The 60948-nt window shown below is 40.1% G+C and overlaps 3 protein-coding genes and 1 long non-coding RNA gene across 15 annotated transcripts in view; 1 reads left to right on the top strand and 3 right to left on the bottom strand.

The window, feature by feature from the left end:
• Positions 1-3336: 3336 nt before the first annotated feature.
• On the top strand, positions 3337-24981 carry CCDC66 (coiled-coil domain containing 66). Of its 9 annotated transcripts, none has more exons than XM_048315634.1 (19): positions 3337-3431; positions 4426-4490; positions 6086-6108; positions 6953-7370; positions 8174-8304; positions 8485-8584; positions 9545-9663; positions 10432-10608; positions 11399-11530; positions 12434-12675; positions 13067-13151; positions 14605-14766; positions 16240-16387; positions 16830-16955; positions 17458-17936; positions 18886-18923; positions 19192-19478; positions 19933-20060; positions 24604-24981. In XM_048315634.1, the coding sequence occupies exons 1-19, from the start codon at positions 3421-3423 to the stop codon at positions 24682-24684; spliced, it is 2952 nt and encodes a 983-aa protein (XP_048171591.1). In that variant the 5' UTR covers positions 3337-3420; the 3' UTR covers positions 24685-24981. The 9 variants fall into 9 exon arrangements, with proteins under 9 accessions (XP_048171591.1, XP_048171593.1, XP_048171590.1 ...); XM_048315636.1 differs by having other exon boundaries at positions 8174-8309; positions 8481-8584; positions 16240-16381; positions 16869-16955; XM_048315633.1 differs by having other exon boundaries at positions 8174-8309; positions 8481-8584; positions 16240-16381.
• Positions 15435-17540, bottom strand: LOC125331527. The gene is made up of 2 exons (XR_007206098.1): positions 17159-17540; positions 15435-15812 (listed from the first exon to the last, which is right to left on the bottom strand). It is a non-coding gene; the product is annotated as an uncharacterized LOC125331527 (long non-coding RNA).
• A 1012-nt stretch (positions 24982-25993) lies between the features above and the next one.
• TASOR (transcription activation suppressor) lies at positions 25994-50239 on the bottom strand. Of its 4 annotated transcripts, XR_007206097.1 has the most exons (24): positions 49759-50239; positions 43517-43662; positions 42306-42398; positions 41374-41446; positions 40314-40405; positions 39811-39969; positions 38626-38753; positions 37930-37961; positions 37170-37275; positions 36647-36750; positions 36434-36537; positions 36137-36209; positions 35920-35994; positions 34828-35538; positions 33348-33787; positions 32323-32461; positions 30557-31485; positions 29743-29865; positions 29027-29186; positions 28338-28446; positions 28006-28184; positions 27761-27919; positions 27204-27406; positions 26837-26955 (listed from the first exon to the last, which is right to left on the bottom strand). XR_007206097.1 is itself a non-coding variant. In XM_048315629.1 (23 exons), exons 1-23 carry the CDS (start codon positions 50138-50140, stop codon positions 26567-26569), a joined length of 5079 nt encoding a protein of 1692 aa, XP_048171586.1. In that variant the 5' UTR covers positions 50141-50238; the 3' UTR covers positions 25994-26566. The 4 variants fall into 4 exon arrangements, 3 of the variants coding, with proteins under 3 accessions (XP_048171586.1, XP_048171587.1, XP_048171588.1); XM_048315629.1 differs by lacking the exon at positions 27204-27406 and having other exon boundaries at positions 25994-27129; positions 49759-50238; XM_048315630.1 differs by lacking the exon at positions 27204-27406 and having other exon boundaries at positions 25994-26955; positions 49759-50238.
• A 5133-nt stretch (positions 50240-55372) lies between these two features.
• ARHGEF3 (Rho guanine nucleotide exchange factor 3) overlaps positions 55373-60948 on the bottom strand; it is a 110960-nt gene continuing 105384 nt past the window's right edge. Inside the window, 3 exon segments of the mRNA XM_048315641.1 lie at positions 55373-58093; positions 59678-59864; positions 60861-60948. The exon segment at positions 60861-60948 is cut by the window's right edge and continues 83 nt beyond it. Coding sequence (XP_048171598.1) covers positions 57753-58093; positions 59678-59864; positions 60861-60948 — 616 coding nt within the window. The 3' untranslated portion in view covers positions 55373-57752.

Raw genomic sequence — 60948 nt, 5'->3', positions numbered from 1 at the left:
GTCCTTGCATTTTAGAAGCAAGTATTACCTCCTCTATTCTCCTTTCTAAAGGCATAAGCACTGTAAATAACATTTTTGGACAAGCAGTAAAGGAAACAATCTTTACATTTCTTTAGATATTTCATTTCAACTCCTATGCTGTCCATTATGTTGGATTCTGATATATCCACATGAAATTCTGCAAAGAATCAGTAAATGAAACTATTAAAGGTAATTATAATATGGAAGCATGACAAGTTAGAATATAGTCCATGCAATCAGACTTACTGTTATGAATAGATACATTATCCACAGTTTGGAATGTGTAACTAAAGCATCCAGTCCAAAATAACAAAATGCCTAATGATAATATGTAGATTCTGCAGCCACATACTACAAAAATATATGTCAGTTGGAGGCAATTAATTTCATGTCTTGCGAAAAGATACAGGCAAGATAAAAACCACAGCTTAAGGCTGGAGTTTTACTACCTGATGCAACCTATGATAAAAGCCTTTAAATAAAATAGTTGTCTTAAAGCTGAAAGGTTCCAGTGATTTAAAATAGTAACAAATACTGAAGGGTGAAAAAAATGAAGTATTTTTTTAAATGTGTATCAGAACAGGATTTATCTTCAAGGACTCCTTTGTTGGTTTTCAAAAAAACATTTTAAATTACAGCATGTAGGTAAGATTTCCATGCCCATTTAAGCAAATGTGTCAGTTGGCTGCCTTAAAATTTGTACTATCTGCATTAGTGCACAATGTCCCCCCAGTGCCAGACAGGTAACTGACCTGCTGAGGGACAGAGTAATTCTCCTTTCCATCTTTGATAAATAAATATTTTGATACAGTCCTGCTCCAATATGTAAACATTCCATAGGGACTCCTTGTGAAACTGCAGCTCTGTTAAGAGACTTCGGATATTTTTAGAATTCTGCCTCTTAACACAGGAATGACATTTCCAAGGCAGTTTGAAAGCAAAAAAGAAGCTATCTGTCCTTCATGATAATATAAAGCCAAGTGTAGATTAATGGAATCAATAATTTTTTTACCATGTAGGAAGTCCTTTTACACAAGTTACAATCTGCTTATTTGGCCAAATAATTCTACTTTGTGTAGTATTTTATCAAATGCTTGAAAGACTTGCCAGTTTTGAAAGATCCAGTTCCATATATGTAGGACAAGTTTTGTAGACAGTCTTGATAGTTCTTTGTCCACAAAGAACACAACAATACTGATTTTTCCCCAAGTTCTGAAACCACCAATCAATTCCTATCAGCTTTTTGAAAGAACATATCACTTGCCTAGCAAAGCACTGATAACTTAAAAAATATTAAAATAAAAAGAAATCTAAATTGACTATGAAACGTGTTTTATAGTTGTTATGATTTTCTCTATGACAAAGTTTTGAAAAGATGCTTGAAATTATATTGCCACCTGCTGTTTCTAACAAAAAGCAGGAGCCAGGTCTGGTTGGCTATATTACTTAAAATTCTGCAAGTATAATGGAAATCCATTCATTTAAGTAATGCTTTGTGAAGCAGGGGATTGGAATCTCACTGCTCTTATCACCCATCTTGTATGTTCTGTGCTTCACTGGACTTCATATACAGTGCACTACTGAGAAAAACTCCAGGCTTTCTCTTATTTTCCTCCCTTGTTCTAGTCCCTAAATGAAAGTTTCAAAGACTTTTTAGCTGTTGTATAGATAAGTACCAAACAATAAGCTGCAAAGCAGTATTTCGGGAAAAAAAGTCATAATTTTGTCTGATGTGTGATAATTTCATAGAAATACAAGCAAAGCAGTTTAGAGATTTTTGTGCACACTATAAACTCCACCTCACCGTCTATTTCTCTATTATTGCTCAGTTTCCTGTGCAAACTCACAAGGGCAACACTTCTCTTGCTGTCAGCTGGAGAACACACCAGAGGATCTGCCCCTTCATCTACGGTACCTTTGGCCAGACAAAATTAACCACATCCAGAAGCAACACTATTCCAGACAGATCTTGAGGTCTTAACCTCCTTTGAAATAATGCAATTTAGTAGCCATTTGGTCTTAAACATACGCCTAAATGCCATCCTGAACAGTAAAATAACGGGCTCTGAAGCATTTTATTGAATCTGACTGTATTCCTTAACACAACCAAATCCTCCTTCGCAAAACGTAGATTCATTTAACTTGCAGGTTTACGGGTCCCATTATTCCAGAAGCTGTACCTACACAACAGCAGTGCTCAATCTACAGCTCCTAAAACGCTTCTGGAGCATCACAAGCAGCCCAGGAACACGCACCAGCACCTGGAGCGCGGTCTGGCAAACCAAGCCAGGGGCGATGGCCAAGGGCCGGATCGCCCAATTCAGCAGCAGCGTGCTGCAGAAACCACTCCGGCAGCGCAGCACGGCGGGGCCCGCAGAGCCCCGGCCGGGACACGGCAGCCAGGAGGGACGGGACGAGTCCTCCCGGGGCACGGCTCCCGCTGGGAGCTCCCCGCCCTCCGCCCCCGGCCAGCCCCGGCCCCGGGCAGTGGCCCGGCTCTTCCCGCAGTGCCGGGACACCCGAGACCGCCGGTCAGTCCCCCACCTCCAGCCTCTCGCCTCCTACCTTGTCCGCTTTGCCCACACCAGAAAATAAATAAATAAATAAATAAATAAAACAAGCAAGCGACCGAGCAGCCGCCGCCCTCCCGCGCCGAAGGCAGCGGCCGGCTCAGACCCTCCCCACACCCATCTTCTCTCTTCCCCCACGCCCGCCCCTCGTTTTCCTCCGTCCTTCCCAGCCGCTTGAGGCTGGGGATAATCGCCCGGCAATTGCTTCGCACCCTCGGTAGGCCTGCAAGACCCCATGCCCCGGGACGAGGGGCTGCGGGACCCCCATGCCCAGCGCTCCCGGCCCAGGGGGATGTGCGGGTCTCCATCGGGACCCCGTGCCCAGAGCTCCCGGCCCAGCGGGATGTGCGGGTCTCCATCGGGACCCCGTGCCCAGCGCTCCCGGCCCAGCGGGATGTGCGGGTCTCCATCGAGACCCCGTGCCCAGCGCTCCCGGCCCAGCGGGATGTGCGGGTCTCCATCGGGACCCCGTGCCCAGCGCTCCCGGCCCAGGGGGATGTGCGGGTCTCCATCGGGACCCCGTGCCCAGCGCTCCCGGCCCAGGGGGATGTGCGGGTCTCCATCGGGACCCCGTGCCCAGCGCTCCCGGCCCAGGGGGATGTGCGGGTCTCCATCGGGACCCCGTGCCCAGCGCTCCCGGCCCAGCGGGATGTGCAGGACTCCATTCCCCGGCGCTCCCGGCCACGCCGCCCCGCAGTGCTGCGGGCGCCCATTGGCGGAGGCCCCCCCGCGGGCAGCCAATCGGCGTGCGGCTCCTTCAGCGGGGAGCGGAGCTGAGGGCGGGCGATGCGCGGGGCTCCGCGCGGCTCCGCGGCCGCCGGGCAGCGCCATGAACCTGGGGTAAGGAGCGAGCGGGGCCGGGCCGGGCGGGCAGCGAGACGCGGTCTCCACGGGGTGAGGCTGTTCGGGGAGGGACGGCCCCGGCCCCGCGGAACGCGGCAGTCCCGCGCCAGGGCGCGCAGTGCCGCGCGGCCGAGGCACCGGGAGCGATCTACGGGACAGAGCCGGGGGCTAGCGACCCTTCTTCGGTGGGAGTGCCTGGGAAGCGGTGGAGGGAGGGGGATGCCCGGGACAGCGCGTTCCGGCGGAGCGGGGGCAGCGCGCACCCTCCGCGTCCCGCGGTGCCCGCGGCTGCGGCACAGAGCGGCCGGGCCCGGGGTACGGGGGTGCCGCTTACTGGGGTGCCCCGGAGAAAGTTGCGTGCGAGCTCGAGCTGCGCTGGATTTTTTAACTCTGAACTTTTTTTTTAAATGAAATTTGAAGATGAAGTGTTATTTTGAGGACTTATCGTCATATTGGATTGTCCGAGCGCACGGAAGAAAGAAAGGCAGTTGGGTACTTTGCCACGTTTTTCTCTTCTCGTAAACGCTTATAATAGCGCTTGTTCCACTTGCAAAGGTGGATTGTTGTGCATGGAAGCACAACCAAAGGCTGTTTCCGAAGTACAGCCCCTCTTTGTGATCAGCGCTGGCATTCCGGGAGACTTGGTTAGCGATTTTTGCAGCTCGCAGTTGATATTGTTGGATTAATAAATTCTTGAGGCACATTGCTCTGTATAACAATATTGAGTGGCACCTTTAGTGTCAAAGATCTACTTTGCAACATGCAAATCCAGTTTTTTCAGTATCAATAATAAAACTATACCCTCTTCAAGACGTGTTGATTTCTTTAAGTAACTTCTCAAAACATAGCTTGGGATGTAAAAGACTATCTGGAACAACAGTAAATACTGTGTTGTAATTAAATGCTATTGTTCTTGTTATTAATGTAAGAATCTTACCATTATCAGATTACTTAATATTTCAGATTCCACTCTCTCTCTCTCATTTTGCAGCGATGGACTGAAGCTCGAAACTGAAGTGCTGGATGGAAAGCCTAGGCTAATTTTAGCTTCTTCTGGTATTTTTTTAATCATTTATCTCAAGTAATCTTTAAAGCTTCTTGAAGTTAAACCTAATATCCAAGCGACATGAAGCCCAGCTTTCCTGAAATATTTTTCAGAGTAGGAAGAATGTTTGTGCATTGTTATTTACAAGTCCTCTCTCTCACCAGCTCGATTCTGAACACTGGGTTGATAATGAAGCTCTGAATAGTCTGCCCACCAGGGAACAGGTGGCGAATAGTCTCCGCTCCTTAGGTTGTCATAAAAAAAAAAAAAAAAAAAAGGTTAAGTGCTATTGTGTATCAACTGGCATAACTTGATAATTTCTGTAACTTTATAGCACATTACTTGCCAGGATAAAAGAGGCCTAAAAACTGCTTAATTTACACAGCATTACAGTCACATTTTTCAAGTAGCTTCAGTGTTTGCAATTAACATTTTCAATTTTCAATAAGCTGTTTATTTAGGCCAAATCTCACTACTGCCATCTGAGATATATATTGGAAAAATCTATGTTGGTAATTAAGTGTTAATAAATTCTGTTTCTGTGATTTGTCAGCATATATCTCTATAATAAATTCCATTTTTGTGATTTATCAGACATACATTTCTGTACAAGCCGACTTTTCCTAACTGTTCTACATAGTCAGGATACAGAAATTCTCCATTAAATGCCCTTTAAATTATAATTGATTTTCTGCATTTACCAGACAGCTGCCTAATGAGACATTATGTGGTGTTTTGAGCCACAAGGAATTCCAGTGCTCTTTACAATCATCCTTAGCATCTTTGGCTGGGGAGGGGCAGTCTGTGTTCCAGAGTGCTCCAAGATAAAGCCTTGCCTTGGACTGTGAACTAGCCTTGAATAAGCTGTCTTTTCCAGAATTGACTTGTTTATACACTGATATGAACAGCACTTCCTTGAATTGAATGGTGTCAAAAATTGCATCAAATTGTATTTGTTCTGAATTTTGGTTTCTGTGCTGAAAAACACTGCTCACATTCTTAGGAGCTAAAGTAGGATTACTGTCTCTCTATTACACAGAAAAAAATTCCAAAACAATAGCTCTGTGTACAGGATTTCTTGAGTACCATCTTCCCTCTATTAATATTAGAACATTCTTTATTCATAAGTATTATATGGAACATGGTACTTAGTATTTTTGAGACTACCACACCTCTATGCATCCTCTAGGATGTGGGTTAAGAGACTGAAGAGGAGACAGGCGTGGGGAGCAATGCACTGTGGCATCTCAGTGATGGAGACAAAAAACCATCATGGAACCAAAGAAGGCATCGCCACAGGGCTCTCTGAGAAACAATGAATAGCAGGGGAAGGTCAGACTGGCACAATAATTTGATTAGATGTGTATAAAACTGGAAATAGTTTCTGAAATATATCTAAATTTTTTTCCAACATGCTTTTGAAGTGTGTATACTGAAATAAGTAAAAAAAGTAAAATAATCAGGGCTGATGGTACGGGGGAAGTACTTCCCCCCGACTTACAAAAATCAGATGAATATAACATTTTACTAATTTCTCGAGATTGTTTTTCAGGAGCAAGTTGTTATTAAATACTTCTTTCATATGTTTGTGTTTGTTTCCCAAAAGATAAATCAAAGCCTGCCATGAAGGTAAGTGGAAAAGTTTTTAGAACACGCAAGTTTACTATTTATTAACAGAAAATTTGAGAACTAACTGAACTGTTTAAATACTTGTAATCAATTATATTTATGAGAGAGAAATATGTGCTTATGGGTTCCTTCTAACTTGAGATATTCTTTCTCAGGTTTATAGTAGCTGTTCAAAATGATGAACTCAAAGTTCTGTGACTATTTTTACCTTTTCAAAATGCTTTAGTTTCCTTGGCCAAGAAGTTAGAGCACCAAAGAAAATCATCTAGATCAGAACGTTCAGAGACCTTAAAGGAATTCTGGTAAAATAGAGATCAGAACTGTGTTTAATTTCAAGTTTGGTCATACAGGTTGTCTCTGAGTAAACTGGAATGCAGTGGGCTTGGGAAGGAGAAAAAGCAGAAAAAGGTCCCAATACATAGGAAATAATTACAAGTGTACACAAAGGACCTTGGAAAGGATAAATCTTTAGTACAGAATGGAAAATCAAGATTGAAATACTGCTGGCTGCTGGGTGAAAACATGTACCTGTTTGGAGCCAGGCTTCAGAAACACCAAAGTAAAGCAGAATTAATGTTTATTAAATTCTTTTAAATGTCATGCTACATAAAGTTATTGTTCATACTGTCACTTTGAAATGCTCAAATTCAGGTGCTGTGTTCTCCTCCAAAGTATTCCTGGTACTCATGAAGATATTTCATTAGCTTATACAGAGTTTCTACTGATGGAACAGAAAAGAAAAATGACACCTGTTTTACTTGTTGCTTCAATCTTGTTTTCATTTGTTATGAATACAGTTTTATTTCCTTTCTTAATAGATGGTGAAATCTTTTTGCTTTAACAGATGGGTAATAAAGCCAGAGCACCTAAACAGACCTTGAGAATAAAGCACACTGGGCTCGTCTTGAGGCCAACACAAAATGCTTGTATCAAGCAGGAAAATTTAACAAAACCAAGGAGTGAATCAAGCTTATCAATGACAAAAGGTGAAAAGCTGCAAGTTAATAAACGCTCCTCACATGAAGCCACAACTAAAGATCACTCTTTGATTTTCCAAAGAGATAAGACAAACAGATACCCTGATTCAGAGGATCCTAATATTGTGAAAGAAACTAAACAGAAACCTCAAACCCCATGTGTATCAGCTGAAGACTTTAAAAGTTTGGTGTGTTTAACACAAGAACAGCTTCAACAGATACTGATGATTGTTAAAGAAGGGAGAAGCATCTCTGAGACTCATAATGAAAAGCAAGAGGAAATGGGTAAGATACAAACCATAGCATACATTTGTTTTGTGGAAACAGAGCAAAATGTGAAAGCTGAACTCTTTTGCATGTTGGAGAGATGTTACTCTTATGTTGGATGGTCTCAGACAAAGTACCATTTGCCATTATGGATGTGAAATTGTTACTGTGAAGAACCAAACATTTCATAACTGTAACAGTACAAAGGACTGTTTGATCGATTTCCAGTATTTCAAAGAGCAAACCAGCAAGAAATGCTTCACGCAAAATAAGAACCATTTTACACTGGCAGGGAAAACACAGAACTGCCCCAAGGAGCAGGGGCCCTTCTGGTTTGTGAAGAGTTCAGGCCTTCCTGTGTGTCTCAAGAGCAGTTCTGCCATTTTCCTATGGCCCAGAGATGGACATGTGTCTTTTTGCCTAACTGGACTATTACTGCTGAATAGTATTTTTCTTTTCCCCTCCCCAGTTCTTCTATTCAGAAGTGTAAGAGTTGTTGCTTATCTTCCTTCATTGCATCCTTCCTCCTGTTGGTGGATCTGTGGAGGGGTCAGCTCTTTGCACCAAGAATAAGACATCCTGCAATTAATAAGAGTCTCAAATTCTGAGCCCTTAGCCAAGAATAAGTGATTGCTAAGTCTAGCATTTTAAGAATACCCTGTGAAGGTCTAACTTATGTGCCTTAACTATATAAGTAGGGCTGAAAACACTTCTGTTAAATTGTGGGGAATCTGCAAGTTTCTTCTGCTCTCAAAATATTTACTCAAAGCTGAAGGAAGTTTAGTGGTTATTTACATTTATATATTTACGTTCTACCACAGCTTCTTATGAGGCATCAGAGGAGAATGTTACACCATCACTCCAGAAAGACTGTGAAGTGTCCCTGGTTCCAGATGAAGCAAACTCTGATTCAAGCAGGAAACAAGAAGCACATCCACAGCCCGGACAAAAAGTTACGTACGTACATTTGAGTTATTGTCTACAAAAATTGTGTCTCCAATAAAGGTTCATATCATATGTTCTTAATAACATTAATATTGTTTATAAATGCTAATTTCAAAGTTACCTTTAAAATTTAATGGATCAGCTTTCTAGATAAAAATCTTCCCCCTCATTCCTTTTCTCTAGAAAGGATTCATGGAAACCTGCTGACATGTTTAGTACCTTGGGTGAAAGAGAAGGGGAGAAAGCCTTATTGGAATTTAAAAAGGCCCAATGGAAGAAGGAATTAGGTATTTATGATGTATAAAATACATTTTTGATCAATTTTCATTACACTCAAAATGCCAAGAAACTTGATATTCCTTATGCCCCTTTAAATTTACTTATATCAGTACAGTTGCTACAAATTGAAAAGTAAATAATAAGCCTCCAAGACAGATTAAGATTCTTGAATTTCAAAAGTTTATGCAAAGATTATAAATTCTTGCAAGAAACACTTCTTTGCCAATTAAATATTATCTCAGATGTATTGTTATGCTTTGTATTTTAGGTGCTACTTGCCAGCAGTTTTGTCACATTCTGACAGTAGTTGGCAGCCATTATCACTAACAAATGCATTTGGTCTTTAATGGGAACAGCATCACCCCAATCTACAAGCATGACTGCATGAAATTGCAGTTTGAACTTGAGAGAGTTTGCAGTCCAGCTCCATCACCAACCAAAGGGAATCTCTGGAGAAAAGTAAAAATGTTTAAGACAGGAATAAATTCTCCCTGACAAATTAAGCTTTTTGTGATTCACATGGAGGAGTGCTGTGTTTTGTTCTGAACTTGGATTTAGGCCATTTGGTTTCATGTTTAATTCTGCATTGTCACTAGCTTCCAGTATTGCTCTGTTGGTTTTAATAATGTTACAGTTGTTCAAGACTGGTATAACAAAATGGAGAGAGTTTATATACTTGGTTATTTGTTAGTTTTCCCTCTTTCCCTGGGAAATTAAGCCTTTGGTGCTTTTTAGTCTTCTCAGAGAGACTCCCCAGTCACCTGTACAGACACTCACTTTGCTCTTAAGAGCAAGGTCATGACTGAGAGGTCAGACAATGGTGACAACTCTTGTTTGAGTCCATTTTACAGTCCAAATGACAGGGGAGACATGTATTGTTGTGTTTTTCAGTTTTTTAAACTGCTAAATACTGTTTGTAATAGGAACTCTAGTAATTGCTAGAGTTTGGTTTTGTTTGTTTTTTTAAGATGAACAAGTAGCACTGAAGAAGAAACTGAAAGAAACTTTGGAGGGAAACATGGGCGATTTCTGGGCAAAACCTGGCAATAATAAAACCCATAAAGTGGAAACACCTGACCCAGACCAGGTAAGGCTGTCAAGAAATACAAGAGCACACAGTTTCCCCAGTACTGCTGCAGAACAGTTTAACTTCTAATTAATAGAAGATTTTATTTTCTGTACAAATCTGTACAGATCTGTAGAATCCAATACCACTGGTGGTTTAAGCCCTCTCAGGGCATGAATTGCTGCATCTCCCTGGTCCACACTTACTTGTTGCTCCAGTTTGTAACCTCTCAGCTTAAGATCTTTGTAACCTGAACAACCCATTCCTGTCCTTTCATTTGGATTCCTGACTAAAAAGTATAAATCTTTTCTTGTTCTGTTTGGGGAGTAGTCTCAAGTGTAATTCTTGGCTATATAATTATATACATTGTTCATGAGCTCTCACACATATTTGATTGCTTACATAATGAGCATAGCAGTATGACTTCTAGCCTTTTAAAAAGTCAGCTGTCATTCTGAAAACACTGTGTTAGATAAATATATTCACAAGAGACTTCTCCATTGAAATTTATTGCTGTTAAACAGAAGTTAGAGTTGTATCTGCTATCAGTTCTTCCAGCAAAAGCAAATTGCACTTTTTTTTGGTGGCATATTCAGCATTCCTAGCAAAGTTTTGACTGCCCCGTAAGAATTTGTTTCAATCCACAAAATTGATAAATAGTGGATAAAAGATGCTTAGTTACAAGTTTGGGCTGAAGTTTTAATGAACAGCAGCTTCTAGAAGTATAATTTTGTTAACAAACAAAACAGGTGAACTAAATAAGTCTTAAAATGGTCCCTTTATTTGCAGACAATGTTTCCAGCTGATTCAGTTCATGGCACTGAGGAAAACTCTGCCTGTACAGCTGCTTTAGCCACAGAGCCTGATGGAGTTGCACTGAATGTTCCAGGAGCTCCAGCTGGGCAGTCTTCTGATTTCAGTTCTTCTGACTTTCCAGCTGGCAGTTGCACAGCATTGGCTTTCAGGGTGAGATCTTAAATTGCATGCAGGGTTTTTTTACTTATTTATTAACAACAAATGTTTGTCTCCAATAGTTATTTTAAATTAGAAGAATTCCTCAGACCTCTTTGCTGTATCTAAATAATTGTGTCTGAATGAATGTTTACCAAAATATCAATGCTTTGAAGACAGCACTTCCCAGGCTGATGTGAAGAACAGTACTAGAGGTGTGCCAAGCAGTATTAATTAGTTTTTAAATACGTGTTGAAGAAATAGAGAAGTGGGAACCTATATAAAATAAAAGATACTGATGGCAGAAGGTTCAAGAAGTAGGTTTTGAGTTAGGCTGGTAGGCAGTGACTGAAGGGAGTTTTTGGTCAGATGGCACTGAAAGTTCTCAGTGCTGCTGGAGCTTATTAAATAATAGACATCCATTAAGAAGCAGAAACAGAAGAATGAAGATGGTAGCTCCTTAATTTGAGACAGATTACTGCTAATTTGGTGCTGAATCTACCTGGAACACAGACTGAACAGTGAACCACAGGAAGAAAAAGGGATTTCTGTTCATGATACAAATAAGTAAGGTTTTCTGGAGTGAGAGGCTGATGGTTCAAGTTAAAGTAATATTCAAAGAATTCATCTTTCTGTCAGCAGTCAGACACTTGCTGCAGTTACAAATGTACATCCTTTGTTTGTGCAAGAGAAGGGCCCAGTTTTGCTCACCAACTGAAGGCCGAGCTTTCTGCCAAGTCTTTATTATGTGGTAGACAAGATACTTAATTTTTTTGTACAAGAACTAGCTGTTACCTTATTTCAGGAAGCTGTGCCACAGGAACGACCTTTTAGTGCTTTGAAACATGAGCAACAGAAGAAGTGGCTTGAAGAGTTGGACAAGCAGAAGGAAGAAGCTAAATTACGAAAAATAGAAGAAAAACTTAATTTATCAAAGGTATCTGTGGTTTAGAGGGACTTTTTGAAATAAGAGAAGTCTTTCTCTACAGTTTTGTTCTAAGAAATAAAAGATGTAATTAGTGAAGTGGCAACAAAGATGGGATTTCCTGCAGCATGTCCAGGTTTTCACCATAAGGATGGACTTACTGGACATTGAGCCAGTGGCTGTTCAGTATTTCAGTGTCTGGTAAGAGAGCTTGCTGCAGGCATGGAGGCAGTAGTAGTGCTACACTTTCTTTCTCTGTTCCACCATTTGTAAAAGCACTTGGGTTTGCAAGGTGGTGTAGAGACCACGGCTAGACACTTAGGAAAAAGAAATTTTGTGTAGACTACAGGAGATGAGAAAAGACAAGTAAAGTGTGTCACAGTGATGCTTAAATCCTGTTTCTAGAAATATTATTTTAATACACATGCACACTCCTGAAAGTTTAAAAAAGTTTAAAAGCAAGCACTTCTCCAGAAAGTATTGAAGAAAATAGCCTTACCTTTTTTCATCCCCCAAAGACAGCCTTGCTGCCAGGAGTAGTTACAGACCTACACACAACACAAGTCGTATCTTTTCCCAAGTTGTTGAAGGGATCAGGCTTCCTTTGTAAATTGGGTTTTTTAGGTGTGGGAGGAGGGCTGCAGGAACCCGGGAGTCACCTTTTTCTTTTTTTCCATGAAAATGTAGTAGCAGTATGTTTGTGCTGACCAGGTATGGATCAGCATTATAATTTGTGATCTGACTTGCATTTTAAGCAACTGAGACACTTGTTTTCTCACTTAAGGAATTAACTGCTGTCTGCATTGTAGCTTTTCAAATGTTCCTGTTATACAAAACGTGTATTTTCTGTTTTGTTAACCACACCTTACAGAAACAGTGTAATTGAATACTTTTTTTTTGTTGCTTGATACTTAGGCAGAAGAGCATGACAGATGGGCAATGCATTTTGATTCTTTTAAGAACCACCTTAATGCTAATGCACAACAGGGAATGTACAGAAAGCCTGAAAGTCTTTGCCTGTCACCTGACCACAAGGACCCGACTGCTTTCATTCACCCTTTGTCACCTGCAGCTTTAGGCAACCTCATGCCTTTACAGGTGGGAACTGCAGAAAAAGCTGCTAAAAGTGGTGCTTTGGAACAAAGTCAGAGAGTCAGGTGAGTAAGCTTTGTAAGGGTAATTATTTTCCCAACCAGTACATTTCTGGTACCTCCTCAGAAATTAAAAAAAAAAAAGAAATTAAATAAGATTCTTTTAATCTGATCTTTGGATCTTATTGATTTGGCTTTTGCTTTTTTTTAAGTACCTGTTGTTTCACTGTTGAAAGGCACAAGTGGTTATATTGTTCATTAATAAAATTTACTGCAAATAACCTTACTTTTCTCCTTAATAAAAGGAATTTCATAATTTTTGAATTATGTGTGGATTTATAATTAATATAATGAGAGAACCTCAATATGAAAATGAAATCTAACTGATTCCAATTAAGAAAGGCTTTAGGATTATTTTCTAATGATTAAAAACATTTACATGTCCCTTTTTTCACAGTTTTCTCCGTTCCATGACAGCTCTGCTGGACCCTGCACAGATTGAGGAGAGGGACAGGAGACGGCAGAAGCAGTTGGAACATCAGGTAGACTTTGGTTTTACACTTTTTTTCACACTTTTTTAATAAGAAGAAAGGATGGAAGGTATTGTCTCATGAGTAAAGCATGAGATTTAATACCAGAATTCAGGGAGGCACTTGACTTTTATGCTTTAGATGACATGTACATTGCTTGGCAGTATTTCCTTCAGTCAGACTCTACAGTTCTCTTTCAATATTTGCAGAAGATTATTGCATTTCTGTAACTGAATTCCTGCCTCAAAAAATGTACAGTTGAGTCTTTAGAGCTCTAACAGGTTTGTGTGCATTTTCCTTCAGTCTCCACTGTTACGGAGGACTGATATTTACAGATTGCCACTCCATGAATCTTTAGTCTTTCATCTGCTTTACTGACATTTACATAACCTCTGTGGCACTCTGACAATGTGTATCTGCATGCTGGTGTCTCTAGCATGGTGTGAAGAAGTCTCAGGATAAATGTAAAAAGACTGTTCTGGTCATACTGTTGCTCTGCTGGATCAAACTCTTGGATTACTGACACTTTACCGTGCCATAAATCAAGTCCCTCCGGATGGGAGAGAATTTGCTGAAAGTCCTTGCAAGGAGTTTCAAAGATTAACCAAGACTTTTCCTTGAGTTTCAATGCTTCCAGATAGTTGTTTATTAAGTCTTATCAGAGGAACAGAGGCACTAGCGTGACCCAGGTACAGCATAGAGCACAGAAAAGCAGGAGTGAGGCCTCTCTATCAAGATTATTAAGGTGTTACAGCCTTTTAAAGATATTTTAACCAATAGTTACTAAAAACATACATTATTTTCACTTTCCTACCAATTATTCAGTAACACGGGCAGGAACTGCGGAATTCTCTATCCAATCATCCCAGACTACTTTTACTGCAGAACATGGAGTAGTAGAAGAAGAAGGTTTAGAGAACAGCAACAATCCTCCATTTTGATATTTTTACTCTTATCTATTTACTACAAAGAGAAGCCCAAAACCTCAAAATTTTTCACCCTGTGACAATCTTACATAGTAGTCTATCACCTAATTCACACCACTGTATTTTCTAGTTCTTGTCTGACTGTTGGTAATTTTTTCCAAGGTTTGAAGCTAAAACAGTGTTGTCCAGGGGGGTAAAAACCCTTAAAAACAGGCAGAGAAATATTCTCGGCACTCTGGGCTCCTACAGATTACCGTATGTGCATAAGGTGAAAATCAGACCTTCATCTCTTTACAAGAAAAAAAAAAAGTATTTTCTAAAACATAAAAAGCTCTTTTTTCTGAGTATTTCAGAGTGCTCAACTGGGCTGGTGGTTTTCCAGAAACAGAACCAGGAATGCTTGAAATAAATTGTCTTGAATTTTTTTTTTCACTTGTTCAAATCCAATTCTACACATATACAAAAATACACAAATAAATACCTTACATTACTTTAATGTTGTATCTTTTACTTTGCCTTTTTTTTTCTGATCCTGCCAGAAAGCAATAATGGCTCAGGTGGAAGAAAAACGGAAGAAGAAACAACTGGAGGAAGAGCAGAGAAAATGGGAAGAACAACAGGAAGAACTGCGCCTGGCACGAGAAAAAGCACAACTGCAGAAACAGTTTGAAGAAGAAATGCTGAAACAAAAACAAAAGGAGGTGGGGTTTGCATTATCTTTAGTGTAGATAGTCAGTGATAATACTGAATTTTGAGGAAAATGTTTCGTGTTCCTCACCTGCAAAATTGTGTCACCACATCATTTTGAAAATGAAAACTATCCAAAACGTCGACATTTGAAACCAAAATCTGCTTTTTTAATTAATAAACTTACCACACCATACAAGAGTAAGGCCAGATTGTTTTTTTTAACAATGGCCTTTTCAAGAAGAGAAATTAAAGAACTGGCACAAATAGAAATGTAGTTTTAAATAGTGCAGAAACACCCATTTTAAAATGGAAATTTAAAATTTAAAAATACCTCAAAGTATGTGATCCAATTATTGTAATTGGTAACTTGATGCTTTTAAGGTGCTTCAGTACCATAAGTTCATCTGAGTGAATGTGCTTTCAGTCTGAATTAAAGACTTCTTAGGATATAGTGTGGAAAAGTAAATTTAAAAGTCATTCAAGTTCTACAGGTTTCCCCTGTGTAGCTGTTGCTAAGCTTTACACAGTGCTTTCATATAAAAGGTAAACCAAAAGTACATTTTGACCTTTGGTTGGTACAGATTTTGCATTTCTATCTGTTCTTACCTCTGTGGAAGGTTAAAGACTTGGTCTGACGTTTCATTCTTCCTTTTGGCACAGTAGCAGCTACTACTGTTTGCTTCCTCTTTGGAACAGTAGCAGATTCCATGGTGTCATAAGACAAGGTGATTCCAAAAACAGTCTTCTTCAAAGCCTGCAGAAATGTGGATTCCTGATTTCTCTGCATTTCCTGGATAGAAATGTGTAGCATCTGCCTGTAGATTCTTGAACAGACTGGTACAACATGGGGAAAGTCATCCTTCTCTGTAATTGCTCAGCTACATGTTACAGCACCAGTTGTTCTTTCCAACTGCAAATGCAGGGGGAAGTGGGATCAGCTGCTCATAACAGTTTGGAAATGAGATTTTCCTTTTCCTGGTCTCCTGCATCTTGAACCCACTGAGTCAGGGAACAGTAACCCCCTGACATTTGCTGGGGAGCTTTTACTGACTCCTTCCTGTGAAAGTAGGAGGAAAATGGGGTTTATTAGTTTTGTTTAGGCTCCTTTCAGTTCATTAAACCACGTGTTACAGGAAGTCACAGATGGCTGACATCAGATGGCATCTAGAAAAAGAGGAATTTTTTAGAAAGGAATAAATATCCTTTCAAGATAACTTGGAGGATATAAATGCTCACTTTTTAGTGCTAGGATTGAAGATCTTTCATTAGTACACCAGAGGTTCTGAATTTATGATCATAGAAATTATAGGTTACGTACTGCACTTACTCAACTAGTTTTAGTTTTGAAAAAAAATATTTTCTCTAAATAAGAATATATGTAAACCTTGAGGATTATATGGTGATTAAATAATCCAATAGATTTTATTCTCAAAATAAATGAAAATAAATGATCACATATTTAACTTTTTCTTTTTTTTTTTAAGGAACTTGCAACTCTTAAAGCCAAAGAGCTTTATCAGACAATGGAAAAAGCTCAGGAATTAGCCCATGGATCAAAACAACAACAGCACATTCCAGACTTGGCTCAGAAGGCACATGACATTTCAAAACTTCAGAACAATCTTGGTAGTGGCAAGTACAAGTCTTCTCATACTCAGTTTGCCTGCTCCTTTGGTGTTAGAAAGCAAGTTGTTTCTGGGGTTGGAGTTTTTTGGTTTTGTTTTCCTGTCTGCATTTGAGTTAGAAATAGCTCCTTTGCTTCACAAACCAAATTTCATTACAATTTATTTACCTTTCAAAAAAATAGAAACGTTAACAACTGCGGAGAATATTGTGTTTTAGTAAGTTTCAAATAGTGTGTTACATAAAGGAAGAAATGTATAAAGATATTAGCAGGAATGCACAGGAATATTCTATGTGCTGTCAGATTTCCAGTGGAAAAGGGCGAGTATTGGGATCTGGACCAGAGTTCTCAGTAGTGCTTTGAGCTCTAAACCACAACAGCCTGATAACTCTGTAGCATGGTTTAAATTGAACTGGGGTTACTAAATGGAACAATTTTGCCACTTTTCAGGTGATACACAGTTTGAAAATTGTAATTCTGGCATTTCAGCACAAAGTACTGATTTCCCTGATGGTGTGGAGAGCAGTCCCCCTGAGCAGCAGGCTTCTCCTCGGAGGGACACCGCGGTGCAGACAGGTACAGATCCCGCACCTGAGTCACTCCAGACAGGCAGGGGGACCCCATTTGTGCAACTGAGCCAAATCACTGTTACTCACAATGAATAAAGCTAGAAAGAAATACTTGCACGGACACAGACATGCTGGTGTATCACTTTGTTCCTCTATTTATCACTCTTTATTCTTCTAAATAAATTGTATTTCTGTATAGTTGTTACTTACCAGTTACAAATCCCACAGTCTGGAATATAGTGTTGACTTAGGGTCACAAGCCACATAGATCCAAATTTATTAAGTAACTTGATTTGGTTCTCCAGTCTTCTGTGTTTTATCTCTTCCTTACTGAGTTTGCTTCTACTGGTCCTCTGTTCCACAGAAAAAAAGAATAGAAAAGCATTATAAAACTGTAGCAGCCATTTTTTAAATAAAATCAGTAATGGTAGATTGATACACATACAAAAGTCAACCAAGTAATTTGAATAGCTCAGACTTGGAGTTAAAATATAATAATTTTTTTTTAGATTGCTATAATACTTCAGCATACACTGAGTCAGCTGAGGAAAGAACTGCATGTTGTGAATCACCTGATATTTCCATAGAATATAAAGAAACCTCTAACAGTAAAAAATACCAGAAGGAAATGCAGTATACGGATAAAAATAAACTTTCAGGAAAAGAGACTGGTGGCATTTACAGTGATCTATACGAGCAATATGCAAGAAGAGAAAGACAAATTAAGTCTTCAGAAAAATACAGCAAAAGACCTGACTGGAACATAAACAAGCCTGGGAAAAGATACATTCCAGCCTCAGAAAGGTACCCTAAACCACTGCAGAAACAAAGGGAAGAGAACAAAGTGCGCCGCCAAATGGAGCTGCTGCAGTTGGTAGAAAGGAACAGCCCTGGGCAGCTCAGTACAAGAAGAGGGGGGCACTCAGCCAGGTCTCTCTCACCTCGGGAAGAAACAGCTGGGAAGAACAAGGGCCACAGAGGCAGGAAGGTGGGTCACCCTCTGCTCTCTGAGAACAATGATGTGTTTTTAAGATTCTTGTTCCTCAGTTTTACCTGGGTGGGAATTCAGTTATGTAACCAAAGCATTGAAGCTCTCCTGTTGCTCAGCCTTGTGTCAGCACTCTGTTGTTCATCAGGAGCAGCAGAACATTTTCAGATTTTGTGACTGAGTTTTTACTGTTATTTCAGTCTTCCAAAGTGTTGATTCCTTTTCATTTCTAGACTAACACTGATTCATTATGTAAACAGGGAGCTTGATTGCAAGCAGTGTGCAGGACACAGTGACATCACTGACTTGCTTTTTTTTGCCCAGTCATTGTGTTGTGCTGACAGGTGAGGTACAGCAGTATCTGCTCAAGAAAACAATGTTTATTTTTGCAAAGAGACTGGATTATTGAGAATGTGTACTCTATTGCCACAGAAATGCATCCTCCTTGGTGGAGTCATTGTCCATTTGCAGTAAGCATTATATCAATAGAGCTTGTGGCTGGAAAAAAGTCTTTTAAAGAAAATACTACTGAATGTATTCTTGGCTTTCCTCTCTCCCTCTACTCACTCTGTATGCACAAACACCTCACTTTCTCACACCTTCAAATAGCAAAACTCTGGACCTTTCCTTTAATATCTTGGATTGAACCTTTCAGGTTTATAAATTTTTATATGCCAAGAACATAAGAAAATATACATAATATTTTTGATAGTGCTTAGAGCTGCCAAAGACAGAAAATTGGGGCAAATCCTCTTGTAATCTGTTCATTTATTTCATAGGCACTACAAGTCTCTTAAATGCAAATCTTTGATAAATACCTTTCTCCTGAACCCAGGTTAAACAGTCCTTTTGGAATTTCAGAACAAACTTGCTCTGAAAAATGAAAGCTTTTAATATAAAAAAATGGAGATTTTTGGTTTTACTTTTGACTTTTTTGATTTTCTCCTAGGAAGAACAATTTCATAAGAATCACTTGAATGAAGAAAGGTACGTCAATACTCTGCATTAATGAAATGTAGAAGCACATTATTACTGAAATATACATGCTTTTCTTTCCTGATTTTTAAAAAGAATTTAGATGCATCTAATTTAGTACTAAAAACACACAAGACCAGACAGATTTCAGGTATAAAAGCAGAGTAAATGAACAAAAATCCTGTCCTCCAGGGTTTCTTTGTGTCTGCTATTTGAGCAAATGAATCACATTACTGAAGTATTGTCTGAGCTTTTTTATAACCGCGATTGTTCCGTACAGGTCTGAATCCCCACCTGTTCCAGCAGTTAGGAACAGATTACTCCAAGTACAACAAAGACAGATCCAGGCTTCTCATTTCCTGGTGCAGAACCACCATGGTAGGAGAGAGAGGAGCAGCAGGGCAGACGCTCAGCAGAGGAGCTCCCCCGCTGCCGTCCCTGAGGCCGCGAGACCTCCCTCGGCACAGTTCGTGCCCTACGTGCGCACGCGGGAGGTTTATTACCTCGACCCTGAGGCACCGCTGAGCCGGCCCTCAACACAGGACCCCCAGCATCGACACCTGCACGGTACTGAAAGGATTCATGGAGAGGAGAACAGATGTTACAGTGATTTACAGCTTCAGCCAATTCCGTATTTGCTTTTTACTGAATTTTGCAGTGATCTCTCTGTGTCGCAGCAGTGCTGTGCAAAAAAAAAGGCTGTGCAGACAAATTATACTCTGTATTAACAAAAAATAACAAACCATGAGATAAGTTTTAAAAAATCAGAAAAGCAACAAAAAAATTCTTTTATCCGTTTTTTGTCTGTTTACCTTTCATGAAGTATGATTGCACTTCTTGCATAACTGTATAGAGATTGGGGTTTAGGAATCTCAGTGTTGTTTTCATTTAAAAGTAGAGATTATAATCTTGATAGCAACCAACCCCTGATTTTCACAAACTTTCAAAATCTACTGCTTCAAAATTAAAAGAAAATTAACAAAGAATATTATTAACTGATTTGATATATGTTTACTTTTAGATTCTTACCAAATGCCACGACAGATTTTTAGCTCAGATCACATTAGAGATCCTCTTCTCAATCCTGATGTAGTTACAATCAGAGAGAGACAACAAGCAATTCTCAAAGGATTGTCAAAATTACGACAGGTAAGCAAAAATATATTGGATGAATGTGCATGTGTATATATATACTGAAGTAAAAATTATCACATCATAATCTTAATTCAATTTCCATCATATTATTTATGTTTTGAGCCCTGGCCTCCACTTTTATTCCATTTCACTAATTTTGCTTTTCACGTGTTGCTTCCACCTTTGGACAGGACTTAGAGAGAGAATATTAGTCCTTAAATCAGCTATGAAACAGTGGAGTGCCTGAGCAAACCTGAAACGAAGAGAAATGGCTTTGTTTGGCATCCAGGTTTCCATAGTTAGGGTTGTTTGTAGGGAATGGATCAGTTCCAAAAGAATAGAATTTTAACACAACACTAGAACCTTGCTAATGAGATTTCCCCTCTGCAGTTCCCAGGTCAGGACAGAGCAGTGGGGTTGGTGCAGAAAGGTTGGTGGGGTGGTCTCCTGTCAGGCCTGGAAAAATACTGTAATTTGCAAACTGGAAGTGTGAACACTTAAAAAAATCCTTCCGAGACAGCTGCTACTTATTAGCATTTAAAAAGAAAACTCAGGATTTGTCAATCAGCCAGGTTTTCTGTAAAGAAAATGAAAATGAGTTTAATGCCACAGACACATGAGCTCCTGAGATAAAAGCCTGTGTGTGTTTGTGTACATTGTTCTATTTGTAGTCAGTTACTGTAATGGCATCTACTTATTAAAGCCTGAGTGAATTTGATACTCCACCTGTTGGCAATAAGGTGTGGGCCACAGCCACTGAAGCCACAGGTCTGGACATGCACATGAGCACTTCTCTTTTGTGCTTCTAAATTGCCTGACAGGGCTGCAAGACAAAAAAATATTTACTTCAGGCTTGCCTTTTCTTTGTGAAGAACACTGAAAATAAACATGTACCAGTATCTTCCCTTGCTTTTGAATGAGTCCAATCTAAAAGTGCCTTAGTGCTAGCAGCAGGATTTTTATCTGCCTTGAGAGAGGAAAATTTCATAAATAATCAATATAAAGGGAAGAAAACCTGATGGAATGAAGCACAGCAAAATTAACAGCAGTTAATGCTATTGATTACTTGTGCTTTAGAAAGAGCATCACTGCCACGTACACACAGTGCTTCAGCAGTAGCTAAATTCCTTGTGCAAACAAAGGCTTGTAACTCTCCCCAGGTCAGTAAGAAAAGCTCTGACCCAGGAACACTGAAAGGCTGCCAGTTTCTAACAGCTTCCAGATTGGTTTCATCGGATCTGGTCCTCCTCCCTGCTTGTTAACATTTTTGTTAAATATCTGCAGCTGTTAAGTATTTTGTATTCAGGCTTCTGATCCAAAGGAATCTACTCCACAGCACCTTTACTGGTGCCAGGAGCACGCAGGGGTCAGCACCCCCATCTGCACATCCCACTGTTGTTCATTTTATACTTTTACAAATCTGCCCCCCACCCCTGCCAGTTACTTATCTTGGAGTCCCACATCTGGGGGTTGGGGTTTTACATAACCTGTGGTTTTCTTATCTCCAGCTTACAAACACAACACACCATTCCAATCTAGCTAACACAAATAACTACATCTTCCTTTATGACACAAGAGATGTTCACATTACACTTATGGGCCACCTACATCTATTTCACTGATTACATTCTAGTTCCCTATCTGTTCTAGCAGAACCTGTGACTTTGCATCTTCACTCTTTCCTGCTGGTACTTTGGGAGTTTCCCACTCGTTATCACTTTCAGCTGGCCGGGGCTAGGTCTCTGCTTGGGAAGCAGTTACAGTTATCACTCCTAGCCTAGGGCTAGGTCCCTGCTTGGGGACCTTGTAGAACAGTTACAGTTTGCAGTAGAAGCTGGGTCCTTGTACTGTTCACAGCCTGCAATGATTCACCTTCTTTGGGCAAGTCCATGTTTTATACAAGTCCATGTTCTGTATTTCACTTCACTTGCCAGTGGCATTTTGCTTAAGATGGAAGCCAGATTCAAGGTACAATTTGATCTTTGTGCTTGCTGCAGATACAAAAGCCATGGATACTTAAAAAGGTTAAAGCTGGCACGCCTAGAGAAGACAGGAACCTAAAGTCATTTTTGCAGTGGCTAAAAAGTGACAGTAAGGTTAGTCTTTCAGTGGATCTTGGTTCTGCAAGAGAGTTAACTTAAACCATGTGGAGTTCCTTTTTAAATACCCTGCCAGCTGCAGAAGGCATTTAGGACATGAACTGTTCAACTTCAGTATATCTTGTATACCTATACCTAGTATTGTGTACTCCTCCTGATGTACAGGTTACACTTGTTTTGCATCAGTTACTTCATTGAGAAAGTACGAATAGTGCAGAATTTTGTCTGAAATACAAAAAGCCAAGTTTTCTGTTTCAGAAGATAATCTAGTCTTGCTTTTTTACATTGATATATACAGATATAGAGTGGACTGGTAGTTTCAGACTACAGACATACATATCTATATTTACAACATATTTAGCCATTGTTTTGTCCGGGGAAATTCACATAATATTCACATAATTTTGAACATTCTTTAGTCTTTGAACTCCAATACAGCTGAACTGAATACAGCTGGGCTGGTGCAGGAAGAGCCCAGGGAAAACACCAGGGAAAAGAGAGGGCAAAGGGAGGGTCTGTCACTGCATTTGCTACAGGACAGCAAGTCTCTTCCTGTGTCTCAGGTCACAGCAGGAATAAGAACTAGCAACAGACTCACTTTCCTCAATGAAATCAGTCAGTGGATAAGCCCAGCAAAGTGAACTATTTGTGACAGAGAAGGGCCAAAGTTTAAGAAAGAGGAGCACACCCTCCTCACCCCAGGTCAGTACTGCCAAGGCATCCCATTGTTCCTGAGGCAGCAGCCCAAGGGCTGCAGGTGACAATGGCTGGGTGGGGACACACCCCCATGGCTCCCTGGGGAGCTATTTGCCATTGCTGTGCACCTTCGTAGTAGCTGTGCAACCCATGGGATAAACACTGAACTCCCAGCTTGCAGGGTTACTTGTTCCTCAGCTCTTGGTCTATTTAGGGCAGTTTATTTTATAACTTGTTTTTGTGATGTGCTCCTAAACACAAGAAATGCTCTGTAAAAATAGTAATTATTGACACAGAGACTGAAAACACTGAGCCATTAATAGAAATAAGCAGATCCTGTTGATTATTAAAAAGCAATTCATCAAGTGATTGAAAGTAGGCAGCTGCTGCCTTTGAAGGAGCCAGAGTGGAGGCTTACAGGCTGCTGTGCTGACTTTCCTTTGGTGCCACCAGGAATCTGTGTCTAAATTGCTGTAGGAGCTGCTGTCATGCATTAAGTCTGTACTGAGCTGTGCCAGCAGCCTTGTAACTCTTACCTTTGAGAAAGGCCTTGGAACTCTGAGAAAAATAATTTACTTTTCTTTGCTTTTTAGAAAACCTCCATGGTACCAAATTATTTTTGACAAGTCTAAAATAGATGGAAAGCAAGGGGCCAGTTGTATCACTATATATGATCCTATTAATTACAGTAAAAAGACTTATTTTTAATTTATGCACATACTTGGCATAGTTCTATCATGTGTGATAAATATGTGACAAATCCAGGAACTCCATTTTGCCAATCACAAAATTTTATTAATTAATAAGCAAGCAAGGCAAAGGCAAATACAGCGCTGGGCGGCAGGGGAGTCTCCGCTCCACCAACTGCCACGCCTTCCACCAGTTCCAGTTCCTTCTTATACAGTTTCTTTTCCGGTTAACGCGTCTCTTTCATGGTATTCTGCGCATGTGTGACTTGTTGCTAGGAGGTCTTTTTTCCTCTTGGTGGTCGCAGAATGAAGGTTAGTAGTCATCCTCCGGTGTCTTTTGGTTGACCCCTCCTTATATGGTCATTATGCTCAAGGTCCTGGAACTAAAAGCTGGCTAAGCAAGTACAGATAGGGATTAGGCAAGCACATATTTGTCTCTGGCTCTTATCTAGATCTAGGCAGCTGGTTTCCTGCTACTTGATATTTAGTGAACAAAACATCCTGTATCCTTAACATCATGTATTACTTGATAGACAAGGATACATTTCCTGAGGGTTTTTTGTGACAGGTTTTCTCTATCATCAGTACTTACAAGAACCATTAACAAAGCAGGAACCTTGAACCTTTTGACAGCAAATCCGTATCTTAAAGTGTCTGACACTGCTCTGGTTCCAATGGCAATGCTGCTCTTAGAGTACTGTTTGTGTTAAGGCTAAAAGCCAATGCCCATCAAAGTTCGGGGTTCAGCGTCCTACAAGAATTCACTACAACACTGCAAAGGCAGAGACAGTGCACAAAGGAATAAGAAAGTTCAATTTCATACAGTGGAAAAGTCTGTTTTCCCTCTGCATGGTCATCCCTGCAAACTGGCCTGGCTTCTATGCCAGTCACGAAGGCTTCTGTAGAAGTTCCCTCTCCCTTGAGTGTGTGAGGTTCTACTGTTTTTTCTGAAGTTGTGTATTTCAAAACCATTGGGCCTTAACAAGGAAATTGTTTTTAACTATGAAACAATGACACTTCGTTAGTTCAGGCTGCATGAGGAAGACAGAACATTCACATTTCTATTTATTTCAGGGCCTCCTGCAGAAGCAGAAGGAGTTGGAGAACACTCTGATTCCCATTGTAGCTCAAGAGAACTTCATGCCACCGTTTTGAGAGGTACTATCAATGTTCTGAATTCTTAAAATGGAAATGCACAGCACTTTGCTACTGTAATTAATTATGAACCACCTCTAGTTTTTTTTATGAAAATTAAATTATGAGAATTTTGATAGACTACAGGGTCATGTTACCTTTTATATTGAAGATACATTAAACTAATGATGGTTTGTCTGTTTAGAATAAAGATGTGTCAATTTAATATAAACCACCAAAAACATGGAAGAAACCTGTTACATAGGTTTTTGTAGAACTCAGTGTGTGAATTTTGGTAAATAAAAAGATTAAGATGTATTCTGAATGGCTTGTTTTTAACTATACAAAACTGCTTGTATTTCAATATTTAGCCACCTTTTAGGCTTATACAGTGACTATTCAGTACTCCCAGATTTTAAGACCACAGTTCATCACAATGTGGAACAATTCATTGATACAAGGGAGTTCTTTTTTTCAGAAAAGATTATTTGCCATGTTTGGGGGAGGGTAATAAGTGCTACACTAGTCTGGTACTGGTTCTTAACTTGAACAAATAGATCAATCCACTGTTTATAGAGGGAAAGAATCAACTTTAGGCAAAAGTCCATGGGTTTGGGGGTTTTTTTAAAGCTGCCCTTTTTAACCAGTAATTTTGTCCCTACTAATTTTGTGAGTTTAGTTACATAGTTTCAAACACTCACCTGGTACCAAACAACACATCCCAGAGAAAAGCAGTAAAATCAAATTACAAACAGGAAGACCCCCAAGCTCAGGACTTGGACAACCCGAAGACAAGCAGCAAAAGTTAAGAGTCTCAGCAAAACCAGCACTGCAGCAGCAAGGGTTGTGTAGAGACTCCACAGCTGCTCACTGTGGCTGCTGCCTGCCAGAAGCCCAAGGCAGAGGACGATGAACAAAACGAGCCAAGTAAGAGAGAATCGCTGAGGGGGAAAAAGTTGGTAACTCAGCAGATGTGAAATTAAAAAGACAGGATTAAGAAACAGGTAAAACTGTACTTACCCCAGTGCTAGTTCACAAAACAAACAAAACCAAACCAAAAAAAAGCCTGAAAGCCCAGGAATCATTAAACTGAAGTGGGAGAGGATTGAGGTTTTTCTGATGCAAATTGAACTCCCACAGTCATTAAACCCATATTTGTCCTCTCATTACAGTAATTACAGTGGCCAGATAAAAGCTAGGAGGACACTGATGGTGCTGCAGTAGCACAGAGCACCAAGTGAGATGAACAAATAACTGCTGTGCATGAAACCAAGCCTGGGTGTTCCCCAAGTACTTTGCAAACTATAAAAACCACAGACAAAGCAAGGTGTTAGCAAGTCCCTTGTGCATTAAGAGTTTATTTGATTTTTTGTAACGGAACTGCACCATTGGTTACTCTAATTGAGGTATTTAGCCAAAAATCCAGTATAGAGTCGTGAAAATAAGTACACTGCCTTAGAGCTATGTAAAAACATTGTACAAAATTTGTGTCAATGTCAAATAAATACATTAATTTTAATATTTATGTAAAGAAACGTGACTTGGATACTCTTACAGTTAAAAAAAGAAAACAACTGGCTCTTTCACATATTTTAGGCAAACATTCAGCTTTACATTAAACAGACCTCAAACTGAAGCCTAGGTAACAGGTCAGATACAAATGTAGAAACTTAAAAGTGCCAACGAACAAGATAATTCAAGTACAGTAAACGTTAAAAAATATATGCATTTATTTAAATTTTCAGATGGTTCCAACAGGGACAGGCCATCAGGAATTTAAATAGAACATGAAAACATCTGAGATAACAAGAAACATTTTGTTCCAGAATAAAATAGAAATCATTAATCCAACATTTTAGAAACAGGAAAGTCCACAGCAACTTAGAAAAAGAGACTTAAGAGTTCATTTCTTTTCTGAATATGGCCTGGAAGAATCACAGCAGCTATCCCAGCCACCAGGTGATAATGACTTTTCTGTATCCATGCTCTGAGTGTAGGCAGATAGAAAATAATTGCTCCCTTCTTGGTTTTGATTTGCAGGAGAAATTGGGTATGTTGTCCCCAGAAAAGTCTGATGAGTGAGTACATTAAAGTGGCTGAATTGATGGGACATGTTTAATTGTCTGCTATAAACCTGGAAGTTACTGAAAGGAGTTTGTTCAACTGCATTGTGTTTTTCTCCTTCAGCAGAGCATGTTGTAGAAACTGGAGTAATTGGCTGCTTCTCTTCCAAGTCAGTTTTGTAAGTCTTTTCCACAAGGCCAGTTTGTGCTTCAGGAGATAACTCTGTAACTGATAAGCAGCTTTCTTTAGCATCTACTCCATGTGGGCCCTTGGCCTCTGTCTGCAAAGCTTCCACATGAGTATCAAACTTAGAGGCATCACTGCAGATTTCTATTTTTGACAACTCATCCCCTGAATCCAGAGACATGTCCTCCTCATCCTTTTCATCCTTTTCTACAAGAACTACATTAAAAGAGAGAGAAAGACCTATTCTATTGAAATACAAACTTTGGTTAAAAAGGCCATACACTACTCACAGTGTTACACTTCAGGTCTGCCAGTCCAACAGCATTTAAGTCTTGGTCTTCTGCCACTCGTGTTCACTTACTCAACACACACACTTAACCCTCTGTGGGAGTGTCCAGTTACTCGGTGCTAAAAGCTTCTGCACACCATGTTCATATTTAGTGCTGGGAAATCCCAACTCCCAGCTCCAAAGGGGGCAATGTCAAAACAGCATCTAAAGTTACACAGCAGGTGAGTATTTGATCAGACAATTAAAGGAGTACAATTACTGACATCTCAGTACAGTTTATCTACTCTAAGTAGATAGAGATAAGTTTATCCTTTTCCTGAAAACATGCCCTGTCTAGTGCCTCAAATACCATCTTAGCCTGTACTTCTGTATTTAAGGTCTCTGGTGCTCCACCCCAGTTGCCTTTCCCCCATCATTTCAAATAGACAAAGAGTAGCTTGAGAGTTGGGTTTTCGTTGCCAGCTGTGTGTTCACTGACCAGAGTCAAGGCACACTGTCCCAGGACCTCCCCCCACACATGCAGTTTGGAAAGGAAAGCTTAAGTGTGTTTGACATTACCTGATTGTCTTTGGCCAGCACTGCAGGGAGGAAGGTGGTTCTGCTCAGTAACAGAGTTGTGATACCCAACGAGACTTCTGAAGTTACACATGAAGTCATCAACAGCAGCAACCACTATGCCATTATCAACATAAAACGCTCTCGAGTTGAGATTCTTTTCTAAGTACATAAAAGAAGGGTTTGTATTAATATTTAGCACCCATTATCAACAAAGGGGGAGAGGTGTTCCCAAATGTGGTGTTTACCTGTTAGGAAGACAACATGTCTCTGTTGTATGTTTTGAGCCTGAAGCCTGATGAGACAGTCCAGTTCTGGAGCATTTCGAGTTTGAGAATCACAGTTATGGTAAGACAGAATCTCAACCAAGTGCTTCTTTTGATAGGTGTTCAGAAGGGTGAGCAGGTTCAGGGCATTGGCATTCATCCTGCAGGGGGGGAAAGGTCACCATTAGAAACTATTTAAGGTCAGTCCAAATATCAAAAGACAAACATAAGAGTAACTTCTATTTAAGTGTATTTTGGAGGGCATAATGAATGCTGAAGCGTTTTAGCAGCTGGTATTGTAGAACCCTACTTACCTCCCCAGTTCCTTAAGTTTTTTTTGTATTTTGCAGTGGACTTTCCACTGCCATTTCCCATCTGGCGTATTGAGATCCTCCAGAAACTTCAGGAACTGTTTTAGTTTATCTGTTATAGAGATATTGAATAAAAGTTAAATTTTGTGGTATGCAGACTGAAAATACTGCTTCAGTATATACAAAAAGCTGTTTTCTTTTTCCATCACAGTACAGTCACACAATTACAAACAGCAGCCACTCACTTCAAGTTTTCTTCCAAGCAGACTGGCCAACAACAGTATCATAAAACTGAGCTGCTGTTCTGTACCTCAGGTGCCCAGCAATGGTATTTAAAAGATGACCCCAGTCATACATGCTCTGCCTTGCTAAAATATTTTTTTAAATTGTAACTTCATCAACTATTCAATTTCAAATAAAGCAAATAGCATATTTGTGGATGGAGTAGTAAGGAATAAAAGGTTCCAGAGACATAACTACACAATGTGATACAAACTGAAGACAAAATCTCCCTGTTCATATATTGTTCAAGAAAGTCACTGAGCTGAGACAGAGACTGAATTAGCTGAAGTTCTCAAAGAACATCACAAAAATTGGAAGACCTGATCCTTTACTGTGGTGAGTTTGGGACCTCCCCAGGTACTGAAATATCAGGATTTGAGTTCTAAAGCTCCCAGAAGCATCACACCTACCTGTAGTGATGGACTCTGGGTTAAGGACAGATTCATCTGACACAAGAAAACCCCCAGAAACAAACAGTTCATTGTAAGTGCGATTTTTCACATCATCCAAACTATCAACCCCTGCAAAGCTGACACAGGAGAGCCTCTTCAGAGTCACCAGGCCAGGGATCTGTTTAAAAACATTTGAAATCAGAGATGTAACCAGAGGTCACACAGAAAAAGGAACTACAGAACTCTCCTACCTACCAATGCCAGGCACCAAACTTCAAAACACATTTTCAAAAAATTAGTTTCTTGTCTTGCCTGGCAGGTGCTCTCTGGAGCATTACAGGAATAAGGTAAAGGCACACTGAGTACTTGGAGTAGTTTTACTCTCTGTTCAGCACAGGGTCTTAAGCCCCAGCTATCAGGAGTAGCTCAGGTCATCTGAGAGCTGCCTTCACCTGCTGTTAGAGCATCCCAGAAGCAGAACTACTTAGGCCTCTACAGCTCTGCAGCTACTAACAATAAATACGCACTAGCACATGCATGGAGGTGGAAGAAGTTACGGGTGAATGGTGGGACAAGACCATTTTTACCACAACCCTTTTGTTTCTTCAAACAGCAGCTGAACACAGGGCACTGTTCAATGCTGTGCTGGGAAGGAAGCAGAACTGCTCCAAATGAGCTCATCTCACTATTGGCAACAGCTCTCTGTAGCACACAGTTACTTACATGGGACATACCTTATGGATGAGGTTGGCAATGTCTTCATTTTGGATAATGATCAACAGTTTATCTGAATCAGCTCTTCTTTTAAGGAACTGCTCTGGATGGCACTCTATATTCCCTAACTTTCTAAGATACTCCTGCCACCACAGAAAGAGGAGACAAGGAAAAAGTTAGTAAGTAGTTTGGTAAAAACAGTGCCCAGATGACACCCACAACAGGAAGGTTTTCCACATCAGTGAATCCCAGAGGGACTGGGCTTCTTTATCTCTCCCATACATTCATCAGAAGGATGCAGCAACACAGAGCAGCTGTTTCAGCAAGTCAGTCATTCCTATCAAATCACATACCCATGGCCAACTGACAGTATCAAACTGCCTGAGTTTTCAAGAAAAGCCAGAAGTTTTCAACTTTCATCTTACACATTTAACTACAGAAGAACAGTGATTTCTCTAAGTTCTCTCTACTATTAATTACAGGGGAAGGGAAAAAAACCCAAAGGCACATAGAGTGACTTTTCATACATTCTTTCTAAAATGGTAAGCTATCACATTTCTTCCCTTATTATCTTTTTTCTGTAAGGCCACCCCCTGGCAGGATCTTCAGAAAGAACCAACCTCCAGCCTGTTCTGTTTTCCAGCTCTAAGAAAAAGACTTACGTAAAAGCTAAATATAAGCAAGACTACCTCAAAAGCTCAAGGAAGAAATAGGACAGGACAGCCTACTTTTACAATTCACTTTCACAGTGAAAGTGAGTCCAGTTTCATACAAGTGGATTTGAAAGACACACTGTTCTGACACGAGAGAGAGGTTGAACTCAAACAGACTTACCTTGATTTCTCTGCAGAGAACACTTTCTTCCTCTTCATGAACATAAAATTGGACAATGTTTTTCTGTACATGTTTCATAATTTTGACCAAACTGTTAAAGTCTTCAGGTTTTAACTGACTTATAAAATCAGAAAAAGCTGGTTGAGTTGAAACATTTAAGTTTTCTGGGGATTTCTGAGTCTTTTCTGGTGGTTCCACGAGATCACCAGCAGAAGAAGTCTGATCCTCTGGTTTAGCATTCCCATGATCCGTTTTCTCCTTTCCTAGGGGGAGGCTTGCTGAAGGCTGCTCATGAGAGTGCAGCTCTTCCCCCAGGTTATTGCACAGTGGCTCTGGGAGCGGCGCCGTGTCGCTGTCCCTGCACATGGCCACCGTGTCGGGCACAGGCCTGGGAGCAGTGCTGCTCACCACCTCCAGTGCCTCAGGACTAGAATAGACTGGGGGAGTCTGCTTCATGCATGAAGAAGCCAAAATGACACTACTCAACTTTTCACTCAGGGTCTCTATATATTCTTGGACAGAAACCTCTGATGCCTGCAAACTGATGTGTTCAGAAAGTCTCATTATCCTCTCTTGGGCAGACAGGACTGGTGTGGACATGCCACTGACATAAGCAATGTTCTTTTGCTCCAAAATTTCTTGAATCTTTCTTGCAAAGAGCTTATATTCTTCTAACAGTGTTGTCTCTATTACTGCACTAATGGAATGCTTAGCTGTAAAAGGGTGATCTGTCAGCTCATACTGATCTTCAGGTTTCTCCACTTGTCCTGTGTAATGTCCATCTTCTGCTGTCCCCTTCTGTGTGTCTGAAAATGGAGAGCATGGAAACTGATAATCAGAATTCCTCTGTCGATTTACTACCCGGGGGTCATTGGGAAGTGCATCTGTTGGTGGCAAGTACTCCAGTGGCTCTTCTGGTGATTTCAGACCTGCAGAGGAAGAGTTCATCATCATCATCATCATCTCAAAAGTCACACACAACTGATACACTAAAACCTCCAAATCACAGCCCAAAACCAGCATTACTGTTATGTCTCTTCCACCAACCAACTTAAATCCAAAGACTCAAGTGTTACAGTCTGCTGAGGTACAGAAGCACAGTACATTTAACAGCTCCTGAAACAGTAAAACAACACAGTCCAAGCCTACTGAAAAAGCAGAATACAAGTCATTTTCCCAGAGATAACACAGGGTAAGCACAACATGATATGCCTCCATTACAAATTAAAAATTAAATTAGAAATCAAGCAGGGCAACATATTATTCAAGTATTTTCATTTGCTACTAGGTTAAAATCCTCACTTTGAAAAAGCTTATTTTGGACACAAATGACTTGGTGGAGTTGGACTGCAAGCTGCATCTGATCTTGCATCTGTGAACACAAGTTTTTTTGCTTAAAAGGGGAGGATATCAGTCTGATTGATTACTGGCACAGCTTCAGTGGTGCTGCAAGGACTGCTGAAAGCCCCTCATAACCCCAACTCAGTTTCTTCACCATCCATATTCAAAACTATAGTTTTGTTTGTTTTTAAAGTGTTCACATTTCTAATTTGTGTCAATATGAAGCCAAACCAACATTCTCCCCCAATATCTGTTTTCATCCAGCAGATTTCTGTATTAATCAAATACAAGAAACAACTGCATAGGCTACAGACGAGCTTGTGTACCAACATGTGATCCAAGAACAAATCTATGAAAGCTACACACCTTTAGAATATGTTTTCATTCACTATTTGTAGGAATAGAGGAGTGAAAACCCATGTTACCTGTAATTGGAATAAGTTTCCAGTGCATTCCAACTTCCCCTACATTATTTGAGATGGGATGTTGCGTGTGATAGCCGTGTTCTATAGGTGCACTGGGACAGGCACCATAGTCTTCAAAGGTATTCCCAGTGCTTGCTTCCTAAAAAACAAAAAAAAAACCCATCTCAAAACAATACCTTGCTACTATTAAGCCTTTACATTCTGAGCAGTTGACAGAAAGAACACATCTGAGTTCACCAGCACACTGGCAATTCTGCCATCAATCAAGTCCAGTCAAACTTGGAAACGTTTCCATGAGGTACTTCCCTGGTCTGTCATGAAATAACCGAGGCAGTTATTTCCTGAGCACTGGCCTTACAGTATGGAAGCTGGGGGGGGGGGGGAGGAAAGGAGAGGAGAACTGGCTGCTCCCTTGCTCTTTGCAGGCTGTTATATTGATACCCGACTAAAGCCATGAGATGTTGGCTTTGCTGAGGCACTGCCTGCAACTAGTATTGGCCTTAAGCCAATTTCATCTCACATTCCGTAGAAGCAGCACGGTGTGGATATTACAGGTAGGACAAACTCATTCCTGCTCTGTGACTTAGAAACTGGGCTTTGTGTGTCAGTACCAGTAACAGAGATCATGGAACAATCACTCTTGTAGGGTAATAAGCTGGAGCAAGCAGCTGGGGCACTGTGATCCCCAAGCACAAGGGTGATCTGCTAGTTGTGAGCTGACAGAACTCGTGTACACCACTGCACCAAGAAGGCACACAGAGAGCTGGGCATGCAGTGAAGTGCTCAGAATTCTTCAACTCTGCTCCTTTTTTATTACAGAAAGAACAGATATAAAGAACCAGGAGCACACGCTTAAGAGTGAAGAGAATTTCCATGTATGCTCCTACCAAACAGAAAAGCTTCACAGAAAAGTTAGTACTTATCTGTGTTTACCTCTGTAAAAAAGTAGAATTTTTTTTCATACTGTCTCACAATATTTATGAAAATAGTACTTTCACTGTCAGCATCTTAGCAGTTTCACTTACTTGCAAATGTAGTGTGTGCTCAAGGCCTCCTTCATTAGGTGGGAGCTGCAGACTGACATCGACAGGGTAGGGCAAGCACAACACGCCAGCTTCCAGCATGGCCGGGCTCTGCGGGTCCGTGAAGGTAACACTGTCAGCCTGAGCAATGTTAGGAAGCTCGTGATCATCTCTGTCCTGAGCTGGAATGGATTCATATTCATATTTTTGTCTCATATCCTCTTCAATTTCCTCAGTGCCTATTGCTGAGGCTTGACTGACAAACTGTGCCAGGGCCGGGTCGCAGCGGTCAGCAGTGGCCAGCCTCTCCAGCAGCACTTTGAGGAACCCATGTGTGTTGGCAGCAGGGTCAGACACATCCACCTGCCTGAAGTCACTCTCGTGGCCACCATGCTCAGAATTCATTGAGAACACAGAGTGTGGTGAATCCAAGGTTCTGCCCCCTTAGAACAGGGCAAGGAGGGGAAAGGGAATCCATTACTAAGTCTTAAAATAAAAACAAAACCAGATCCCCCTGCAAACATGTGCCACATACCCACAGTCTCACTCTTTAGCATTGGTTCATATGTATACATACACTTATTTTAACAAAAATGTAGACATGCATTCATCACATATTCTACATTAATAATCACTATTAAAAGACCTTTGAAGGTTCACAGAATTCCAAGCAGAAATCCCAACCATAAAGCCCACCCTTTGCCTCCTTCACCCCAACATGCCACTCAGTAGCTTTTGACCCTCTCAAGAGGACAACTAAGATCAGTCACTTCCTTCCAGTGATTCACACACACGAGAGTGACTGGTGCTTGATAGAAATCCCCTCTTCTTTGTGTCACCCTGCTCCCCAGTTTCCCCCTTCTGCAGGAGGCCTCTATCATTGCCTTGAGGAAAGGGTCAGGGAAACAGAAATCAAAGGGGTTTCTTCTGGCAGATCTTAAATCAGAAGGTATCTGCGATTATTCTCTAGATAATTTCATGTGTAGAATAATTTAATCTTATTACTATTAGGTTGTTTCCTTTGTCCCACTACACACATTACTGGCTATTTCCAAACTTAACTATGCTTTTTCCCTTCAATCTAAACTTCTTAGGTATTATAGAAGGTTTTGGAGCCATAAAGAATTACAGCAAAGTCAAACTCTGCAGAAGACGTTACAATATCAAGTCTGCTGAGTGTTCTCTATTTGAAAGTCTTTGGATAGCTCCAAGGCAAGTAAACTCTTTGAAAGTCTGCCTTCTTTCCAAAGAGGCAGAACAAACGCAACCTGCAGGACAATTCCAATTAACTTGTCTCCTAGAAAGAAGAAACCTGCAAAAAATAAACTATCTCTATGGATAGATCTCAGGCCAATGTTTAAATGAACCACCATGCATTAAACATCCACAGCATGCAAAAAATACTTAATCTATAATGATTAAATTATAAATATGCTTTGAATAACAATGTTTAAAGAAGAACTCTAAACAAATACTTTCTTACCTTCATACTGACAAATATTCTCTGAAGAGTCACTCATTTTTAGATATTTCTGTAAATTTTCAGGTTGATTTTCCAGCTTTCTTTTCACACCACTTCTAATTCTGGGGTCTTCAGAATCAGAATCTCCACCTACATTTTTCTTCCTACACTGGATCAAATTAATAAGTTCTTGGAGTCTTTCAGTATCATCATCTCCAGGAGGAGGCAGTTTTTGTTTGGCAGCAGGGGCTTCATATTTGGAACGGATTCTTTTCCCACATTTTGCCTTGGCAAAGTCAGAGTAGTCTTCTGTAGCTTCGTAATCTGAGATGGGACTGAAGCGCTGAGGCTTCCGATTTCTGTCCAGCAGTTCCATAGCTCTGGAAACGAGGAGCTGATAGGCCTCACAACCAAAAATATAGTTCTGTAAGCAGCTGTCAATGTGAGATTTGTATCTCGGGGCAGGATACAGAGATGTTTTGTCATCCAGCCGTGATGAGTATTCATATAATATAAATTCTCTACCAGTGCCACTGTAGAGTTTTTTAAAATATTCATTTATGTACTTTTCCACAACAGCATTGAAATCTGCACTACTGTCTTTACGGGACTGAATAAAAGCAAAATGTAGAGACTGAATCAGCTTTTTGAGTTCTGGAATGCTTTCCTTTCTTTCATCCAAAACCATGGTAGTTGAATTTTTCTGTGTTCCATATGGAACACTTTTTTGTGCTGCCATAGGAGGAAAGGGAACCCACAATTAAAATCAAACCATGAAGCTATAAATAAATGATGACTAGTTAGCAATATTCTGTGTTAATACATATTGGGTGAAACACAGTTTGGAATGACTGTGAAGAAATAATTCAGAAGCCAGGGAAGCCATATCAAGAAATTTCAACAAAGTTTTACTTTCTCAAACATGAACAAAGGAACCTACAATGTGTGATATTTTCTTTTGTGAAGAAACAAATATTTTAAAAGACCAACACCATGGCCATAACCAATGCAAACTGTTACTCTAAGTCCATACTGACTGTGAGCAGTACAAAGTCTTCAACAGAATTTCATCTCTGTTTAAATAAACCTGTACACAACAGTGAACAAACCTACCTGAGTTAATTACATCTCTAGACTCTGGAAACAGAAACAATGCATGAAGCACACGGGACCATCCAGTTTGGTGGTCTAGAACACAAAAAAATAAAAACAGGTAAAAGGAGAGGACCACTACACTCCAAAAGACAATCCAGTACTCAAAAACCGACTCCCCTAAAAAAACCAAAACAACAAACCCAACTCAAACCCAAAAAACCCAGAGTATGCTTACCATAAGGGGACATCATTTGCCAAGGAGAAAGAAGAAAGAGAAATCCTCTGTCCACAAGTGGTTTTACAAGGACCTGTTTTCAAGCAAAAAGAGCAAACTGCTTCAAAGACATTTGCTCACTAGGAATACTCTTCCTGACTGTCAGATAATTCTGTCTTGGGCAGAGAAGTGCCCTGATACTTAAAAATATGCCAGCTAAAGAATTCCAGTGAGATTGTGGATCTTGTAGTATGCCTCAAATTACTAACTAGTAAAATTATTTTTAAAAACAGGAATAGTCAAATCTGTTGCACTCACAAGTTTCTCTTTCTCTAGTTTTTGAAGTAAACCCTCTAAGTGACTCCCAGAACGGGACTTCTCCACAACTTCATACAGGCTACAGTACATGCCATTCTTCAACACTGACACGATACAAGGGGAGAAAGAGAAAGTAAGAAAAAAAGAAACAAAATTGTAATTCAGAAAACTTGAAAATTCTAAATTTAAAGAAATTAAGCAAGAACTATTTACCTTCTTTTCCTCCTTGGTAAGTTTCTTTAAAGAACAATGCTGGTGAAAATTTTTTCTTCAACTGATCAATGCTGACAACTTTTTCAACCTCAAGCTTCTCAGGACTGGAGAAGAAGGTTGGGGGGAGATAAAAAAATAAAGACCTCTTTTTTTACCTTTTATATTCCTACCCTCGTTGACAAAATAAGAACTAGTAAATACATACTCTTAAGAATAATTTCTTTGGACTATCTCATGAGCCAGTGGTGTTTATTCCTGCACAGGAGTGTGTGTCACTTCAATGAAAAAAAAAAATCAACAAACCCACAAGCAACAAAACACCAAACAGCAAAGAGATGTTGACAGTTGTGTGCCCGAATTCAAGAAAGTTCTGGACATGCAGGCCTCAAGTCTTGTTTGACATATTTAAGGCACTTAGTCAGTATTTTAGGTTTTCATCTGAATATATCCAAGACTCAGCAGTCTCTACTCAAAAGAGTTTTAATAGAGCAATATTTTAAATGGTCTAAATGGTAATACTCACAGCTTGCATGGAAGGAAAGGTAGTGCTGCTGATTTTAGGGAAACGTGGCACACAAGTTTGCCTTTATTCCAAAGTTGTCCCCTCCACAATGTAATGTTAGATTTCTCTAAATTAAGATGGAGAAAGGAAGACTAAATTAAACCACTTGCCAGCTGGGACTGAAAGAAGAGGCTGCTGAATCTCCAAAACCAGTTTAGCAAAAATTTCATCCTAATACCAGACCAGACAACAACGTTAAAAGGTAACAGAAAGGATGTTATCAACCCTGTTATGTTTTGACCTGCTCTGAGCAGAGTAAGGGAGCTTGGTGTGTTACCTACACCTGTATGTATAAGCACACCCTAGATGCCAATATCAGAGGAATGATATCCTCTGTCCTTACCTTAACTGTCAACCACTTTCATACATTTAATTTTGCTTGAATTAGATTCAAAACAAAGCATGACAGAGGAAAATATTACTTGAAGTGCTATTGAACAGGAAATTCAGGAACTGAAGATCAGTTCTTACTACACTCTAAGTAGGAAAGGAGGGGGAAAAGGCTTTTGATTTTGTTCACTTGTGGTTCATTCTGATAACAGAAGATACACATGAAGGTGGTCTGTTTCATCACGCAGTATCAGGAACCAGCAAGGTTCAGGACAGAATTCAGGTATACACACAGCATAACTAAACTGGTCAAACATAAAACTACAGGGGAAAGACATCAAAACCTTCCGTGTCTGTATCATAAAACCAAAATAATGGAATTCATTCTTACCTGTACTTCTATCTGTGTGGGAGGTGTTTGGTCTAAACAAAAGAAGACAGACAGAATGACTAGGTTGGAACAGACAATTCTGGCCACTGAATTTTACATTAAGGACACTTCATCAGTCTAACAAAACAGCAAGACTGGTAATTCCCTCTCTAACCTCAAGCTATGTTGCTGCAGCATCTTACACTATTTTAGATACCTTGATAACTGCTTTTAGCACTTCACAGTACAGTCCCCACACCTGGACACCTTCCCATCAGCACAGGTATCCCACTGCATCTGTGATCAACTGGCCATCTACATATTCTCTCCACAAGCAGTAAGGCACCAGTGAAGGGTTCAGAGACACAATATACAGAATATTATTGTAGAGTACCAAGCAAGATAATGCCACAAACGTTTTTTACATCCACTAATTCCCTCAGTTAGGTAAAACCCCCCACTATTTGCGGATTCTACCTGGGCAGAAGGCAAGCAGGTGGGAAGAGCAGCAGAACTGCTTCCCACAGGGGCCACCCTGCTGCGTAAAACCAATCTTGCCACCTCTTGCTTTGCATTAGAAGTATTTATTAGGCTAAGTCCCTGTGACACATCCATTCATTTCAGCACTGTTCATTTAAATCAGTTCTAAGCTACTGCCAAGAGCTATGAATTCTTCATGCTATATGCAGCCTTTCCAAAACTCATTTCCTAGCTTACCTTGATGGGGGCACAAATTTTGGTCCTTGTACCATGTCACCTTTATAAGTAAATGAAACAACAGCATAAGGACAAACATGTCTTGGTCTTCGCCTGATCTCATCAAAGCCGTATTCATAAAAGTAGTACTGGGAAAAAGAAGTGACACCATGTTAAATCAGAAGCCTGGAGCAACAGTCAGTTTCTTTAAAAGCTGGTATTTAAAACAAGGAAGCTTTTAAATGCTCCTCTCGTATGTACAATAGAATACAATTAATTAGTTTTTTTACCTTCTCCCTCCTTTATCAATGACTTAGATGCAGACACTACTTCAGGAGCAAATCAAGAATGAGAAAATAATTTTGCTACATTTACTTGAAAGTATATTCTTGGTGAGAGAAGGGACAACTAATAAAAACAACAAAAACTTCAGATGAAAGTAAATATTGCAATGAGTTTTGGGGTCTATCCTTAATTCAGTCACAAAATTCTAATGTAAAATGTTAATTAAGGCAAGTTTGTAATGAGGAATGAAAAAATACATTCATTTTTTAGCCATCTGATTCAGTGTCCGGCCCAGTGATTTACAGAAGACCAAAGAAGTTGCTAATACTGAAGAGAATGCTTTCAAATAAGGATCTAAATAAGAAATCTACAGACTTGGTGGAATTATCTGACTGCAACAGATTACTGCAGTAAGAGATAGAACACCTGGAGGAACATAAATGCTTGGAATTGATTTCATTCTCTCCTCCCTCATCATCTCCAAACCTGAGAATCTGGAAAGGGGAATAAGGAAAAAAAAAAAAGGAGAGAAAGAAAAATGCTATTCTTTCCCAGCCAACATTTTCCCTTTCAGGAGTCTCACTTAACAACCACAAACCAGTTAATACTTTTACACTTCAAACTCCCCACATTATGTCCTCTCTTCCAGCCTCCATTCCAGTCCCATGTACATTCCCCAGTTATTTCCTATTCCACCTCCACCCTAATCTGAAGGAGATCTTTGCCTGAGGCTCAGGAACACACAATGGGAACAGGAGAGGCTGCCATGCTGTTCTGTGATTTCTAATGCAGGCACCAGTGGGCTGTTCACACACCCAGCTGCAGCTTTACAGGGAAGCCCAGGGTTTCTTGTAGTTCAGCGATTTTTCTCTCCATCATTTATGAAGTTTTTATGTAAGGAGGTAACAGTCTCAGCTTTACCTGAGTCAGTTCATAGGCTCGGTAAGCCAGCAAGGAGGTGACTTTATTTGCATTCTTTGAAACATGACACTCGTGCTTTGGGGTGGGATCCAACACACTCTTGACAGTTGATTCCATTGCTTTCATACCAATGTGGTCATATATGCTTTTCATTTTCCCCTGTAATAAAGCAGCAAAATTGTAAGCATGAGCTTTTTTCTGGACAATGGCAAATTGCTTCAAGTATCAAAGAAAGTAAGAGCAGAGAAAATAAAACAGGCCATTAAGAAAGCCACTTGTAGAAGCATATTATTTTCATACTTTCAAAGAAAACAATACGTTTTCACTTTTTAGAACAATTTATTATGTTTTAAGCTTAATATCAACACTGGATTTTAAATCTAGTAGAGTTCTAGTTTCTCTATAAGCAAATGATTGTGCAAATTAAAAGTAAGTTAGGTTAAAACCACCCGTGTGTTATCAGTAAACAATGTAATCTTTCAAGAATTGCAAGAAAAAATTACCTTTATTATTTTAAAAACAATCACATCTCCAGTTGCTCCAGATTCTAGAGGATTAGGCTGCAATAAATCAGCATACTTGGAGATATATACGCCTGAAAAGAGTATAAAAACAAACCAAATACATTATGCTGAATGTTAAAATATTATTAGAAGTTTAAAAAGCATTATATGGGATTAAAGCTCAATATACACAAAAGAATAAAGATACAATTGACACTCAAGTGCAAAGGTAAAATAATTTTGTGCTTTTCAGTACTTAATTATTTCACAGACTTAAAGGCCTCAAACACACACTGTCATTTGTTGGTCTGGCTGACTACCTCACATCAAAGAACTATAACTGAATTCAGATACTCTGAAAAACATCAATTTTGCTCAGGTTCCTCTCATTCCCAGTCTGTATTTAACTGCTCTAGCAAATTGCTCCAGACCCTCTACCAGCTAAACCAGTAAAAAAATCAAATGCTCATAAAGCTTTGTTCTTCTCCACCTCGAACCTGTTCTGCTTTCAATATTTACATCACCTCTGTATCATGTTCCTCTTACACAGGATGACAAAATTAGTTCCTTATTTTCTATTTGAAAAGTTTTGCAAAAGGAACTTACTGTCTTTCACTCTCAAAACTCTTTAACACCTTGTGACTCTTGTAAGTCTCCAATCTATCTACGCTCTTCTTGGATTTGTGGATTCAAGAATTCTAGTTCTATCTACATCAAAACTGAGCTGAGCTACTGTGTCCATGAGGTATTTCTGAATACACACCTACAAAAAAACAGAGGCAGCCAGCCACACACTGCATGAGCTCTTTAGCCCCCCAGGTTTACTGGAAAGACATGGTACATGGGTTTGACTAAAGCCAAAATGAGAATTAGGTCTTCCTACTACTGAAAAACAGAGCTATGAAATAATGTTCTGATGTCTATTCCCTTTGCAAAAAACATCTTGCTGCGATATTGCTGCAGCCAGTGATAGAAAAAGGACTGAAAGTTCACACAACTGCATCACATTATTTGCCAACTGCTACTGAATAACACCAGCACTTATAATGAAGATAGTTACCCATGGAAGGGCTGCCGAGAATCGTGATTTTGGAGTGGCCAACCTGCAGCCCCTTTTCACATATACTCTGGATCTAAAGAGAACAGACAGTTTTTTCAAACAAGTCTATTAGGAAAGCCAGGATACGAACAGAACAAACAGTGAGAAATGAGAATCACAAAATTTAAATTGAGATTTAAAACAAAACCCCAACCCTTACAAACAGAGGCAACAGTAGACTGAATTCTCTATAAAACTGTTAAACTGTGGAAGTCAAACTCTGATATGGAGCAGCTACACAGACTCAACCTGTATCTTAAAAAACAACAGCCTCCCTATAACTTAAACACTGTTTATGAACATTACTTGCTTTTAATGCAGAAAATTTTATTATTTAAAACAGAAGTATTCCTGCCAAATGATTGCATGCTTAAGAAATCCTGGCTTAAAATAGCAGACAAAGCACAGAAATTCCCTTTCCATCACTTTGATTAGAAGTATATGATCAGAGACAGAGAGGACAATGTCCACTTTCTAATATTACAGGTTACCTTATTTATGCAAAAAAACAGAATAAACACCAAAGCCTAAATGCAATGAAAACACAAAATACTGCTCCTCAATTAAAAAAAAAAAAAACCCGAACACAAACCCAATAAAAACTCACATGCCATCCAGAAAATCTATCCTTTTATTTATAAAACAGAACCTAAACCAGACAAGATACATGTAAAGGGAGTACCTTAAATATCAGGGAACAGAGGATTTAAATGGTGACATATTAGATCCCTTTCCCATCCTTCTACACCTTCCAGTGCTGAATTTTGCAAAAGTAACTTTTGCAAAAAGTTTGCAAAAAAGACAGTGTCAATAAAAACACTGAAAAAAACCAAAGTCCCAAAACCTCTTAATTGCTAAAGAAAGCATTTCCCCTGCAGTGTTTTGTTCCTCACCTGGCCCCGATCCACCATGAGGAATGCGTAGCTTTCCGAGAGCTCCTTCTCCATGCGCCCATCGAATTTCAGCTCTCTGCGTTTTTCTGTGAACTGTTCACACAGAAAGTTCTTAACACAGGCAGACACATTACTGCTGGCACAGTCAAGAGTCAATTCTATGTAAGCAGGTCCAAGTGTACAAAAATAACCAAAAGATAATCCAAATGAAATTACTGTATGCTACAATTAAATTTCAAAAACATTATACCTGTGGGAAATCTAATCAGCTTAATCTGCCCAAGTATTTGTTTTTTTAAGAAAAAGACACTCTTCAAACAAACCTGTGCAGTAACATTTTAGTTTGATCTTTGTAGCAGAACTGGATAGAACCATCCAGCCCAATGCCTTCCATATCATCTTTTAACTCCAGAAATAAGGCTTTTTCTCTTTTTAGGAGACAGATCTCTTACACTGTACTTACCTACTCTCTGTACTTTTGCACATGCACCTCGCTGCTGCTGAGGTGGTTTTTACGAATATTTCTCAGCTGTGACCACGAATAGTTAATGTAACAGTAGCAGAAAATGCTACAGTTTACTTTATAAATTCAAGATGATAATCACAGGGAACAAATTATATATTCAATTACTTCATATGTGAAGCTTTTTGGCACTGGGAATGAAAACTTCATTTCAGAGTGATGAGAGCAAGCCAAGGCTGGATTTAAGAGACACCACGTAAGGCACAACAGAAGGACTTCAACCAAGGTGCTCCACTTACTAGTTCAGTAATCAACTTCAGTTAAAGTACTTCTTGGAAAACAAAAAAACTACAGAGACTATGGAAACTTATATCAGACGTGTATTTTAATCTTAATTTTCACGGGAAACATCAGCCTTGCAAAGAAGACATTAAACCATCTTTCCAGCTTATTCAAATACATAAAAATTGAGAAACTTTTTGAAAGCTAAAAATACATAGAATTAAGTGGTGCCAAATACAATTTTTCTTTTAGTCTCTTTGGAGTACCTGGCAGGCAAGAGTTTACAACTATGCAGTAATAAACCTGCCTGAAAAATAGCTGTTTACATTTCTGGGGATGTGAGTTTGCAATTAAGTACCAATCACATAACTGAAAATAATCCCCAGGTCTCTGCCTCTAGACTGAGAAGAAGCACTGTCATTTGACTGACACCTTACTGAGAAGCAGAAGCCACAAATATACTCACTTCCTTTTCCAACAGTTCACTATGAACTAAGCTGGCTCTCTCGTATGTAAAATTGGACACTGAACTTTGATCCAAGTAGGAAGAATGCAGGATCTTCAAAATATCCTCAAATTCTCGAGAACTTAGAGGTACTGGCTGAAAGAGCGCTATAAAAGAGAAAAAAATAAAATAATTAGCACCAATATACACGTGAAAACATCCAAAATTTTCTAGTTCACTGAGTTTATGCATGAAGACAAATGGTTTGTGATTCAATTTCAAATACTAAACACCTAAAATTCTTCAAAAATATGAACTTTATAAAGTGTATCTTAAAATTTCCTAGAATGATAGCACCTTACAAAAAAATCACATTTATGTTTTTTTAATATTACTCTTGAGCAGCTACTAGTTCTCAAAAGTTTGTAAGGCAAGCACATCAAGTCCGAATTTACCCCTTGAAAAACATCTAATATGTACTGCAAAACATTGTAATTAAACTTCCAGAACTGTAATTAACTAATTAACTCTTTTAAATTAAGAAGCAGGAACAAATTGTTCTAATAAAAACCTCAACAAGAGTTTCATAGCTTGGCCTCGCTTCAGAACTATTACAGGGGTTTTTGTGTTTGTTTGCTAATGGCAATTAAACTAAATATGAAGAAATTCAACACTGTTTGAAAAAGACAAATAGGCTCCTATTATTAAAAAACCCCACTGCCTGTGTTCATGTTTGATGATGTTATCCCCTACTACAAGTGCTTTAAAAGGAAAGCCTTTTACATGCTGTTGTACAAGTTCCCTCCTGGGCAAACTTTTGCCTGAGTTCCCACCCCAGCTTCTTATCTGTGTTTGGGTGCCAAGGTGACAAACAGATCAGAGGAGCAACCCCAGAGGGAGTGTCAGAGAATGGCAGTGCAGATTTTCAGAGTAGTGGTTAGGAAAATAACATCTCTGGGGGGACTGAACTAGCACAACACAATAAGTGGTTTTTCTCCTCAGAATAACTTCCAAAACACAAACCAAAAGTGCAGGATTTTTACTGTAGTTACAACAGTTAGGAAGAACAACAATAGTACTAGTCTCACCAAAAAACCCAAATCTACCATTATTCTAACAACAAATTAAATTTAATTACATCTTCGGAGTATATTCTCCAATTTCATTAAATAATATGTTAGTAGACTTAGACAGCAATCTTTCCCTCATCTGCAGAAAAGATTTACTGCATAAGCCTCAATATAAAACAAATGTTCCTAAAGAAAACTGAACTGTTCTGTGTTATTTAGTAAGAGCTGCACACTTTAGAATGCAACACCACATCTGCAAACTCAAGCAGTGATTCCAACACCAGCAACAATGAGCAAGTGATTTTTTAAGAGCAGAAGTTATGAAAGTGATTTAGAAACCATACTTATGTAACATCCTTTTTAGTAACTATGCCTACATTCTTGAAAAGCTGACAGCAACATGGGAGGAGACAGAACTGAGAGTGAATGGAATTCTCAACTTAGTATTACTGGGATTGAATGCTCTTGTACTGAAGAGAGAAACACTTATTAAGAGAACAGAAAACAAGCCTGCTGCAGGCAGACATGCCCTGGGAAAGCACGTCCTGTTCCACCCCAGCCCCAAACACCTCTTGGGCACTACAACACCAAGGTTTAATAACTCACTGTCAGAAAGATGTGGGGTTCATATGCTGCCAGCTCCTCAAAAAGGACCAGTTAAGGCAGAGGGTTATCTGTGCCAGCTGCTTGACCGAATTTCCTGGTTTTTTACCAGTTTTTACTGTACCTTATCCCTTCTCCCTCCTTCCCCCACGACATATGCTCAGTAAAAATCAGCCTCTCACTTCCACCTGGAGCCTAAACAAGGAGGAAACCACTGCCGGGTGAGCTAGAAAGAGCCACGACAAACCATACACAATGTCTCACCTACTTTCCCAGATGCAGATCTAGGAAGAGGCACATTACACGAATTAAGATCCTGTCACACGTGCAAATATTGTCATCCATGTTCCTATTTGTGTTTAAACATCTCCAGCTTTGTGGAAAGCTCTGAGGAGTGAGCAGAGACCGACTTGCCCAAAACCAGCAAGTCCCCCTATCCTCCTGCTAGGGAGAACCTGCATAAACTACTACACACTTAGTTCTCAACACACTCATGGAAAAGCCCTACCTAGTCCTTTAACTATGGAATACAGAAATTAAAGAAATTTTTTTAAAGGTTGTTGCAGTTTTTTCTTCCAGAACATGAGGTACTGCAGACTTCCATGTTCTAAACCAAAACATGAAACACTACCCCAGTGAGGTGAGTAGCCAGGCAATACTTTTCAGTTTGTTACTTCAGCTGCGGTGTTCAAGGAGAGCGATGGTCTAAAACATTCATGTTACCATAGCAGGGCCTGTACCTCACTTCAAGGAAGGCAATCAGAAACAAGAACAAAACTAAAATAAAACTGAGAAGTACTAAACTAGACCTTGCACAGCAGTCACCAAAGTGTGCTCCCAGGCAAACCACGAAATTACTGAGCTCATCTCCAGTCCTACATCACTTCAAAGACCAGGAGTGTGCACATTCATATCTTCCAGGCTTGCTGTACAAAGCTGATGGGGGTATGCTGCACCTTTACTGACCTGTGTTAATTAAGCAGTAATTAAAGTAAGGACTAACCTGCAGCGTCCTTATAACATAAATCAATCATTGTAAGGTTTGCTGGCTTGTTCTGCATAGGTAAAAATACGTAAATAAATACTGGGTTTGTTCAGCTTCTAGCCAGGGCATTGGAACATATGTAATTATTTTTAGGTGGAAATTGAATTTAGCTAGTAAGTACTACTCAAGGGACTGGACATTTGGATGTATGTCATGCCTGAGAGATTCTACTTTTCTTTCACAGCTGTCTGATGTTTCAACTTCAGAAAAGTGAGACTGGAGTTAGTGGGTTTGGTTGCTTTAAGTCAGAATGTGAAGACAGAGCTATCCTGCTTGAGAAATCCTGAACAAACTTTTAAGTGAAGATAAGGACAGGACTGATTTTCTAATCAGCTAACTTGGCAGAATGCTAGCACTCTTCACTCAGAAGTGCTCCTGCTACAAAAGCTCCATTGAGAAGCACCCTTTTAAGTCTTCATTTTTTTCAATCCTCATTTTTTAAGACTAAGGCCAAAAATCTGTGGTATTAATGAACTGTAACATTTTTACTTTTATGATTTTTTCAGCCTGAACGTGTTTTGCTCTCAAAAGGCCTAAACAGTTACAAAGTTCAAGGACTGAGAGAGTTCCCCACTTAGAAATATCGTGTAGCAAACAGAAGATGCACACCTCTACCAAAGAAAAGGAAAATCAGAAGACAAAAGACAAGGCAAAAAGGTGAAGCAGAAAATGGACAACCTGGACCTTTGTGCACATATTGCTGAGAGTTTCATGGGTAAAAGCAAGACCTTTTTCCCCCACTCAGCCTGAGAAACAGCAGTCATTTGCTACTTTGATAAGACTCCAGAAATAAACATCCAGCTTTAATCAACAAGCAATCCCTTAAAGGCACTGACTGCGATGTCAGCATCATTTGTGGAATTATCTTTTGGTAAGGGGATCACTCATATAGCTCAGCAAGTTAAAAGTGCCCTTACAGTGCTTTAGCCTTAAAATTTGCTTTTCTAATCATATCAAGGATCTCTCAAGTTTCAAGCAAACTTGGAAACCCCTGAAGATCTGAGAACTGAATTAGAAGAGGCCAGGACAAGCCTGAAGATAAATGATAGATAAGCTGCTCAAGAGAGCATAACACCATTGCTAAACTCTATGTACCAAGAAAACAAACCTTCCAAGGCTTCTAAGGAGAAAGACAAATGCAGGCACACCTTAAAAAAATAATGTTGCAGCCAACCTTTCTTTCACTTGCTTCCTGAATTCCTATGCTAGGAAAAAGAATGAGAAAATCAGAAGTATTCTCTGTGCCAAATTATCACAGCTGTCTTTAAGAGATATCTTTCCTCTGGATGCATTTCTCCAGATTAACAAGGATTTCTGTTGACTTTCAGTCCCTACTTAAGTCTCCAGGAGGGCAGATAAACTCCAAAGAAGATAAATAAACAGCTAAAGCCTAAATTTTCTCTTACACTTCTGCTTTCCAGATTCAATTTTTAATCGCTTCACTACCAAAAACTGTTCCTGAAACACATTTCCATGTTTAAAAAAATCAAAAACCTACCAAAAAAACCCTCCAAAGAGACCCACACACTTCTGACAAATCCTGTACGTACTTTGTGCATAGCAGCTAAGCCTTCACAATCAAGGCAGCAGTTATCTCTCAGGATGGTACGTCCAGGAAAGAAATGGTGGTTTAAAAAGCAAAACAAGGACAATTCCAAGGCAAGGAATGATGAAGGAAGCTTCCATGTGTATTGCTTTGTGCTGGGCTTTAGAATCAAGCCAACAGAGCTCTTTTGAGAGGGACTTGTGACATTCAGATTATTTTGCAATTTAAGATGTACTTATGCACTGGCAATAAGGATGCCATAAGCATGTGCCACTACAGCATCAGATGATCCATGCAGCGCTGATCTTCCAGGTCAGTTCCAGAACTGACTGAATGGCATCATTTTTCAAATGACAATACAAATCCCAATAGCAATTTGGTTGTCCTCAAACAGCACGTTTGGCAGTCCATGATACGAAACCAATGCTCAGCACCTATAAGCCCACAAGCACCATGAGCTGAACGGAGCAGGGTCCACTTTGAGAGCTTCGGAAGCTCTAAGTCATCAGAATGATTAAAATGCCTGAGAACTTTTCTGCAGGCTGAGAAAGGGAAAAAAGGTGAGAATGGGTCAAACGACCTTGATATAAGTCAGTTTTTGAAGAATGGCTTCCTCTTCTACCCTAGAGGGCACAGAAGCCTGAGGTGTGAACTACACAACCTAAAACTTTTTGCACACTGCAGATGGCTCTGCATAGGCAAATGATGAATCAAAATGACCTGAAAAGGTATTCTGCAGGTTTTCATTCACATTGGAACCAAACGCTAAAGAGGAACTTCAAATATCGTTGGTTAAGTACTAAATATTTCTGAAATACATTTAAAGGTATTCACATGTAATCACACTTGGGTGTGTCATACAAGACACTTCAGTTGTTCATGAGGCACCACGTTATATCCAGGTATTTTTCAGTCAGATGAATTATAAAAGGCTTTTTTTCCTCCAAATCAACCCAGTTCTTTCTACAATGAATCTCTGCCAGACTTCTATCACCCCACGGTGGGGTGGCAATGGGAAAGAAAGGGAAGAAAAAGGAGTCATTACTGCCAAAAGGAATTATTCCATTACTGGAGAGAAAAGACTGGATAATGAAATAAACCTACCTTCATCTCTTCCTTACAGAAGAAAGTATTTCAAGAAGTTAAGATGTTACACTCTTCTCTGAAGAACAAGAAGCCTATTCAAACAAGTATTTCTATGATATGGACTAAATTACTGACTCCATATTGCAAAAGGGCAAGAACTGAAATAAGTTTCAGGAAGGAAATCAGACATGTCTTCAACTCCACTTAACAAAAATAAAGTTAAGCAGAAACCAGTGGAGTCTTATGAAAAGCAAGAAATACCACAGGCTTTTAGAGGAAGAGTTACTCAGAAACAAAAAAAAACCAAACCCTGGACACTTGGAAGCAGAACGCTTCCAAGGTGAGGCACAAAAACGTGGGATGCTCCCTTCCTCCCTGCAAAGAACTTTCACAAGATAAGAACAGTCTTCTGCGTATCATCAATGAAGGACAACTCTGCTCAGTGTTTGTTTAGTCTGTCCTAACCAGGATTACACCCCTCTCCTGCAGGGAGGAGGTCAGGGAGAAGAGAAAAGCGAACCATCTTCTCTGATGTCGGTGTCCCAAAGAACCATCTTCTCCACATGCGAACGCACCTCCAGAAGCAGAGCCGAGATCAACTCAAGCCCACCCTGATCGCATCCAGCTTCTCCTCCTTCTAAAGCAAAAGTCTGAAATTCAAGCCGAGTTTTTGCTTTGTTTTTTTCATCCTTGTGATAAAATAAAAGTGAGAAAGAAAAGAGGTGGGGTAGGAAAAGAATGTAAAAGCCTGACACTAAAATCAGCTCCCCAGCAGCCTCGCGAGTGCGAGCCAGCAGAGCCTCCTCCACACCGCAGGGTTTGCATGCAGCCGTGTGAGGTGTCTGAGAGCTGCCTGATGAATCGGATGGAGAGGGGAGCGAGGGAGAAAAGGGAGGGGAAGGGAAGGAACAACCTTTCTTTTCTCTGCTCTTCCTGGGGATCTGAAAGTTCCTCCTAAGAGGCTGCTGGTCTTCTGGGGGCTTAGGCAGAGGGGGCGGCCCCCCGAGCATACCGCTGGGCGGCTGCTGCTGTTCATTTGCCGTCGAGATGCTGCTCCTGCGCTGGCTGCTGCTGATGCTGAGGTTTGTGGGGACCTTGTCCTCTGCAGCAGCAGCAGCCACCAGCAGCGCCTCCCCAGCGCTACCGCTCTCAGAGCGTCCGCCATTTTGTGTGGTGTCCTCAGCGGCTCCTGCTCTGTTACTCTCCACTCCGAGGACGCCCGCGCTGGTCTTCTCCGTCCGCTGATGCTGCTCCAGCTCCATCTCGCCGCCACTGCGGATCACGGCATCCGCCATTCCCTCCGGAGAAGCGAGCCAGCGAGCCCGGCAGCCCGCGCCTTCTCTTCTCCCCAGCACAGCGCCCCTGCCCAGCGCCAGCAGCGCCCGCGCCGCCCCGGCCCCCCCTCCGCCCGCCTCACGGCAGCCCCCGGGCCGCCCCCGCCCCACCACACAACATGGCGGCGGCACGGGGGGCGGGACTGCGGCCAGCCCGGCCCAGCCAATCCGCTCGCGGAACACGTTATAAATAGGGGCGCGGCCGGGGCGCGGGCAGTGCCCACGCGATGGGGCGGGGGAGGGGGTCGCTCCGCATCCGCTGCCCCCGCCCACAGACACCGCTCGGGACCCGCTGCTCTGCCCACGGGCACCCTCGGGACCCGTTCGGGACGCCCTGCTCCCGCCTACGGGCACCGCTCGGGACCCGCTGCTCCCGCCCACGCGACCCGCTCGGGACCTGCTCGGAACGTCCCGCTCCCGCCTACGGGCACCGCTCGGGACCCGCTCGGAACGTCCCGCTTCCACCAACCGGCACCGCTCGGGATCCGCCGCCCTCCCGCCAAGCGGCGGCGCCTCCTTCGGGGCGGGAGCGAGGGGTAGCGCGGGGGCAGCGGGGCGGGGGCGCTGTCCTGAGGGGACGCCGCGCTCCCGGGAAGGCCGCAGCCGGCACAAGGCGCCTGCCCCGCACCTGAGGCACGACGCACGGGAACGGGCTCCACCCGCAAAGAACCCTGCCTTCGGCTGGAACCTGCCCTGGCATTTCGGGCCCAGGAACGCTCCGGCTCCGGGGCTGGCACAGCCGTCTGCGCGAACTCCCAACGCAAAGTACAAGTTCACTGCACTGAGTGCCAGCGCGCACTTCCTACTCTCAGATTCAAGGGTTTTTTCTAAGACTTTGGACAAAATGACAACACTTCATCTTTGAAGAATAAAAATACATTATCATGGTTATGAAGGGCAGCCAAAAAAAAAAAAAAAACCCAAACCTAACCGTGTATTTACTTCAGCAGGATTCTTTCATGGTCTCATAATGAGTTAGAACAGCACTAAATAACCTATATGGGAGGCCAGAAGGTTAATATTTATTGTCCCCGTAAGGCTCACAACTTCTGGTGCAAGAGGGATGTGAAAATGTGAAAGCCAAAGCAAAGACCTGTCATTGGCAGCTCCCAGGAATGCACCGAAGTGAACAGTGGCTGCTGAAAATAACCATTCTTGCAGCGCCTAGGAAATGCAAATACCAGATTTTAGTTTTACAAGTAACTAGCAAAACATTAAAAGCCCATCATTTGTTTTCTTTGTTAAAAGTATCCTAGTGCTGTAGTTGTTGAACAAATGCATATATTCATTAGCTATTTACACCAATTAACTTCAATCCCCGTAACTAGCTATTATATGTCACCTCGGAAGCAGTCACTGACCTTAAAAATAGGAAGTTTTCTTGCTTGCACTGTGTGCAAGGAACAGATATTTTAATTTGGCCCTTTTATTTTATTAATCTCTTTTTAGATTAGCTGTAAATCAGAAAATATAAATAACCCACAAATGGCCTGGTGCTAGTGGTAGTCTCCAGGGTGCTAAAAGATAAGCTAATAATTATTACTAGTTCTTAGGAGTGTTTGGGGACCCAGCAAGTTTAAACAGGGTAATTAGTGTTATAAATGAAATTGGTAATTCGTGCTTGTGCACATAAATGTATATATTAACTGTACAAATAAAAACGCCTAAGCGCAAACCCCAGGCTGGGGACAGAGAAAATTTCACAAGCCTTGGCAGCAGCAGAGAAGACAATACGGCCAGGAACTAATCAGATAGAAAAAGTCTGTCTCCGGGTGGAGGTAGACCTTATCTGGAGCTATTAACACCACACCTGGGCGATGATCTGGACAATGATGAAACTGATTGACATCTCGGAGACGTTAAAGGAGTATCCCATTCCCGGAACTAAGAATAACTGTTCCAGGAATCAGAGATGGACCATTCATCATCCAAGATAGACAATTCATCAGACCCAGAAAATGCTTTGTGCAGTCCAACTTCGGGACAAGAAAACATCGTGAATGTGCTAAACTGCGAGAAGAATATAATTAATTCGGACTCTGCCCAAGAACTGTATAAGAAGGAACCAGCCGAAGCGACATTCGGGAACTTGGGGATCTGACGCGACAGAGGTCAGGTCTGTGTTCACCCAGCTCCGATCCCGGGCTCGGGGCTGACCTTTTTCCGATCGTGGCTTTCTGTGTGACCGATCTTTCGGCCGCAGAATAAAATCTATTACTTTATTAAATTTAATTTGGCTGAATTTCTTTCCCTCAATTAGTATCTGTAACTATAATTTACATAAATTACAAAAACATAACACCCAATATTTATCTAACTGCAGAAACGTGGTGTTCTATTATATAGAGGTAATAAACCCCACGAAAGCAGTGTTCATCCTATGGATAAATTAACCCTATCTCCTGAGAATGTGATGTCCTGCCATTAGTGAGGATTCAGTGCTGGTAAAGAGAGTATTTACAGATATGTTGATATATTATTGAAATAATTTTGTTGTGCTTTACCTTGTTTAAATAGAATTTCCACATACAAGAAAAAAATGGAAATACCAACAATCTGGTCCTACTTAAGGCTGTGTTGATCCATTATACATCTCCAAACATGTCAAACTGCTTTATCAGTTTTGAATTTGCAGAGCTGTTAAAATCAGCTGTGGATGATTTCAGGCTGTGGATGTCTTCAGTACACAACAAGTTCAGTCGATTGGTGTTTGGACCAAACAAAGTCTGAAGTCCTGCTTATTTACCAAGCAACACACAAAGTTTTCTTCATTTATCACTTGCTTTAACAAGATACATCTTTGCAGTTGTACAGGATTATTTTTATGTATCAATTAACCTAAGTCTGGGAGAGATCATCACAAAAATTACTAGGTATTAATTGAGAAATGCTCCAACAATTCCAGATCACTGCACCACACTGTGCATCTTAAATCCCAACAGATATCAAACAGGTACCAAGAATCCCAGTTCACAAAACAAAATGTTCAGTGAAAAACCACCATGGGAAGAGATTACTTGAATACTCTGAAGTAAAAATAGGTTATAAAATCTGTCACCTTATTCTCTCTCCAGTTTCTGGTTTCTGTGGTTTTTGTACTTGCCAAGCATTCAACCATGACTCCCAGGCTTGCACAAAGTGGTTTCCCACCCCAGTACAAAGCAGCTGCAGATCCCCTTTCATTCTCAAATCAGATGATTTTAACACATTAATAATACAGATTTAGATCAGATTAAGAGCCACAAAATAAGACACAAGGGAGGGTTATATGCTCAAGGAGCAAACTTGGGTGCTTCCTCCAGACATTACTTCAGTATTCTTTTATGAAAGCAAATTTAGAAATTTGAAAATTAAATTAGAAATTTGAAATTAATCAATATGACTATATTGTTACAATTAAATTTAAGTAACCATAAATTACTATTTTACTTTTCATTATTACTCTAATGATGCAAAACAAATCTAATTTCTTCAAAAGCTTAAGAGCTAATTTTGTGCTAAATTTCAGGTGCCAGGAGATCAAAGATAGGAGAACTGTCTCATTAATCTTTCCTTCTAGACCATGCAAAGAGAAGAATCTTTGGAAAACTCAGAAACAAAACCTAATTTTCACACTTGGAAAGAGCTTTAGTATCATTTACCAGCCATGGAGAAAATATGCCTACAATATTAAAAAGTGAGACAAAAATGGGGCAGCAGTCTTGACCTGGCTCTGTAAAACCAGGAACTAGTAGCAGAAATTCACCTAGTACTTTTTCTTTTTCCTAACAAATATGTGATCCTCAGGTAAAAGATTGAAAATATCTACTTGTATTTTTAAAATACTTTCGTTTTATAATTAACACATTTAATATCTTAAAAATATTTAAAATTCAATGTCATCAAATCAGCTGTGAAGCTACACCATTATTTCCAAGAGATGGCAGCATCAACCTGGAGAACACATCACAGTATTTTAAAATCAGTATTCATGAATAAACATGAAATACAGAAGAAGTGTCCATTATGCATCTGAAACCCCCTTTTAAAAGGGAACAAATCTTCTTCTGTGTATGTGGAAGTTGGTTTCAGACTCTGTTAGATCCTGGGAATCAAGATTTGTCTGTTAAGTGCCAGGCACCATAAAACATCATTTTTATCAAAAAGTGCAATCCATTAAACTGCTATCTGAAAGTTCTGATACAGCTTTCAAATTCTAGAAATTCTGTGAAACTCCAAGGAACCTGGTTCCCACTTTCACAGAAGCATTCTTAAGGCAGAAGCCCTGGTTCAGATGGGTCCTGCTAAATAGGATTATTACTTTTTCTGCCCTGCAATTTTGGCCCTATCCTTACCCAGATTCTGGCTACTGATTCTTGGTACTGAGCTTCACAGATCTCAAACTTACTGTTCCTGGTGTCTCCTTACAGACCTTCTGTTCCCAATCGCCATCCTGGCTTTGTTCTTTTCAGTGCTGCAGAGCAAATCTAGGGAAACAAAGATCACAGACAGTTCAATTTTGTGTTGTAGTCTCAGAGGACCCATGCAGTTCAGAGTCCCAAGGCCATTCTCTTTGCTCACCTTTCTCAGTCAAGACAATCTCTGCTTTTACCTGTATTGCTTCTGGTCCATCAGGTCTTCCATAAGGTACAGCTACACTGACTGTCCCCATCAGGAGCAGAAGAGCAAACAGGTTGCTAAGATTTGCCACGAAGGGATGGATCTGCCACCTCAGATCTCCTGCTCTTGAGAGCAGGACACCTCGTTGCACACCCTTCTCCCGGCGTGTGACATCCAGAGTGCTCATACCTCAGACTTAGATGAGTGTCTGTGTCCCTCTCCTCATTTGCCATCTCCTCAGTGGTCAACCTGGAAGCACCTCAGACTTTTCACTCCCTCTTGCCTCTTCACTGCTGCAACCTCTCAGACTCCCTTCTGGACACCAGGATTACTGACTGTGATACTCACTTGAACATATTTATGTATATTACTCTTCCTCTTTACTTCACACTCATAATTTTACATTTTACCCATCCTTTTGGGTACATTTTATTGTCCAAGCCCATCCCACCCCTCCACCACCACCACCCTCCTGCCACAATCAAAAGTCATCCTTTCAAAAGCAGTGACATTTTAGAAGTGCTAGAACTAAAGCTTACCAAATCCAGCATGGTATCAGCATTCCTAAACTGGAAAGCTTAATTCTTAGGATGATTTGAAGAGAAAAACCCAACATCATTAGGATTTATTAGACCAATCAGTAGCTAAGTGCATGTCAACTACAAAGCACAACCAAAACACTTGCACTCCAGAACGTTGAACAGTAAGCGGGTGGCTAAATTATAGTAAACAAATGTAAATTAATCTTCTGAGATTTCCTGGCTGGTTGGTGGCTCCTGCATACCCCAAAATTAATCACCTCAATTGTGATCCACAAGGAATCATGAGGGAGAAACTGATGACAGGATGTTACATTTTTTGTTCCACCTACTTACTAAATTAATTATGTCATACAAAACTTTGGGGAATATGGTGAACTGAGTGCAGTAACTTGTTTCTGTTACTACTGTGCATTTAGCAAATTAGATCCAAATATGTACCACTTTATGAGAAACAAAATACAAGCTTTGGTCACTTATGTTAAAGCCTCACTGCATGTACCACTGAAATCTTTTTGTAGCCTTCTTGCACAACCAACCAAACCAAATAAAAATGGTTTAATGTAATTTATTTGAAATGCTTCCAGAAAAGTTTAAGGCCATTATTTAAAAAAAAAAAAAAAAAGTCAATACACACATTCATTCTTTCTTCTCTATCTGAACATTTTACATGCTTTTTGCTCTTTTTCAACATTTTTGCTGAACAACTTCCCTACGCCTTTTCTTTTGCAGATTTTTCCTTTCTCTCATCTTCACTGGTATACTCATTCAGCTCTAAAAAATGAAGCAGTTGAAATAAATTACAAAGCCTGAAACAGAAAATTGATTTTTTTTAAAAACTATAAATACAGAAATATGTTCTATAGGGTAAAAATGCCATTTTTTTAAAAAATAAAAATACCTTGTTTTATATTGTTTATCATCTTGTCACACTGATTTCTGTAATGCACATCAGCATATATATATGTAAGATACTTAGTAAATTTTCTGTAAACTTGTAGAACACAAGAAAAATATTTTTGGCAATAACTTAGCAGTTTTTCTACTTTTGTTGTTACAAGTACTCTGCACAGGTTATTTTTGTGTAATACCAAGAATCATTTAAAATTTGTAATATATCATTTTCATAGCTTGCCATACAGCACTGGCATTATTTCTTATAGTAAGGAATAAAATATTATCCAGGGATTCCTGAAAATTAACAGGATGTTCAACTATGTGTTTTAGACTGCATTTAAGTGACTCATCTGCTTCTCATCATAATGAGTAGGTTAAATCAGCCACCAGAAAACACAGTAACATTTCCAATTACAGTACAAAATTAAATGTAACAAAAACTTTTAAAACAAAACTTGAGGAAAGTAAAAAGGATGTAATACATCCTAAAGGAAAAACAATTCCCTTTTTGTTTAAACTCTCTCTACATAATCCCATGGGGTATTTGTAGAGCACCATTTATATCAAATCATCACTTAGTTTTAAAAACCAACTACATGTAATTGTAAACAGACATTTACAGAAGATTAAATGTTTTAACATTAGTGGTGCTTAAAACCAACAGTGGAGGTCAGTGGAGTGCAAAATGCTGAAGAGGGCCTATTGACAAGCAAAAGCTCCTTTCCATTCTTACTCTGTTTGGGATAATATATATATATATGGCACTGAAAGCAAACTACCAGCTTATTTACAAACATCCAGTATTCTCAGCATTTCATTTAATTCAGTGCTGGCTGCAGAGGTTTGGTTGTGGTTTTTTCAGTTGATTATTTTTAGCATTACATGCTTTGACAAATAAACCATCTTACTATGCTGACTATTTGATATACCCAGATTTTAAAAAGTTTGGTTCCTGGATCTTAGGACAGTGCTTCATTTTGAAAAATAAATTCCTTAAGAGTCCCTGGTTCCATGGCCCACTGTTTATAATTCTTGTTGATTTAATACCACAGGAGTTTGGATAGGTTATTGCAAGATTGTTTTCTTTTTTTGTTCCAAGAAACTATTTTTTCTTTCCATGCCTTTAAGAAAACATTATCTTGATACCCATCCTGAAATTCCATATTAAGTCCACATCTTCAGCTGCCCCTTTAAAGGGCAAATACTTAAAAATTAGGAAAAGGTTATTTATGTAATGCATATATAAACAGTAGTTTAGAGATTCTGTTGACAGCAGGACATTGAGAATAACTGGTCAAGTACCTCTTTCATCCACCTTGGGTGTTTATGGAATATAATCACAGGACATGAGTTGCAAGAGATTCCAGCTTATACAGATGGGCAGTTACAGTACAACACTCACAGGTACAAATACAAGAACTGCATTGACATTGTCACAAAAAGTATTCTAAAAGTGCTTCTCCGAATGGTTCCATGTATGGAATGCAAATACTGTACAGGTAAGAGACAGATTTTCTTCCACGAACTGTAAGTTCTTGTCAAACGTTGGTTTCTATTTGCTTTTCGCTCTCACAAGAGTTCGTCTGCTCCATGCGCTCGCAGTCGGCGCTGAGCTCGCTGGTGTCCATGCTACAGTCTGACTCACAGTCCGACTGCTCCATCTGCTCCAGGGCAGCCTCTCCCTGGGGCACTCTGCGTCCATTGGGTGACACAAGGAAATGTGCTTCCAGCCCGCCAGCCTTGCCTGCACACGCAGCCTTCTCCTTGGCCTGGCGGATGCAGTTAAGCCACTGCTGCTTGTTGAAGGAGTCATTGGCTTGGAGAGAGTGAGTCTGGCTTTGGGATCCATTTTTGAAGCTGACTCTAAAGAAGTTTTTGACTGAAAGAAACAAAACATATCAAACCTCTGAATGCTTTGGCTGAATGGATTTTATAATCAAAGAGTGTATTTAAGTAACAGAATAAGCACAATCTTTGCGTTAAGGTCGGACAAGACCATGTCAGGCCAAAGAGAAGAGTCTGGGTATCTCCTTGTTTCTGGGAGAAGACCACAGAACACCACAAGCACTTCTAGTAACTTCATATTGCTGGATTAAATAATTTTGGTTCTGCCATGCATGAGCTATCCATAAAACTTAAAGTGAATCAGCAAGATGAAGGCTTCTACCACATTTTAATGCTGCTTCTCCTACTTCTCTGCAAAGCAGATTTCCAGAACCTTCACTGAATACAGTATCCTTGTTCCAGCCAAAGACTCCTCTCTTCCATTCACTTCACTAATGCAGTGGATACACACAAAAACCCGTTGAAGTTTTGACCAGATGAGATTTAAAGGCCCCTTGTAGTAGAAGAAGCATCTTCATAATATTAACTGGAAGGACATTAACGTGAATAGCAGCAGTCTTGACCCTGAGTTCTACAGTATCTGCCATCTTAAAAGAATTTTGGAATAGCAATCAGCATCTCCAGTACAAGGAAAGGCAAAACAGCTGAAGCGCAAGATTTCAAAATACACTTGCTTATAACTTTGCAGTTTTGTCACTACAGTTTGTATGTTATCCCCTTCTCAATTCAGTAATACAGGAGCAGGTGTGTGGAGAAATTCTACTACCAATATAGTGAGCTTTGAGAAAGAATTGAAAAGAAACAACTAAGAACATAATAAACCAGTCTGAAACAAAAATCAAGATGCTGGATGGAGCTAATTTTAGAGAAAACATTCTTGACACTTTATTGTGCCATAAATTGAGTCTCTCCTGATAGGAGAGAATTTGCTGAAAGTCCTTGCAAGGCGTTTAAAAGATAAAGCGAGATGTCTTCTGTAGTTTCAATGCTTCTAGATAGTTGTTTATTAAGTCTTTTCAGAGGAACTGAGCCACTGGCGTGACCCAGGTACAGCATGGAAGGAGGGAAAATAGGAGTGAGAGCGAGAAAGACTAATTATCAAGATTTACACAGCCTTTCAAAGACATTTTAACCAATAGTTACTAAAAACGTACATTATTTTTACTTTCTTACCAATTATTCAGTAACACGACTAGGAACTGCAGAATTTTCTATCCAGTCAATCCAAACTACTTTTACTGCATAATATGGAGTGGTAGAAGAAGGAGAAGAAGGTCTAGAGAACAACAACAATCCTCCATTTTGGTATTTTTTACTCTTATCTATTTACTACAAAGAGAAGCCTAAAACCTCTAAATCTTTCACCCTATGCCAATCTTACATAGAAGTCTATCACCTAATTCACACCACTGTATTTTCTAGTTGTTGTCTGACTGTTGCTAATTTTTTCCAAGGTTTAAAGCTAAAACAGTGTTGTCCAGGGGGGTAAAAACCCTTAAAAACAGGCAGAGAAATATTCTCGGCACTCTGGGTTCCTACACATTCTGATGCCACATTGGCAGTCATCTTAAGGTTATGATGACCCTACATGAGCAAATACAAAAAGTTGTATTCATACTTCTCTCATTGTTGCTGAATGCTCCACGTATGGATCCGCCCAGGCGCACCTCTCCGTCCTGCAGGTCCTCCAGCACCAGCTCCCTGACGGGGATTGGCTGCCGGTACAGCTGGTAGCAGAGCTGGTCATTGTGAGTCACGGCTCGAGTGATCACCAGCACCTCTTCAAAGAGGAAGACATGCAGTTTCTGTTAAAAGATTAATAGAAAATACAGCATTATTCCTTTCTTGAAACATCATTAAACCAAACGGAACAAATGAAGTTCACCAGAAAGATGAAAATCACCAGTTTCTTCCTCTTAATTTGGTATTGAACTGGCTGATCTTCATCAGGTGAACCAGGAAACAGCACCTGTTTCGTCTTTCCCTCTCAGCTGTGTGGTAAAACAGGACCCCCTTCCACTGCATGAACATGCTACATAGAAGCAGTTCCAGAGCTGAAAAAATGCACTGCTTGCTTTGTTGCTTTTTAAAATAAATTTTCCTTAAGTTTTATTTACTTCCATAAATGTCATAAGTATCATACTTACACTAGTGTCAGTAATCAAAAAAAGATCTTTTTTCATTGTTTGCCCATTCAAAAGTTCTATTAAACACTGGGGGGGGGGAGGGGGAGAAATCTGGAAAAGACTATGCTCTCTTCTACTAATATCATATTTTTTTTTCTTTTCTTTTTGTTTTCTTTTTAACTGAAAGCTCAAATTGTGAAACTTACCAATAGTGTGGTGTCCCAGAGACTGGAATTCAAAGTACCAAATTTCTCTGGTCAATAAATTAACTTTGATCTCAACAAAGAATCAAATAAAGCATTTTTAATAACCACAGCCTTTGACAAATTTAAAATTTGTTGGTACATTTTGTGTGTTCTTTATAGACATTAATATCACATCTCTGAGACCAGAAATTTGTGGGTTTTTCCAGCAAGTATTGAAATTGATCAAATTTACAATTTATCCAGGATACTGTTAGGCCCCATAAAAGACAGAGATACATATAAACTTATTATCTCCCTATACAGACACTTAACTACAACAAAAGAGATGTGATATATATAATAATTAATATTTATCAACTTCCTACATATTAGAGTGACGTTTCTCTATGTGTGCTCACAGCTCTTTTAGCTGTCATGCAAAATGAGGGTATCTTTAAAAGTTATTTATGACAAAATATTTACTCCTTACCACTCCCCTGTTGTTCTTCAGTTCCCCATGACAACACACAGCACGTGAATTATCAATCAATGAATCCCTTTGGCCTTCTTCAAGATAA

The sequence above is a fragment of the Corvus hawaiiensis genome, chromosome 11, assembly GCF_020740725.1.
Source record: "Corvus hawaiiensis isolate bCorHaw1 chromosome 11, bCorHaw1.pri.cur, whole genome shotgun sequence".
In the NCBI taxonomy this organism is placed as follows: domain Eukaryota; kingdom Metazoa; phylum Chordata; class Aves; order Passeriformes; family Corvidae; genus Corvus; species Corvus hawaiiensis.
The sequence above is the reverse complement of the archived record's forward strand: the minus strand, read 5'-3'. Positions and strand labels throughout refer to the sequence as shown.

What these genes read in the sequence shown, in the direction of transcription:
- CCDC66 (XM_048315632.1), top strand. An exon ending in GCTAATTTTAGCTTCTTCTG is followed by an intron (nt 4,491 to 6,085) that starts GTATTTTTTTAA and finishes GTTTCCCAAAAG; the next exon opens with ATAAATCAAAGCCTGCCATG. An exon ending in GAACAAAGTCAGAGAGTCAG is followed by an intron (nt 12,676 to 13,066) that starts GTGAGTAAGCTT and finishes CTTTTTTCACAG; the next exon opens with TTTTCTCCGTTCCATGACAG.
- TASOR (XM_048315629.1), bottom strand. Translation starts at nt 50,140, where the DNA reads ATGGCGGATGCCGTGATCCGCAGTGGCGGCGAGATGGAGCTGGAGCAG. An exon ending in TAGAGATGTAATTAACTCAG is followed by an intron (nt 35,539 to 35,919) that starts GTAGGTTTGTTC and finishes CTCCTATGGCAG; the next exon opens with CACAAAAAAGTGTTCCATAT. An exon ending in AAACTTAAGGAACTGGGGAG is followed by an intron (nt 28,185 to 28,337) that starts GTAAGTAGGGTT and finishes CCCCCCCTGCAG; the next exon opens with GATGAATGCCAATGCCCTGA.